Source organism: Erythrolamprus reginae, chromosome Z, assembly GCF_031021105.1.
Source record: "Erythrolamprus reginae isolate rEryReg1 chromosome Z, rEryReg1.hap1, whole genome shotgun sequence".
Classification (NCBI taxonomy): Eukaryota; Metazoa; Chordata; class Lepidosauria; order Squamata; family Dipsadidae; genus Erythrolamprus; species Erythrolamprus reginae.
Genome location: NC_091963.1, coordinates 59208352 through 59280440, shown reverse-complemented (window position 1 = coordinate 59280440; position 72089 = coordinate 59208352). Strand labels below are relative to the sequence as shown.

Below are 72089 nucleotides of genomic sequence, written 5' to 3'. Positions count from 1 at the left end.
GAAGCTTTTCAAATGGAAAGGTTAATGGAGTTGCAACTATGTGAAAACAAATGGGTGAAATTGGAAAAACATAAACGGGATGAAGAATAGAGAATTAATTTTTATAAAGTGGAATAGGAGTGACTTAGGTAAATTAATAGGTCCCATGAAAGGGGCTAAGGAAATTTGGGAAAATGGCAAGGGAAAAGAGAATTATATAAATCTAAACTGTCATCGCTTTATGTAATAAATAGAGATAATGAAACAAATTTGAATAGGGTTATAGGAGAATTGAAGGGAAGAGAGATAACTAAGAAAGAACAGTTATATAAGAAGGATGGCAGGCCAAGTAGAAATCATATAGAATGGTGGTTAGGTAAGGAAAGATGGCTACAAATAAATGCAATATGTAAATATCTGAATGAAAGGGAGAATAAAGAAGTAGTATTGAGGGAGGAGACAGGGTTAGAGAAAATAATAAGAGAAAAAAGTGAGGGTATAAAGGCGCAAGCAACCAATATATATAAGTTGTTAGTGCAGTCAGATTCAAGGATTGACTAAATGGTGGCAAAATGAGATACAAGTAGAGGTACAAGAGATGAAAAATACAGTAGAAAATATAAGGAAAATTAAGAATACAAGAATTAGGGAAATGAGAAGGAAAATATTACATAAGTTGTATTATACTCCCCTTCAACTCACACACTTTCAGCAGAAGGTCAGGGGTAATTGTTGGCACGGGTATCAAGATAAAGGAGTGTTTATGCATATGATTTGGGAATGCCCCATAGTGCAGGAATTTTGGCAAAAAGTGCAAGAGGACATTAATAGAATGTTAAATATACAATGGACAATCACTAAGGAAATAGCAGTATTAGTTAAAAGCAATGTGATGGGAGAATTTAGAGAAATAAAACAAGCAGTAATAGAAAGCGCTCAGGAGGTAATAGTTTTGGGTTGGAAGGATGCGACAAAATGGACAATGCAAAATTGATATAGGTACATGGTAGACCATATTCAATTTGAAATGATGGATAAAAGGATAAATTTGGATAATGAAACTGAATTGAGACAACTGATACGACGGTGGGACAAGGTAAGAAGATATATGACAAGTAGAACCCAAGACCAAGCTACAAGAAATAAATTGGAATCACTCTATAATATGTAAATAGATATATTGCTCTTGGCTTAAAGTGGGTTATATAAGAAACACCCCCGATTTGGTGGTGGAGTATGTGTGTGTGTTGGGGTGGTGGGCATTTTTCACTGTGTACTTTTTTATGTATATTAAACTTGTTAAAAATAAATAAAAATATATTTTTTAAAAAAATTGTCCCCCAGCTCAATGTTTTTTGTCGCATTGTCATTCTCATTTTGTTCCATTGGATCTCATCGTACACCAATTGTTTCTTTTTCAATTTCAATAAACTATTCCAATCCCTTCTTTTAGTTAATGTTAGCTACTTTTGTATCAAGTCTATTTCCCTTATCTTCATTTCCCTTTCTCTACCCCACCTCTTTTTAATATCTGCTTCCGTACATATACATTGTCCCCTCATATAGGCCTTACATGCGTCCCACACAATTAATTGTTTAATATCATCCACATCATCAATTCTAAAATATTCACATAACTCAGTCTGCAATTTATCTTTACCTTGTTCACTAGCAGCTACAACTGCATTATATCTCTAAATTTTTTGATTGCATTCCTGACCTATTTCCAATTTTGCCAATAGTGGGGCATGATCTGACAACCAAATACTTTTAATATCTACTTTTTTAACTTGTATATTGCCCACTCTGTTCATTAATATATAGTCAATGCAACTAAATGTATGATATCTTGCTGAATAATATGTACCTCGTTTTGGAATATCTGCATGGAGATCCACCATATTAAGTCTATTTAAATGTAACATCCTACTATTACCAATCCCATTTGTTAATTGCATATTAAAATCTCCTGCCAAAAACGTTGTGCCCTCCAAATTATCCAACTTCCTCTTTGTATTTATTATAAATTGTTTTGTTTTCGTATTCGGGGAATAAATTGCTGCCAATGTCAACTTCTTTTGATTAATTTTCCCTTTAACAAATAACCACCTCCCATCTCTATCTTTCTGTATAGAATTTTGTTATTATTTCTTTTTTGTTTTTATTGTCACTCTGCAAATTTCCTTTTAGGTCAGTTAGCGTATCTATATTCCTATCCACTTTTTCTTTAGCTATTTTATATGCCAACCACCTGCCTGGCTTATTTGCATGTTCGAAGAAATTCTGTTTTGTTCTTTTCAATTTCTTTGCCAATTCCTCTTGTGTTATTATGTTAATTTTTTATTTTGTTGTGTTTAGCTCTTCTAAAATTTTTATATCAGAGGGATTTCTTTACAATTCTCTTTCCAAAGTTCTTAAACTTTTGGTCAGTTCATTTATGTTATTTTTTCTGTTTTTATTATATGAAATGCTATTGATAACCCTCTGATGTATGCTTTCGTAGTGTCCCATAAATTGAATATTGTGGTGTCATCATTTTTGTTTATCGATAAGAAAAATTTTAATTCTTTTTCCAGCATGTTAACATATGCTTTCTCTTTGATTATTGTCTGGTTTAATAACATTTTTGTCTGGTTTAATAACCTTTTAATAACATTTTTTCAGGATCTTTCCATCTTATACTCAGAGGATTATGGTCTGCCCATATGTTAGGAAGAATCTCACATTCTGTTGTTTGATCTATTAAATCCTGATTTGTCCAGGCCATGTCTATCCTGGACCAGGACTGATGTGGGTTTGAAAAAAAAAGTATAGTTAGAGGTATCTGGATAGAAGTATCTCCATAAATATTTTAGTTGATACTCCTCTGACATCTGCAGAAAGGTATCAGGTAGTGTTTTTCTCATTTTCTTTTATTCTTTGTTTTATAATCTCTTTTCCTGTCCACTATTGCGTTAAAATCACCAATAACTAACAGTTTTTCCCATTTAATTTCCTGCAGTTTTGTGTAAATTTTTGTATGGAATTTCTTTTGATTTATACTTGGTGCATATATATTTACAATTGTAGTAGTTTTGACTCCTTTGTTAATCTGGACAATCAGAATTCTGCCGTCCTCGTCAGCATATATTAATTTTGATTTTAGCCATGGTTTTATATAAACAGCAATCCCCCCCCTTTTTGACTGGTGCCATTGTTGCGTATAGGTTACCCAATTTTGAGTTCTCTAATAATTGTTTTGTCTATTTTTAATATGAGTTTCTTGAATACAAATTATATGACAATTTTGTTTTATTAATTTATGATACACTTTATTCCTTTTTCTTGTAGCATTTAAACCATTTATGTTTATTGAAAGCAATCTTATTTCATCCATTATTATTTACTTTTTACTTTCCCTTCTACTTTTGTTCATTTCCAGCTGTTTTCGATCTGGTGATGGCTCCTTCTCTGTCGTTATTATCCTGAGCTCCCTTTTTTTCCGTATCCAGCAGACTTTCTTGTGAGCTTATCTTGTCCTTTGTCTCCCCCTCTTTTCTTCTTTCTTCTCTGACCTCATGTTTCTCTATTTCTCTATTTCCGGGGAATTTATTCTGTGGGTTTTTTTCCGAGTAATGTAATTAGCATTCCCTCTGGGGTCAGCCATCTAAAGCCCTATGACAATTTAGGTTAGAAGAGAGGAATTGGTAAGAACTTCTATTTTTACGGACTTGTTTCGGGATTTGTTTAAGTACGATCACTTCTTTCCCCTTACAGGTAATCGTATTACCTCTGACTACATTATAAACCTCGTCTCTGGCTGCCTTCTTGGCAAATCGCACATGAATTTCTTTTGGAAGTTTGTTCCATCGGGCGTAGCTAGTGTAGACTCTATATATTTCATCCATTTCTTTTAGATCCTTTTGCGGTGTTGTTTCCATAAGGTCCGCCACAATTCCCACCATTATTCCGGGGAGATGTTCATCTCTACTTTCTTGAATATTTTGAAAGTGGAGGTAGAAGGATGATTTTTCTAATTCGACGTTCAGTGTCGCCTCTTCCAGGTCCCTAGTGGCTGATATTGCTTGTTTCTCTGTTTCCTGCAATTTTGCTTCAATCCTCTCATTTTTCTCTTCTAGAGTTTTCATTCTTTCATAATTTTTTATTAAAACTTCCTGGAAGAGTTCCATCCTTTCATCTAATTTACCTACCCTATCTTCGACTCTTAATATCGTCTCTCATCACCTCCATGTCCCAGACAGTTTTTCATAATTTCAATCCATTGATTGGTCTATAGACTGCTGCATCTTTGACATCATTTTTTGCATTGATGTAATAATTGCATCTGATATCTGAGGGGTAAATGCCTTATCGGTCATTGCTACTTTCGCACATTGGTTCTGTGGAGTTTGCAGTTGTGGTACAGATGGTTTTTTCCCAGGTTTGAATTGGGACATTTTAAGTGCCTTCAAAATACAATAGAACATTTCTGTCTTTTGTTGTAGAAGACTTACCTAAGATATTGTTTATATTACAATTATTACAGTTTATTTATTTATTTATTTATTGGATTTGTATGCTGCCCCTCTCCGTAGACTCGGGGCGGCTAACAACAGTGATAAAAACAGCATGTGACAATCCAATATTAAAACAGCTAAAAACCCTTGTTATAAAACCAATCATACATACAGACATACCATTCAGTGAGCAGTGACTCCCAATCCAAATAGGGCCGCAACTAGGGCACCAGGTGAACTTGGGCAAAGGCCCCCCTTGCCACAGCTGAAAGATGTTTCTTTACTGTAAGCTGTGGATCAAGGAGGACGCCCAAGTTGTGGAATCTCTCTGATGGGATTAGTAATTCCCCCCCAGGGTAATGGATGGACAGATGGAATTGTCCTCGGGATGCAAAACCCACAGCCACTCCATCTTATCAGGGTTGAGTTTGAGTCTATTGACACCCATCCAGACCCTAACAGCCTCCAGGCACTGGCACATCACTTCCACTGCTTCACTGACTGGACAAGGGGTGGATATGTAAAGCTGGGTATCATCTGCATATTGATGATACCTCACCCCATGCCCTTGGATGATCTCCCCCAGCGGTTTCATGTAGATATTAAATAGTAGGGGGGAGAGGACCAACCCCTGAGGCACCCCACAAGAGAGTAACCTAGAGGTCGACCGCTGACCCACCCACTAACACCAACTGCAATCGACCAGAGAGGTAGGAGGAGAACCACTGAAGAACAGTGCCTCCCACTCCCAACCCCTCCAGCCGGCGCAGAAGGATACCATGGTCGATGGTATCGAAAGCCACTGAGGGGTCAAGGAGCACCAGGACAGAGGATAAACCCCTGTCCCGGGCCCACCAGAGATCATCCATCAACGCGACCAAAGCAGTTTCCGTGCTGTAGCTGGGCCTGAATCCTGACTGTTGAGGACCTAGATAATCAGCTTCATCCAAGGACCGCTGGAGCTGGAGCGCCACCACCTTCTCAACAACCTTCCCCATGAAGGGAAGGTTCAAGACTGGGTGATAGTTGTTAAGAATGGCTGGGTCCAGGGAAGGCTTCTTGAGGAGGGGGCGCACAAGTGCCTCCTTGTAGGGAGCCGGGAAGGACCCCCTCCCCAGTGAAGCATTGAGAATCTCCTGGACCCAGCTCCATGTCACCTTTAGTCACAGTTATAATACGTTTTAATTTTGTAACTAAAATCAATTCATTCAAATCAGTTCAATCAAGATAAATCAATAGATCAGTACATTAAATTACTCAAGTTAGTCTAAACAATTTAATTAGTTAAGGAAATTCAAAATAATATGAAATCAGAGTAATTAATTTTAAAAATCTATTGGTAAGTCTATATTGTCAGAGATTTTATAAATGCAACCTAAAGTGATCTATGAAAACAGTATATCAAAGCACTCAAATAATATGCACAGTTAATATCAAAATTAGTCAAAGTTAATTTTTAACTCAAATTAATTTTTTCAATTGTTTCACCAGTAAATCAATAATTAACTTTTCCAATATTTCTCCTATAAAAACCAAAATATAGGTATATTGATTTCAAATGTATAAAACTTGAGTAGCAATGTACAATATTAATCAAATTGTAATAAAAAGTAAACTTAACAAAATATAATTCATAAAGGGTGCTAGTATAAATTCAAAAGTTCAATGTAATATAAAATTCAAAATCTATGATAGTGTCAAAATCTATTTAATAAGAGGGAAAAACAGGAGAGGGGGAAAAAGTAAAAATAAAAAATAAAATAAAATGACTAATAACAATAATAATTGAAAATAAGAAAGGATAAAAGTAGAAGCAAAAAGAAAAAGAAAAAAGGAATCACAAAGAAAAAAGGAACAATTAAATACTTCTGAGTCAGTCCAAAATCAGTCCAAAAAGAAAAGGAAAAACTGGTTTTATAATCAGCTCACATTAGTCATTGAAATTCTTGATTATATTGTCCAAAAATGGAGGAAGGGGAAAAGAAAGGCAAAAATTAATAGAGAAATAATTAAAAAACCTGAAACGAATGCGCAGGGCCACCAGTTTCCCTTGTCTTCTATGCGCTCTTCCAGTTTATCAAGTCACTCTCTCTTACATTGTTTTAACTTTCCACCAACCTTCTCACATACAAAGTCCTTCTTCCTTCTGCTGCCAAATCAACCAAGCCCGCTCCAAATGTTTTTTATTATTATTATTTATTAGATTTCTTTGCCACCCTTCTCCGCAGATGCTTGATGGACCCAGAGGGCTTTCAGAGGACGCTTGGGGTTATTCCAGATGCACTCGTCCACAGTTCGGCGGAGTCTCTTGCTGAGGCCTGGAACAAGGCTGCAGCGGAGGCTCTTGACCGGATTGCGCCGTTGCGACCTCTCCGCAGCACTAGACCCCGTAGAGCTCCATGGTTCAACGAGGGGCTCCAGGAATTGAAACGCCAGAACAGACGTCTAGAGAAACGATGGAGGAAGAGTAAGTCCGAATCCGATCGAACACTTGTAAGAGCTTATATTAAGACTTACAAAGTAGCACTCAAGGCGGAAAGATGCGCGTATCATGCCGCCTTGATTGCATCAGCGGAATCCCGCCCAGCTGCTCTATTTAGGGTGACCTGCTCCCTTCTTACAGAATAGTGCCGAGGATTTTAACACGTTTTTCACGGATAAAATCGCTTGGATCCGGGAAGACCTCGACTCCAATTGGATAACAGAGTCGACTGACAATGAGTCAGTCGAGGTGACTGGGGCCCGTACTTGTCCACCTGCCTGGGAAGAGTTTGATCTGGTGACACCTGATGAAGTGGACAAGGCCATTGGAGCTGTGAGTTCTGCCATCTGCTTACTGGATCCGTGTCCCTCCTGGCTGATCTCAACCAGCAGGGAGGCGACATGGAGCTGGGTCCAGATGATTGTGAACACTTCTTTGGGGAGGGGGTCCTTCTGCGCCGACTGGAGGGGTTGGGAGTGGGAGGCACTGTTCTTCAATGGTTCTCCTACTACCTCTCCGGTCGGTCCCAGTCGGTGTTAGTGGGGGGGGGGTCAGAGGTCGACTTCTAGGTTACTCCCTTGTGGGGTGCCTCAGGGGTCGGTCCTCTTTCCCCTGCTATTCAATATCTACATGAAACCACTGGGTGAGATCATCCAGGGGCATGGAGTGAGGTATCATCAGTATGCTGATGATACCCAGCTGTACATCTCCACCCCATGTCCAGTCAATGAAGCAGTAGAAGTGATGTGCCGGTGCGTGGAAGCTGTTAGGGTCTGGATGGGTGTTGAGACTCAAATTCAACCCTGATAAGATGGAGTGGCTGTGGGTTCTGCCTCCCAGGGACAATTCCATCTGTCCATCCGTAACCCTGGGGGAGATTATTGACCCCCTCAGAGAGGGTCCACAACTTGGGCATCCTCCTCGATCCATAGCTCACATTAGAGAACCATCTTTTAGCTGTGATCATTGCCTATCCTGCATTTCTCTGGCTTTCTACTATAAAGCTAAACCATTAGTATTTGGGATAGTCTGATTACTAAGATCAGGTCCACTGATATAGATTGAATCATCACCTGCAGATAATACTTTATACTTACTTTATAGTTTATTGGCCAATTGTGATTGGGCACACAAGGAATTTGTCATTGGTGCATATGCTCTCAGGGTACATAAAAGAAAATATACATTTGTCAAGAATCAAGGTACAACACTTAATGCTTGAATAGGGGTCAAATAAGCAATGAAGAAACAATATTAATAAAAATCTTAAGAATACAAGCAACAAGTTACACTACTGTGAGATGTTGTCCCAATGTTAACTTTTAAGCTTCTTTGACTCTGGATAAATCTGGAGCTCTGTTTTTAGCTACAGAGGTCTTTCCTGAAGGGCTTCTGATGATGAAATGAAGGCTGGGGAGGCATTGCATGCATCAATCCAGAATCTGTTTCTCAGCTGCAGAGGACTTTCCTGAAACAAAATGGACAGCAAAATGGAGACTGGGAGCAATGTGTGCAAGCAGCAGCAAACAGCCACAGAAGAAGTGGGCCAGCAAGGCAAGGCAAGGCCTAATACGTAGGTCAGCACCACCCTCCCCATCCCCACCCCAGCTTAATTTTGATATGTGCACCTCACTTTACCCCATCTACCTTGGAATGGGCAGGGTCTTCACTAGAGATTATTTTGGAGGGTAGGACTTATATAGGGTGCATATGTAAAAATCAAGCTAGGCTAAAGTGACCAGATGTCCCGCTTTCAGCGGGACAGTCATACTTTTTTGCCATTTGTCCCGCGTCCCACGTTGCTCTTAAAAAGTCCCACTTTCTTTTTTTTTTAAGCCAGTCGGCAGCTTCAACTCCTTGGAGCTGGAAGGACTGGCTCCTCATCCTTTGATGCCGGGTAATCACACCCAGCAGGCAGCTCAGCTTCCATGCTGCCTGAAAGGAGGACCTTTGCATCAGCCGATCATCAGCTGAGCTTTCTTCTTCGTGGCTTCCCGGCCAGAGAGAGATCACAGCACAGAAGAGGCGATCCTGTATGGCCGGCTGTAAAACCTGGAAGTGCTGCAGTTTCTGCGTGAAACCAGAGGACAAGCTAAGAAGAAGTGGGGTAGGCTGCTGGCTCAACCCCAGAGAGACAGAGACGGAGGGAAAGAGGGGGGAGTGAGAGGGGGAGGGGATGTGTGAGAAAAGGAGAAAGAGAAAAATTAGAAACTGATGGAGGAAAAGAATGAGGGAGAGGAAGAACAAACAAATGAGAGACAAAGGGGGAGAGAAGGAAGAAGAGAGGGAGAGGAAAGAGAAAAACAGAAATGAAAGGGAGAGAGAGAGAGAGAAATGAGGGAAAGATTGAGAGAGAATGAGAGAGGGAGAAGAGGGAAACAAATGAGAGAGAGAAGGGGAGAGAAGGAAAAGGAGAGGGAGAGGGATGAGAAAAACAGAAATGAAAGGGAGAGAGTGAGAGAGAAATGAAGGAAAGATTGAGAGAGAATGAGAGAGGGAGAAGAGGGAAACAAATGAGAGAGAGAAGGGGAGAGAAGGAAAAAGAGGGAAGAGAAAAACAGAAATGAAAGGGAGAGAAATGAGAGCAAAAAGGGGAGAGAGAGGGAAAAGAGAGAGAGAAGTGGAGAGAAAGAAAGAAAAGGGAAAGAGAGAGGGAGGGAAAGAGGAAGGAAGGAGGAAGGGGGGAAGGAAACACCAGAAGCCACAAACCCACCCCCTCGTGGCTGGAGAGGTTATTATTACTCTGCACACCAAGACAACTAGACACAAGAACAGTTTTTTCCCGAACACCATCACTCTACTAAACAAATAATTCCCTCAACACTGTCTTACTAAGTCTGCACTTCTATTTCTACTAGTTTTTTCTCATCATTCCTATCGCCCATTTCCTTCCACTTAGGACTGTATAGCTGTAATTTGTTGCTTATATCCTAAGATTTTTATTATTATTGATTGTTTCTTCATTTCTTATTTGACCCTATGACAATCATTAAGTGTTGCACCACATAACTCTTGACAAATGTATCTTTTTCTTTTATGTATAATGAGAGCATATGCACCAAAACAAATTCCTTGTGTGTCCAATCACACTTGACCAATAAAGAATTCTATTCTATTCTATTCTATTCTATTTATTTATTTATTTATTTTGTCAAACAATAATAGGGTGATAATTTGTACAAATAAAACATTAGATAAGTAATGATAAAAAGTAACAAAAGAAGACAATAGGACAGGGACGGGAGGCACAGTGGTGCGCTTATGCACCCCCCTTACAGACCTCTTAGAAAGGGGGAGAGGTCAATTGTAGATAGTCTAAGGTTAAAGGTTTTGGGGTTAGGAGTAGAAACCACAGAATCAGGTAGTGCATTCCAAGATTTATTAAAAATTATGCTCAGAGGTTCAGCCAAGGTGGAGGAGAGCTTTTTTAAGAAGTATGCACATAGTCCATCTGGTCCAATAGATAAGGATGGTTTTAGTTTGTGTAATGCCTTTCTAACGTTATCTTCTGTAAAATCAATTCATGTAAGATTATTGAGGTTATTTGTGGTGCGATTAGGAAATGTTGGGCATGAGCCATTGTTGTTAACAAAGACTGATCAGAAGAAGGTGTTAAAGAGGTTGGCTTTGGCTGATTCATCATTATGGTTTATGTTGTTTGATCCTTTAAGGCAGAGGTCCCCAACCGCCGGTCCGCGGACCGGGACCGGGCCGTTGGGGTTTTCCAGCCGGTCCGCGGCGTCGGAGACCCAAAGCCCATCCTGCGTGGAGGGAGACGGAGCCAAGCGGGGCCACCCGGAGACCTTTTCCCGTCTTCTTCTCCTCGCTCGCTCCCCTCATAACCAGCAGCCCCGCTCGCGGGGGGATGCCCGTTCGTAGCTACGCCAGCCCGCCAAGCGTCGAGGGGGCTTCTGAGGCTGAAGGGAAGAGCCGGAATGCCCTTCCCGCGTTTAGATTGCTTGCCGTTGGGGGAAACGGAGGAGGCGGCGGCGGCGGTGGGGCGCGATCGCCTAGTTTCTGGAGCGAGGAGAAAAGAACCGCCGCCTCCTCCGTTTCCCCCAACGGCAAGCAATCTAAACCCGGGAAGGGCATTCCGGCGCTTCCCTTCAGCCTCAGAAGCCCCCTCGACGCTGGAGGGATGGTTATGAGGGGAGCGAGCGAGGAGAAGAAGACGTCCCACTCATCGCTCCTGAGGGAACGGGCGAGGGCGTCGGAGACCCAAAGCCCATCCTGCGTGGAGGGAGACGGAGCCAAGCGGGGCCACCCGGAGACCTTTTCCCGTCTTCTTCTCCTCGCTCGCTCCCCTCATAACCAGCAGCCCCACTCACGGGGGGATGCCCGTTCGTAGCTACGCCAGCCCGCCAAGCGTCGAGGGGGCTTCTGAGGCTGAAGGGAAGAGCCGGAATGCCCTTCCCGCGTTTAGATTGCTTGCCATTGGGGGAAATGGAGGAGGCGGCGGCGGCGGTGGGACGCGATCGCCTAGTTTCTGGAGCGAGGAGAAAACTGCCTCCTCCTCCGTTTCCCCCAATCTAAACGCGGGAAGGGCATTCCGGCTCTTCCCTTCAGCCTCAGAAGCCCCCTCGACGCTTGGCGGGCTGGTAGCTACGAACGGGCATCCCCCCGCGAGCGGGGCTGCTGGTTATGAGGGGAGCGAGCGAGGAGAAGAAGACGGGAAAAGGTCTCCGGGTGGCCCCGCTTGGCTCCGTCTCCCTCCACGCAGGATGGGCTTTGGGTCTCCGACGCCCTCGCCCGTTCCCTCAGGAGCGATGAGTGGGACGTCTTCTTCTCCTCGCTCGCTCCCCTCATAACCATCCCTCCAGCGTCGAGGGGGCTTCTGAGGCTGAAGGGAAGCGCCGGAATGTCCTTCCCGCGTTTAGATTGCTTGCCGTTGGGGGAAACGGAGGAGGCGGCGGCGGTGGGGCGCGATCGCCAAGTTTCTGGAGCAGATAGGCTTTGAGTTTTTGGCTGGGGGGGGAGAAGTAGGACCTTCCTAAGTCCCCCCCCAGTCAAAATCACAAAGCCAGGCAGCCCCCAGCCGCCAAAGGAGCCTCCTCATTCTCCCCGCCCTGTGGAGAAGTGTGGAGGGCTGCGTCACTAAGCTCCACCCCTCCATAACCCCACCCCCATATGACCAAAGCCCCCCCCCCCCACCGGGCCGTAGAAAACTCGTCTAACTTAAAGCCGGTCCCTGGTGCTAAAAAGGTTGGGGACCTCTGCTTTAAGGGGTGGGATGGGTCTAGAGTCTTTGTTTATTGTTAACAAAGTTGTAGAAGGCATGAGTAGACTTTGCCCGTAGAAGGTTTTCTTCTTGGATGATGTGATAATTGGTACATTCAGTCTTTATTTGGTGACGCAAATTTTTATAGCGGCTTTTAAAGTTGGAAACATGGCCTGCTTTATTTTTGCGCCAAAGAATTCTTTTTTTGGTTTGGAGCTTTCTTATTTTTATGGGTAATTTGTTTTTCTTAGTTTTGGTGAATATTAGTGGTATGTATAATTTGATGACTCTTTGGATTTCAAGTAAAAACATATTGTAGTGGTCTTCAGTAGTGATGCAATCAGAGAAAATTGTGTGCCAGTCGAGAGGTGAGAGGTAGGCTTCGATGAAGTCGTAATTGGCCTTTTGAAATTATAGTTGGTTGTCCTTTCGTTAAGATGGTTTTTGTGAGAGTGTATGTTTAGGTAAAAGTCAATCATGCTATGGTCACTGTTAGAAAAGGGTTCTTTTATTTGTAGTCCGTAAATTGAGTGTAGACTGTTGCAGAAGATGAGGTCGAGATAATTGTTAAGTGTAGTGTTGTTAGTAACTAATTGATCTAGTCCTAGGCTAGTAATGGCATTGTAAAGGGTTGAATGTATGGGTTCAGTGGAACATTCATTTAGGATCCAGTTTACACGTGGAAGGTTTAAGTCTCCAAGGAATATAAGAGGATGAGGGTGGGAGCTTGCCCACGTTAATAGTGAGGTTAGTTTCATGTGTGTGATATCATAATCTGGAGCTCTATAACATAGAAAGAAGCGAAGTGTGGTATCTAAAGTCAGTTCACAGATGATGGTTTCAGGAAGATAAAGTTCTTGTTTAACTTGCACTTTTTTAAGGTTGAGTGATTTCTTGTAGAAGATTGCAACACCACCTCCTCTGCGGGATTCATGGTCAGAACAGTAAACTTGATAGTCACTTACTGTGATAACAGAGTTGGGGAGGGATTCATTTAACTATGTTTCACAGATAAATATGATGTCAAATTTATCAGTTTGTAGTAAGAGAAGGAGTTCGGGTATTTTATTAACAATGCTTCTTGAGTTCATCAGTTTACATTTGAGATTAGCAGTGGATGTTGTTGAGGAAGTAAGAGGCGTGCATACCTAGTCTTGGTTTATTCTATTCTATTCTACTATTACTATTTAATACTACACCATTTGGTTTAGAATACTTTTTAGAATACTTTCCCCTTGTTTTCCTCCTCTAAAATCTAGAAGTGTCTTATACACCGAAAAAAAACGGTACACAAAATTTTTAATCAAGATGCCCCCATCCCCCGTCTCCATCTCTCCCCTCCCCCTGTCAATGATGTCCCTCTTTAGCAATGTTAAGATCTGGTCATCTTAAGCTAGGCTTACTTGGGGGATAGGTCATATTTTTGGGGAAACACAATACTTAGTAGAATGAGGATGAGAGAAAGGAATTTGTTAGAGACGACATGGAGTCAATTCTACTTGTAAAAAGTGTGGGATGGGTTCAATGTTCCCTCTAATTTTTTTTCGGGGTGGGCGGAAAAGTATAGTGTTTGAGCGGCAGTCCGTTCGGGACTGGGTGGCATATAAGTATAAATAAATAAATAAATAAATAAATAAATAAATAAATAAATAAATAAATAAATAAATAAATAAATAAATAAATAAATAAATAAATAAAGTAAGTGTGGGCATGCGTTATCACACATGAGAGAGTTCTTGCATCTATAATTCTATATTTTCAATAGTTTATTTTCAAATACACAGTAATCATTCAACACTCCAAACTACCTAAGATTAGCTTCTTACAACAGCCATTGCAAATTATAAATCTTTCTCTCTAGAAATACCAATATGTATTTGAGAACTTTAGGTTTAGTCTGTCAGTCTCAGATTAAAAACATTATCAATATCCAATATATTCATAAATGTATTTAATAAGTCAAAAAAGTCTGGCTCACCTTACAGTTTCTCTCCCTCCCTCTTTCCTTTCTATGTCTCCCTCCCTCTTTCCTTTCTATCTCTCCCTCCCTCTTTCCTTTCTCCCTCTTTCCTTTCTATCTCTCCCTCCCTCTTTCCTCCCTCCCTCCTTCTTTCCTTTCTATCTCTCCCTCCCTCTTTCCTTTCTCTCCCTCCCTCCCTCTTTCCTTTCTCCCTCTTTCCTTTCTATCTCTTCCTCCCTCTTTCCTCCCTCCCTCTTTCCTTTCTATGTCTCCCTCCCTCTTTCCTTTCTATGTCTCCCTCCCTCTTTCCTTTCTCCCTCTTTCCTTTCTATCTCTCCCTCCCTCTTTCCTCCCTCCCTCCTTCTTTCCTTTCTATGTCTCCCTCCCTCTTTCCTTTCTCTCCCTCCCTCTTTCCTTTCTCCCTCTTTCCTTTCTATGTCTCCCTCCCTCTTTCCTCCCTCCCTCTTTCCTTTCTATGTCTCCCTCCCTCTTTCCTTTCTCCCTCTTTCCTTTCTATCTCTCCCTCCCTCTTTCCTCCCTCCCTCTTTCCTTTCTATCTCTCCCTCCCTCTTTCCTTTCTCTCCCTCCCTCCCTCTTTCCTTTCTCCCTCTTTCCTTTCTATCTCTCCCTCCCTCTTTCCTCCCTCCCTCTTTCCTTTTTATGTCTCCCTCCCTCTTTCCTCCCTCCCTCTTTCCTTTCTATGTCTTCCTCCCTCTTTCCTCCCTACCTCTTTCCGTTCTATGTCTCCCTCCCTCTTGGATGGCTGCTGCCTCTTAGCTGCAGAGCCGGGCGGAGGCAAAGACAACGGCGCCCTCCACTCTCCCCTCTTTTTTTCTCTCTCTCTCTTTCTCTCTCGTTCACCACGCCAGCAACAGAGAGAAAAAGAGAGAGAGAGAGAGACAGAGAGAGTGGAGGGTGCCATTGTCTTTGCCTCTGCCCGGCTCTGCAGCTATGAGGCAGCAGCCTCCCAGGTGTCCCCGGCGCCCGGCCACACGCCGCCTCTGCCTCCCGGTAGCCCAGCCAACTTGTACCTGCTGCCGGAGCCGTTTTGTCTTCATGGTGCAGAGCCACACAGTCCCGGACTCCTGGATCAGTCCCTTCTCCGGCCAGCAAGCCGGCTGCCTGGAAAAACATCACGCTTTTTCAATGGAGGGAGCGATTTGGGAGTCCGGGACTGTGTGGCTTTGCACCATGAAGACAAAAGGTGGTGCGTGGCCAGGCGCCGTGTCTTCGCCTCCGCCCAGCTCTGCAGCTAAGAGGCAGCAGCCATCCACCCCCTTGCCCTCCCAGGCATCCCCGGTGCCCGGCCACGTGCCGCCTATGCCTCCCGGTAGCCCAGCAGACTTTTACCTGCTGCCAGAGCCGTTTTGTCTTCATGGCACAAAGCCACACAGTCACAGACTCCCAAATCGCTCCCTTCTCCAGTCAGTAAAGCCATCTGCCCAGGAAAGCGCCACGCGTTGAAAAAGCGCGATGCTCTCCCAGGCAGCCGGTTTGCTGGCTGGAGAAGCGAGCGATCCAGGAGTCCGGGACTGTGTGGCTTTGCGCCATGAAGACAAAACGGCTCCGGCAGCAGGTAAAAGTCTTCTGGGCTACTGGGAGGCAGAGGTGGCGCGTGGCCGGGCGCCATGGATGCCTGGGAGGGTGAGGGGGTGGATGATTGCTGTCACCGCCAGGCCGGGCTTGCGGCACACCTGACACGAGGGCCCCTGTGGAGAGGTAAGAGGCCCGCTCGTGCCCCCCCACAGGGGCTTAGAGGCCTAGCGGTGGGACGTGCCACCAGCCCTCTTCGTTGCCCCCCTCCCACGGAGGCTTAGAGGCCTAGCGGCGGGATGCGCCGCCAGCCCTCTTCGTCGGCAAACACCGCCCCCCAGGCTTACCTTACCTTACCTGGCCGACAGCTGAACAACCGTTCGGCTGCCGAGGGGTGGGGTGGGGCCGGGGAGGAGAAAAATCTGGAATTTAAGGGGCGGGGAAGAAAGCGGGCCTGCAATTGGCCGGCCCCTTTTCTTCCCGCCTTTCCTTAAGGAACTGTTGCTGCCCTATGTTGTAGTGCAGCAGCAGTTCTCATTTCAAATTTCAGCGCGGAGGTCGGTCCTCCACGCTAAATTTGAAATTCCCTGGGCTAAGAGGTAAAAACCTCTGCGCTATAGAACACTGCGCAGCTTACAGGGAACTATGGATGGGTTTATGATTGTCCCCGTTTTTTTGTGAAATCTTACTTTTTTTCTTTCCACAAGTGATAAGCAGTAATAAATTTCACGGCTACACATTTTCTGTAATTTCATATGTACTTGAAGGAAATGCATACAGATTATAGACATAAAAATAAATTGATGGTGTAAGATAGGATGTCAGCTAGCAATAACTTCATACGAATATAATCCCTGATTAACCTCAAGTTCTTCTTTGTGCCGATCACAGGTACTTTCGATCTGTAATTCTCATCTCTGTATTTTTACATCATATAACCTTGCCCCTTTGATGTTTGATTGGATATTTTATTCTCTGCTTTTTGAATATGTATAAAAAAACCCCAAGGGACAGATTTACAACTGTTCAGACATCATTTTATCCTGCTGAACCGCATGCAATAAACCTGTATCCTGTATCCTCCTGTGGTCTCTGGTCCCTTATTGGCATCAAACATCTGTGTTTCTGCAACATTTTCTGGCGACCACGAAGGGACTAGACGGGACTTTGGATCCCTCTGGACGCCCACCTCAGTGGAGTCTGCCCCAGGTGTGAAAGAGGAACAGTCCAGGCGCCATCGGAAATCTTTCTCCGAGGACCTTCCTGTTGACACCAGGGCAGCCACGCTGACGGTTTGCGATCCAAGAACCACTCAAGAGAGGAAACAAGAGACCAGGACATCTGTACGCCGGCCTGGAAGAGTAACCGAGTCTCCAAGATAAAAGGCAAGTCCTAAGGCGAGGCCTCTGTAGTGGACACTTTTTAGAGACTGGTATGAGTCTATCTCTCCCTATGTTGAGGGACAGAGGTGAGGACTGATCACCCTCATTTTGGCTCGTTCTTCACTGAGAGACTCACAAGGTGGGTGGCCTGTGTTTTCTGAGAGAAAACGTTGTGTGTGTGATTGCCTACCGCGGTTCCCACAGGTGGCTGTGAGCTCCAGGACCTTGGGCCGGTAGAGATTGTGTGAAGTGAATAAAATTCCTTTTGTGTCTCAAGGGAAGGACCCCTTACCTCCCTTGTATACTCCCTCCCCTTTTCTGTCTGGTGCCCCGGGTAGAACATGGGAGGGAAACCAAGTGTGCCCAAGACCCCCCTTGAGTGTGTAATGAAACATTTCAACCAGGTCTATAACAATCAAACTCGAGAGTATGGTATAAAATGACCTGTGTACGTCAGAATGGCCCTCTTTTAACTTGGGATGGCCCGATATAGGAACCTTCGATATTCCCACTAGACTTGTATTTGATCCTGCCTTGGGCCATCCTGACCAAGAGCCATACATTGATTTTTGGTTGAAACTAGCTCGAAACCCACCCCCATGGACCCAACAGTGTAAAGTCCTGGCCGTGGTCCCCATTCCTTCAGGGGCCACGCTCAGGAGAAGGACCCCTAGGAGAGGGGGAGGTAACTCACCCCCTCCCTGGCGGCCCCAGAGAAGTTCACATTGTTCCATCTCCCACACCAAAAGGGGCAGAGGACTCAGTCAGCCCCCCAACGGAGATGGAAAAATCAAACCCCCCCGTACTGTCTAGTTGCCCGGAGGAGGTGTCCCAGCCCCCACCATATGTCCTTTTACCATATGGCCAGATCCAGACACAATCATCCCTACAGGACTCCCACACCGCAGGGAGTGGGGGGGTGGCCCTACTGGGGACCACCCCTCCGCTTGAGGGAACCACCGCTCCTCCACCCGCAGCTTCGAGTGTGGGACTAGATTCCCCGGTCTTCCAAATAGACCCTAATGAAACCACCGCTGACAGGTTTGCCCGTTATCACACCCTCCTCCAGCAATACCCGGATACAAAGAGATCTCCTGGGTCTCTCACAACCATTCAATCCCCATCTACACCTGAAGCCCCCTCCTCAGGGTCCATTCCTCAACTGGAGACTCTACCAGGCCCCAGTGAGTGAATGGCCAGTCTGTCTCTGCCAGGTCCAGTAGGTGAAGGACCCATTGCGGAACGCACCAGAGCAAAAACCACATCAGTGTCCTTCACAGCCCCACTTCGCAGAGTGGATCAAATTGTCATTGATCCAGATGATTTCACAAAAACCTCAAGAATGCCCCTATTCCAACATGTTCCTTTCACCACCTCCGATCTTTTGAATTGGAAATTGCACTATGGCCCATATAGTGAAAAACCCTTAGAAGTTGCAAGCCTCTTGAAAACCATTATGGATGGCTAAAATCCCAATTGGATGGACTTGCAACAGCTAATGGGAACCCTGTTTAAATCGGAGGAAAGAGGGAAAAAAAAAATCCTAAAACCCGATGCCGCCCCCCCCAGGTTTAGACCTAGAGACATATGTGGGTCAGAAGTTCCCTGCAGAGGACCCCCAGTGGGACCCCTATGTAGAGGGTAACCTTGACAAGATCAAAGACTATGAAAGCAGTGCGAGAAGCAGGGAAACCCACCATTAACATGTCTAAGCCGTCCCTTATTCTCCAAACCCCGATGGAAGTCACCCGGGCCCTACTAAACCTCATCATTCCGAGGTATGGGCTGCCTTCAAGAATTTCCTCAGACAACGGTCCAGAATTTATCCATAAGAGCACCCAGAAAATTGCTTCGATGCTTGGCATCACTTGGAAGCTTCACTGTAGTTTTCATGCACCCCCCAGTGGTCGCGTGGAAAGAGTTAACAGGACTGTTAAAGATAAATTAGCCAAAATATGTCAGAAAACTCAGCTTCCAATGGCCCTTTTTGCTGTGACATGTGCCCCTCAAAAGAACATACATGTTTCCCCTTATGAATTACTGTATGGGAGGGTACCCAATCTTTTACCCCCCACGATCCAATATTCCACTCATGTGGCAGGTTCCCTTAAATTTAAACAGCTATAGACACTAAATGCCACTGTTAATGAACTCCAAGATTATGTGTTACAATGCAGACCCTACATTCTTGTCAACATTATACCTGGCCAAGAGGTGTGGGTGAAAGACTAGAACAGGGAAGTTCTCAGGCCCACATGGAAAGGGCAATATACTGTGGTCATGATCTCCCCTCTTGCTGTCGAGGTTGATTCCATCAAATCTTGGATTAATTGGACGAGGATCAAGCTCGCAATCCCCACCACATGGAAGGAATTGCCTCACCCCACAGATCCTCTCAAGCTCATGCTGAAGAAGCAGAGGAGAGCCCTCCCTCCAGGAGACCCACCGGAAGCGGTCCCTCAACGGACGGACGGCTCGAAGAAGCCACCCCCCTGCAGGCGCGGCTCCGGAAGCCCGCATCCATCGCACGGGCAACGATCCAGGAGTAACCCCTGTAGCCGCGGCTCCGGAAGCCCGCGTCCATCGCACGGGCAACGATTTGCCAGCGACTCCAGTAGTGGTTTTACCCGCCACCCCAGGCGCCGCTAAACCTATTACCCCCCCCACCAAAGTTGTGGTGGAAGCTGCGGTCTCTCCAGGACCCCTACCTCCTGGATGTCCCCCGATTGTATCACCACCATTTATGCTATTGTGATTCCTCTTTTGCTTCAGTTTCTGGCCTTTCTCTACTTCCTCTTCTTGGTGAGTATTCAGCGCCCTCCCTTCCACCGCCGGGGTCCCCATGGTTGATTGTCCTATTGTGGAGTCTGGAAGTCACTTGCATACCACCCTCCGCCGTTTGGCTTATCTCCGGAAGACCCTTCTGTTGGTATTACACGTGCTCATTTTTTTCTTGGTGTTAAGTGTTTCTATTAATTCTATGTATGCCTACCGTATCTTTCGTGCAAAGGGAAAGTCAGATGGGCCTTTGGATTCTGTTGCCATATGTGAAGGGTAAAAGATTAGGTACCCTTCCATACAGTAATTCATAAGGGGAAACATGTATGTTCTTTTGAGGGGCACATCTCACAGCAAAAAGGGCCATTGGAAGCGCATCTGGCCATTTAAGCTGAGTTTCCTGACAAATTTTTGCTAACTTATCTTTAACAGTCCTGTTAACTCTTTCCACACGACCACCAGAGGGCGCATGAAAACTACAATGAAGTTTCCAAGTGATGCCAAGCATCAAAGCAATTTTCTGAGTGCTTTTATGAATGAATTCCGGACCGTTATCTGAGGAAATTCTGGACGGCAGTCCATATCTCAGAATAATGAGATTTAGCAGAGCCCGGGTGACTTCCGTGGCTTGTTTACTTTTTGTAGGGATGCATTCAGGCCATCCCGTATAAGTACAAACAATGACTACTAAGGCATTATAGGGGCCAGAACAGGGTATATCAGTAAAATCTACCATAAGGGAATCAAAAGGGTAATTTCCCCGCGGCTGGTGTCCCTGCGGAAGTGAGGGGCCCTGCCTGGGGTTGTTGACAGCACAGATTTCACATCTGGCACATACATTTGCAGCCAGTGAATGAAGTTTGTTAATATAAACTTCCCTTTTTAGGGCATGGGCTAAAGCCGTTTTTCCCAAGTGTAGCTGTCGATGAACCTGATTAACAACCTCCCAGGCTAAATGAGCTGGGATGAAAACCCGTTTGTCAGGTAACACCCACCACCCGTTCTCTGTTTGTTTTGCTTCTAAGGGGATGGTGAGTTTAACATCTTCCCGCGAGTAATGGGGCACGAGGGGGGTGTTGGGGATCCACAAGGCGAAAGACTGAGAAGGTATTTCCGATGGGCTGCTGGGGAGGGGAGTCAAGGCTGCTACACGAGCTTCCGTATCTGCCCTTGCATTTCCCAATTCAACATCTGTCTGGCCCCTTTGGTGTCCTCTGCAATGCATAACTGCCACTTTCGATGGGAGCCACACACTGCCGAGGAGACGCAAAATCTGGGCACCATATTTAATGTCTTTCCCTCCCGCTGTGATGAGACCTCTCTCTTTGTAGAGAGCCCCATGGACCTGGACTGTCAGGAAAGCGTATTTAGAGTCAGTGTAAATATTAACGCATTTCCCTTTTGCCAGCTCCATGGCTCTCGTGAGTGCATGTAGCTCGGCAAGCTGGGCACTGGTTCCAGGGGGGAGGGGTAAGGCTTCCCCGATGTCTGAGAGGGTTACAACTGCGTAACCCGCTTTTCGGACACCATCTAAAAGAAAGCTAGTGCCGTCCGTGAAAAGCACATGGTCCGCGTTTGGTATCGGAACATCAGTCATGTCTGGACGGCTAGCAAAAGTTTCATCAATTGTTTGGATGCAATCATGGATTTGAACTAAGTCTGGTTCTGGCAGAAGAGTTGCTGGATTTAAAGCGGCAGACTGAACTAGGGTGACTGAGGGATTATGAGTCAACATAGCTTGGTATTTCAGGATTCTCGGATTAGTGAGCCACATGTGTCCCTTTGCTTCAAGGACTGCTTTCAGGGCATGTGGGGTTTGAATGTGCAGATCCTGGCCAAAAGTGAGCTTGTTCGCTTCTTGGCTCAGGAGAGCAGTTCCCGCAATGGCCTTGAGGCAAGCTGGCCATCCCTGGGATACCGCGTCTAACTGTTTGGAGAGGTAGGCAACGGGCCGTTGCCAATCGCCTAGCTTCTGTGTTAAAACACCTACAGCTATGTTTTGTTTGGTGTCTGCAAAAAGACAGAAAGGCTTTTCAAGATCGGGCAAGGCAAGGCTGGGGGCATCCAGCAATGCTTTCTTTAAAGTTTGGAAGCTGGCATTTTCAACTGTTCCCCACTGAAGGGGTTCTTTTTCACTGCCTTTTGTTACCTCATAAAGTGGTTTTGAGATAACACTGAAATTAGGGATCCAGATTCTACAGAAGCCGGCAGCTCCCAAGAATCCTCACAAATCCCGCTTCGTTTTGGGTTCGGGTAATTGGCATATGGCTTGTTTTCTTTCGTGACCTAGTGTACGTTGGCCCTTTTGGATATCATATCCCAAATATCTGACATCTTGTTGCACTAATTGGGCTTTCTTTCTAGAGGCTTTGTAGCCCCTGTCTTGCAAAAGAAGTAAAAGTTGGAGAGTGTTTTTCCAGCATTCACTTTCAGTGCAACCTGTCACCAAGAGATCATCTACGTATTGCAAAACTACATTTGGAGGTGGTGAAACTAGGTCTTCAAGATCCATGGCCAGGGCTGCCCCAAATAGAGTTGGGGAATTCTTAAAGCCTTGTGGCAGTCTGGTCCACGTGTACTGGCGTTTTCTGCCAGTAATTGGGTCTTCCCATTCAAAAGCAAACAAGTGTCGGCTGCTTTTGTGGATTGGAATGGTGAAAAAGGCATCCTTCAGATCGATAACTGAGAACCAGCTAGCAGCATGAGGGATGAGTCCCAAGATAACATAGGGATTGGGCACTATGGGGTGAATTGTCACTGTGGCCGAATTAACTGGACGAAGGTCTTGGACTGGCCTGAAGAGACCCTCACCCTTTGGGATTGGTAGAATTTGGGTGTTCCACTGGGACTCGGTGGGCACCAGGATCCGATGAGTCAAATACACATCTATCACCTTTTGGATAGCCTGTATTATAGGGCGTGGGTACGGGCGCTGGCGGATCCTGATGGGTCTCTTCATAGGCAATTCTTCCATGACAATGGGAGGATGGTGACTCGCGAACCCCGGGGGATTGTCCTCTGCCCAAAGTTGGGGAACATTGAAATCCTGCCATCCGGCATTGCTCTGGGGTTCCCGTGTCATCATAATTAATCTCCAGTCCTCTTCCCGGGGTATTTCCACATTTACCTTTCCATAATGCAGGTCCACTGACCCATCATCCTGGAAAGATATTTGAGCCCGCAATTTGCAAAGTAAATCCCTTCCCATGAGGGGGTTGGGGCAGTCAGGCATATAAACAAATTGATGGGTTACTGTTTCCCCCCCCGTATTGCATGTTAGGGGTTTTAAAAAGGGGCGCTGGAGTATGGTTCCCATTGCTCCCTGAATGTCAATTGATTGGGAAGAGGTTGGAGCCAATGGCTGGGTGATTACAGACCGGGTTGCACCCGTGTCTACTAGAAAGGGGATTATTTTGCCTCCTATCCTCATATTGACCATAGGCTCTGGGAGGCAGACTGAACCCGGTCTGTCTCACTTCCAATTTTCTTGCTCAGCCAGACCAATCACCTGGGAGGGTCCGAAATTCATCCTGGGAGACCCTCCCCTGTCATTTCTCTGGCTGCCCTCCCTCCCCTTAGTAGATGGGCCATGGCAGGCTTCCTCATAATTTGAGGGGGATTCGGAACTGCGTTCCCTCTGGGGCTTTCCTGGTCCACTCCAACGTGGGGGATGGTTACCCCGTTGTCGCTTTTCGGGACACTCATCTGCCCAGTGACCGTAGCGTTTGCAATATGCGCATTGGTCCTTTCTCAGGTCATTTCCCATCGACCCCCCTCTGCCTCCTGACTTTTGTTGTCTTTGGGGATTCGGGGACTTCATGAGGGCAGCGGCCAACAATTCTGCCTTCTTATGCATGGTCTGGACTCGCTTCAATTCTTCCACTTCATCTCGGTTGTGGAAAACTTTTCGTGCCACTTCAAGCAACTCTGACATGGGTTTCCCCAGGGCACCCTCTAAACGTTGCAATTTCCTTCTTATGCCTGGGGCACTTTGATTAATATATGCCATATTAATCATCCTAAAATTATCAGAGTCAGTGGTGTCAACCGGGGTATACATCTGATAGGCTTCCATCAGACGTGTGTAAAAGGCATCGGGATCTTCCATTGGGGTTTGGAGAACAAGGGATGGCTTAGACATGTTAACAGTAGGTTTCCCTGCTTCTCGCACTGCTTTCAACATGAGGTTTTGGTAATCCTTGATCTTGTCAAGGTTACCCTCTTCATAGGGGTCCCACTGGGGGTCCTCTGCAGGGAACTTCTGACCCACATATGCCTCTAAATCTAAGCCTGGGGGGACATCGGGTTTTAGGATTTTTCAGACCTGGTTCTTAATCTTTTCTCTTTCCTCCGAGTTAAACAGGGTTCCCATTAGCTGTTGCAAGTCCATCCAATTGGGATTGTGAGCATCCATAATGGTTTTCAGGAGGCCTGCAACTTCTAAGGGTTTTTCACTATATGGGCCATAGTGCAGTTTCCAATTCAAAAGATCGGAGGTGGTAAAAGGAACATGTTGGAATAGGGGCATCCTGGAGGTTCTTGTATAGTCCTCTGGATCAAAGACAATTTGATCCACTCTGCGAAGTGGGGCTGTGAAGGACACTGATGCGGTTTTTGCTCTGGTGTGTTCTGCAATGGGTCCTTCACTTACTGGACCTGGCAGAGACAGGTTGGCCATTCATCCACTGGGGCCTGGTGGGGTCTCCAGTTGAGGAATGGACCCTGAGGAGGGGGTTTCGGGTGCAGATGGGGATTGAATGGTTGTGAGAGACCCAGGAGATCTCTTTGTATCCGGGTATTGCTGGAGGAGGGTGTTATAACGGGCAAACCTGTCAGCGGTGGTTTCATTAGGGTCTATTTGGGAGACCGGGGATCCCAGTCCCACACCCGAGGCTGCAGGTGAAGGAGCGGGTGCTCCCTCACGTGGAGGGGGGGTATCCAGTGGGGTTATTCCCCCAGTCCCTAAGGTAAGGGAGTCCTGTAGGGATGATTGTGCCTGGATCTGGCCATAGGGCACAAGAACATATGGTGGGGGCTGGGACACCTCCTCCGAGCAACTAGACAGTACGGGGGGTTTTGATTTTTCCTTCTGAGTTGGGGGGCTGACTGAGTCCTCTGTCCCTTTTGTTGTGGGAGATGGGACAATGTGAACTTCCCTGGGCCGCCAGGGAGGGGATGGGTTATCTCCCCCTCTCCTAGGGGTCCTTCTCCTGAGCGTGGCCCCTGAAGGAATGGGGACCACAGCCAGGACTTTACACTGTTGGGTCCTACATTTGGTGACCCATGGAGGTGGATTTTGAGCTAGTTTCAACCAAACATCAATGTATGGCTCTTGGTCAGGATGGCCCAAGGCAGGATCAAATACAAGTTTATGAACTGACAATATAGTGGGAATATCAAAGGTTCCTATAGCGGGCCATCCTAAGTTGAAGGAGGGCCACTCTAATGTGCAGAGGTTTGTCAGAACGCGGCGGCTCCATTTTATACCATACTCTTGGGTTTGATTGTTATAAACCTGGTTGAAATGTTTCATTACACACTCAAGGGGGGTTTTGGGCACACTCGGTTTCCCTCCCATCTTCCACCCGGGGCACCAGACAGAAAAGGGGAGGAAATATACAAGGGAGGTAAGAGGTCCTTCCCTTGAGACACAAAAGGAATTTTGATACTTCCGGTCTGGAGGAGACCGCAGCGGGATCTCTTTGGCAGCGCTCTGCCTCGAGATCCCTTCTACCCCCTCCGAAGGTCGCAATCGCGATCGGATCGGGCTCGGATGGCCCGATCCCAGAACAGGGGGCTCCCCTCTGCCCGAGGAGCCGTCGCTGAGACTCTGGAGGCAGCGGTTCGCCCCGCAGCTTCGGAGACGGGAGAACCGATCTTCCTTGCTTAGGAGGATCGGCCAGCGCTTTCTCCCCTCAACCAGTGGGAAGCAAGATAAAGCTCAAGAAGTGAAAGTATCACAACTAATCTGACCGAAAAAGAATACACCAGATAAAGGACCCAAGGTAAAAAAAACAAAAACCTCTTTTTGTTTCATGTTTAAAACCAGAAGACCTGATCGCTGCGAAAGTTCTAAGTGAAAGTTTTTTCCTTTTCAATAAGGCGAAGGTGAAAGTTTTTTCCTTTTTTGGATTCATCTGCAAATAGCAGCCGAATCTAATTTTTTCACTTTCATTTTTTCCATCTTGAACTTGAACTTTGGAACTTAAAAAATATTTTTTCTACCCTATGGATTAATAAAATAATTTAAATTTGATATGACTATTTAGAAAACTTAAATTGCTAAAGGAAATTTGCAATGATGATTAGAATTTGTTTTTTATAGATCGTTAAAAATATAGTGTTCCGGGCTTAAATTCTGACAGCGGAGGAACACAGCTTTGCTGTCTTTTTTCTCATCTTGTTGTTTTTTTTCACAATAATGAAATAACGCAATAATTAGAAAATAAATGGAAAATAGAAGGAACTGAAACACTAGCTATTCAACCTTTCCTTTGGATTATTTACTCCTGGATTAACCTATTTGGATTACTTGCTGATCGTCTTTGGATTATTTGGATTATTTGCTGACTGCTTTTGGATTATTTGCTGAGAACTTTTTAACATCTGCCTTGCTGTACGAATTTTAACCTGACTCCATCTTGGGATTTGCTTCTCTGCTTCTGTCTTGAACTTGGAAAATAAACTGACTTCATTTTAAGCACACGAAAACTATTAATTTGACTTCCCCTTTGAATTTGAAATTGGAATCAAGTATAACTCTATTCTTTGATACCTGGATTTACATCCCTTACTCCCCAGCACAACTACTCGACCTATAAGAAGAACATAAGTATATAATACTGATATTGTGTTTTTTGAATAATTATTCTTTTTTTCCTGATTTCTCTTTGATTCTTTTCCTTCCCTTTTCTTCTGTGCATTGCTATTTTTAAAAGAAACCTGATTTGAAGCATATGCATTGTTAACAAACCTTGGTTTCCTGCTCTATTTTAACTAGCTGAATTAAAATACCACCTCCTTTTTTTTTCTCCCCTAGAATAATTCTCTCCACTCTTTTTACTAATTTTCTCTTCTCTCCTCTCTCCCTCTCCTTTTCTTCTCCCATAATTTTCCTTTTCTATACTTTCTTTTATTTTTTTATGGATAGCTAATATTTTTTCCTTTTCTTTATTTATCCTGCCCTCTTACCAGACTACTTATTTTTAACTCTTACTCTTCTCTTATTTTTAAAAGTTTTACACCTGCTCCTTTTGGCATTGCATATTTAAAGTTTTAAAAATAACAACATATTTTGAATTTTGTTAGTAATTGAATTGGTACATATAGTTATATTTCAAGGGAAATTGTTAACAAAATAGATTGAACAGATTTGGAATTTATAGGAATTTTTTTCCTTTTACTACATATAAATTGAAATTAATTTAAATTAATTTAAATTTTAAACAGTGGATTCAAATTTGATAATGTCAAGTACCTCAACCTTTGTTAAAACGGTCAAAAAACAAACTACAGCAACAATTCCCTCTCCACAAGAGTCACCGCATCCTTCCCCGTCGCACCAGGTATTAACCATGTCTACCAAGGACAAAGACAAAGATAAAACAATGCAGTCTAATTTTGCAACACTACAAGAAACCTTAAATACTTTGAAGGACTTTATGTTTAAATCTCAAGAAGACGCTACCCAACAAAGAGAGGCCATAAAAGAGGATGCAACACAACAAAGAGAAGCTATAAAAGCAGATCTGGCAGAATTTAAAATGGAGATGGCTCAATTGAAAGTTGATATGGGAGAGATGAAAGACCAGATAAAGGAGATCCAACAAACACTACAAGAAAGTGATGACCGAGTTTAAAAAGTTGAAGAGAAATCTGACAAAAATGAAAAAAGAATGGACTACCTTGAAGGGAGAGCTGATGCAAGATATAGAAGATATGATGAATCAATCACTCAGTTGGAGATGCAACGTGCTTCGTATGGACTACGATTTCAGAATATAAAAGAGGAAAAAGATGAAGATTTAAAAATGACTATGGCTGAAACTATTGGAGGTATACTCCAAGAGGATCCCACAGCACTACTGAAAGAAATCAATGAAGTTTACAGAACTTCGAATAGTTACATTCGTCGCCACAACCTCCCAAGAGAGATACACATCAAATTCACAAGAAAAGCTCTGCGAGATGACATACTCCATTGGTCAAGAAACTCCAAACTCCAACATCAAGGAGTTGAAATAAAAATATTAAAACAAGTTCCAAGAAGCGTCAGAGAAAACAGAAGAGATTACCACTTTCTAACTAGAATTTTGATCAAAGAAAATATAACTTACCGCTGGCTTATTCCACAAGGTCTTTCTCTGACATGGCGCTCTACAAGATACAAATTGGAAAATGTAGAACAAGCTATGTACTTTTTTGAAAATAGTGGCATCAGCCACCTGGACTATACAAATAAGCAACAAGTGGTCCAACAACAACCAGTTCAACAGCAACCAGGGGAAAAATCAGCAACCCAACAAGAAGAAGATCTGGGGGCTACTGCTCAGGTAATAGAGCAGGACCAAGGTGTCAGAAGAGTTCAACCTCAGCGAGAAACCAAAAAACCTACTAAATGACAATAAGTAAAGACTTAAAAATCTTTTCTGTAAACGTCAATGGACTTAATGAACCAAGGAAAAGGAAACAAATCTTTTCTAAAATTAGAAATCAAAATGCTCAAATTGCAATATTACAAGAAGTGCATATTAAAAAAAATAACCAAAAATTACTGTTGAATCCCAAAATTGGAAAAATGTATGCTGCATTAGCAGATCAAAAAAAAAGACGTGTAGTGATGTATGTTGAGAATTCTATAAATTCCAAACAAATATTTAAGGATAATGAGGGTAGAATATTGATTGTACAAGTTGATATTGAACCTAGACCTCTAGTTGTTGTTTCTATCTATGCTCCTAATGAAGATCAAATGACATTTTATAAAAATTTACATCAAACAATAATAGACCTAGCTATTGAAAATGTATTAATAATAGGTGATTTTAATGCTATTGCGAACAGACAATTAGACCATTCAGGGGGGGGGGAGGTAACAATAAAAGGAAAAAAAGCAAAAAAACAAGAAGGAATTTGCTACCTAGTACTTTTCAAAAAATGAAAGCGGAACTATTGTTAAATGATATTTGGAGGGAAAGACACCCCCATAAGAGACAATATACCTTCTACTCTAACCCCCATAAAATTTGGACAAGAATAGATATGGTATGGGCACCAAAAATGGTTGCAGAACAAATAAGAGAAGTTGAGATAGACGTTAATACATGGGCCGATCACAATCCAATAGTGGTTTCTATGAGAATGAATAACAAACAGAACAACTGGCGGATGAATAGAAACATATTAAATGATAAGAAATATAAGGATTGGATCGAAAAGGAACTAAAAATATTTTTTGAAATCAACAAAACTTCAGATACCACTCCACAGAACTTATGGGACAAAGTTAAAGCTTACATAAGAGGATTAACAATATCCTACACAGCAAAACATAACAAGGAAAACAAATTAAAGTATGTACAATTAATAAATGAATTAAAACAATTAGAATTTTTATCGCAGCAACACATCAAGAATAGAAACTTAAAAACAGAAATAAATGTAATTAAACATAAAATTAGAATCATAGAACAAAACCAAATAACTGAAAAAATTAAAAGAGCAAAGCAACACTATTTTGAACACGCAAATAAACCAGGCAGATGGCTAGCATATAAACTTAGAAAACAGAGCCAATCAAAATTAATTAAAAAACTAGAAGACAAAGATGGTACAATAAAATATGACACAGAAGGAAAGGCAGACATTGTGTATAATTTTTATAAAGATCTATATGCTAAAGATAAGGTTAGCGAAGATGAAGTCTTTAATTATTTACAAGCTTCAAAATTACCACAAATAACAGAAGACCAACAGGCCACCATGGATGGACCAATAACAATGGAAGAACTCCTAACAACAATTAAAAAACAGAAAAGCAATAAGGCCACTGGCCCAGACGCTATACCGGCAGAATGGTACAAGATAGAAAATGAAACAATAAGAAACCACATGTTAGAAACTTTCAATCTATGTAGACTTGAGGGCAAAATTCCTAAATCTTGGTCAGAATCACTAACAACTTTAATACACAAACCAGGCACAGACCCAGAAAAAAATAAAAATTATAGGCCTATATCATTATTAAATGTAGATTACAAGATATTTATTGCTATTTATGCAGACAGACTCAAAAGAGTTATAAATGGAATAATACACCAAGATCAAAATGGGTTTCTACCAGGGAGACAAATTAAAAATAATCTTAGAACAGTAATAAACACACTAGAGTACTATGAACAATATCCAGGCAAGACAGCATCTTTAATGTTTCTAGACGCCCAAAAGGCCTTTGATAACATCAATTGGATATTCATAAAAATGCAATTAAACAAAATGAGATTTGGCCCAAAATTTGTTAACTTAATAGACACTATATATTCAAAACAAACAACCAACATAATATTGAACAATAATCAACTACCAACACTTGACATAAATAAGGGAGTTCGTCAAGGTTGTCCTATATCACCATTGCTATTTATTATGATTCTTGAAACTCTATTAATTAAAATAAGAGCGGATCCTAAAATAAAAGGTTTAACTGTAGGAGATGAAACTTATAAAGTTCAAGCCTTTGCAGATGACTTAACGTTTATAATTGAAGAACCGATAACAACAGTTTCTACTTTACTGCAAGCTATTGAACAATATGGAAAGGTAGCAGGTTTAAAGATAAACAAAAGTAAAACACATTTTTTAACTAAAAATATGAGCAAAACACAAGAAATCAAATTAGAAAGCATCTCTGGAATAAAGACTGTTAAAAAAGTAAAATATCTAGGAATAAATCTATCAGCGAAAACAATAACATTAAAAAATGATAACTATACAAAATTACTAACAGAAATTAAAAAAGATTTAGCAATGTGGAATAACTTGAAAATATCATTTCTAGGAAGAGTTGCAACAATTAAGATGAATATTCTACCCAAGGTTTTATTTCTCTTCCAGGTAATACCAATAAATCCAGGGGGAATCTTTTTTAAAACTTTGACAAACCTAGTTAAAAAATTTATATGGCAAGGGAAAAAAGCAAGGATAAAAATAAATTGCCTAGAAGATATTAAAGAAAGAGGAGGATTTGGACTTCCAAATTGGAAATTATATTATCAGGCCGCCGCATTAACATGGGTTAGAGATTGGATAACTCTAGAGAACAAAAGAATATTAAACTTAGAAGGACATGATCTCATGCTTGGATGGCATGCATTTGTATGGTACGACAAGGAAAAAAATCACTCATATTTTAAAAGGCATACATTAAGGAAGTATCTACTAGAAGTTTGGAAAGATATAAAGAAAAATCACTTCTTAAATATCCCAGAATGGCTTGCCCCCCTAGAAGCAATAACGCATCCAAAGTCCATAAAAGACAAGAAAATATCTTATAGATATAAAGAACTATTAAACGACCAGATGAAGCTGAAATCTAGGAATAAATTACAAGAAGAAGGGATAATAATAGACTGGTGGCACTATGCCCAGATTCGATCTAGATACCAGAAGGATAAAACTCTTTATATTTTTAACAAAAGTAAAAATCTGTTAAGTAATCTAATTACTACTAATCCAATCAAAATGATAGGGAAAATATATAAATTCCTCATTGTTCATAAAAACATAGAGTTGACTTTAAAAGATACAGTGATCCCCCGTTTATTGCGTCCCCAACCATTGCGAACAGGGTACTTCGCTATTTTTCAACCCGGAAGTCAAAAATACCATCTACGCATGCGTGCCGGGCACGCATGCGTAGATGGCAGCGGCTTCCCTGGGTCTTCCCCCTCTTGCTGGCGTCAGCGAGGAGTTTCCCCACCGCCCACGCAAACTCCTCGCTGCCGCTCGCCCGCCCTTCGCCTGCCCACGCCGTTCGCTCCCCCCTCTTGCTGTCGGGAGGGCGAGAAGCCCTCCCCAGCACCCGCTCGCCCGCCCTTCGCCCTGGCGGAGAAATTCCAGCCCCCACCTGGTCCCGCCCGCGGCTCGGCTTCCCTGGCTGCTGCTCCGGTCGCCCGATCGTCTCCTGCCTCCCGTGCCGATGTTCCCTGCCAAGCCTGGCTCGGATTCCCTGGCTGCTTGGCCGGGGGGGGGGGCTCGGCCGAAAGGAGCTGGAGACGCAGAGCTGAACACACCCCTTCATCCCCAAAGGCCGGCCTTTTTGTCTGGGAGGGAAGATGACGTGCCGGTGGCACAGGGGCGAGGGGCGGGAGGCAAATCGCTGCGTCTCCAGCCCCTTTTGGCCGAGCCCCCCCCCCTCCGGCCAAGCAGCCAGGGAAGCCGAACTGGGCTTGGCGGGGAACATCGGCACGGGAGGCAGCTTCTGCAGGACATGGGCAATGGGCGGGACAGAGAAGCGGGGAGAATCAGGAGGCTCCTTTGGCAGCTGGGGGCTGCCTGGCTTTGTTGTTTTGGCTGCAGCGGGTGCCAGGCAGCCTCCAGCCGCCAAAGGAACCTCCTGATTCTTCCCGCTTCTCTGTCCCGCCCATTGCCCGTGTCCGGCAGAAGCTGCTGCCTTATTGCTCTTTGCCGGCGGGATGCAAAGTGCTGGGGTGGGAGGGTGTCCTGACAGCCCCCCCACCCATATGCTTCGCCTCCCGCCGGGCAAGAGCGCTCGGGTGGCAACTTCTTCTAGATACGGGCGATGTCCACGCTCTCTCTCGGCGCTTTCGAGCCGAGTCCGTGAGCGAGTTCGCTCCCGGACTCGGCTCGAAGGCGGCGAGAGACAGCGCCAAGGAACGGGCCTGTCCACGCTCTCTCTCGGCGCTTTCGAGCCGAGTCCGTGAGTGAGTTCGCTCCCGGACTCGGCTCGAAAGCGCCGAGAGACAGCGCCAAGGAACGGGCCTGTCCACGCTGTCTCTCGGCGCTTTCGAGCCGAGTCCGTGAGCGAGTTCGCTCCCGGACTCGGCTCGAAAGCGCCAAGAGACAGCGCCAAGGAACGGGCCTGTCCACGCTGTCTCTCGGCGCTTTCGAGCCGAGTCCGTGAGCGAGTTCGCTCCCGGACTCGGCACGAAAGCCCCGAGAGACAGCGCCAAGGAACGGGCCTGTCCACGCTGTCTCTCGGCGCTTTCCAGCTGAGTCGGGGAGCGAGTTCGCTCCCGGACTCAGCACGAAAGCCCCGAGAGACAGCGCCAAGGAACGGGCCTGTCCACGCTGTCTCTCGGCGCTTTCCAGCCGAGTCGGGGAGCGAGTTCGCTCCCGGACTCAGCACGAAAGCCCCGAGAGACAGCGCCAAGGAACGGGCCTGTCCACGCTGTCTCTCGGCGCTTTCCAGCCGAGTCGGGGAGCGAGTTCGCTCCCGGACTCAGCACGAAAGCCCCGAGAGACAGCGCCAAGGAACGGGCCTGTCCACGCTGTCTCTCGGCGCTTTCCAGCCGAGTCGGGGAGCGAGTTCGCTCCCGGACTCAGCACGAAAGCCCCGAGAGACAGCGCCAAGGAACGGGCCTGTCCACGCTGTCTCTCGGCGCTTTCCAGCCGAGTCGGGGAGCGAGTTCGCTCCCGGACTCAGCACGAAAGCCCCGAGAGACAGCGCCAAGGAACGGGCCTGTCCACGCTGTCTCTCGGCGCTTTCCAGCCGAGTCGGGGAGCGAGTTCGCTCCCGGACTCAGCACGAAAGCCCCGAGAGACAGCGCCAAGGAACGGGCCTGTCCACGCTGTCTCTCGGCGCTTTCCAGCTGAGTCGGGGAGCGAGTTCGCTCCCGGACTCAGCACGAAAGCCCCGAGAGACAGCGCCAAGGAACGGGCCTGTCCACGCTGTCTCTCGGCGCTTTCCAGCTGAGTCGGGGAGCGAGTTCGCTCCCGGACTCAGCACGAAAGCCCCGAGAGACAGCGCCAAGGAACGGGCCTGTCCACGCTGTCTCTCGGCGCTTTCCAGCTGAGTCGGGGAGCGAGTTCGCTCCCGGACTCAGCACGAAAGCCCCGAGAGACAGCGCCAAGGAACGGGCCTGTCCACGCTGTCTCTCGGCGCTTTCCAGCTGAGTCGGGGAGCGAGTTCGCTCCCGGACTCAGCACGAAAGCGCCGAGAGACAGCGCCCCCCGGGCCCCCAACCCGGGTTTGGGGGGCTGCTAGGAAGCCCCCCATGCCGGCGGCAAACAGCCGCGCCGCCCCCAATCTTCGGCTCCTCGCTAGCGCTGTGGGAGTAAAAACACCGTCTGCACATGCGCAGACGGTGTTTTTACTTCCGCATCGCTACTTCGCGAAAACCCGCTCGTTGCGGGGGCTCCTGGAACGGAACCCTCGCAACGAGCGGGGGATCACTGTACTATGATAAGATGGTGTAGAAATATTGGCAAGGAAATAGACATAGACACATGGGAGAAAGTTTGGATTAACAACTGGAAAATGACCAAATCAGTTTCATTAAAAGAAAACCAAATCAAAATGTTCTACAGATGGCATCTCCCACCAAATAGGATAGCAAAAATGTTTCCCAAAACATCCCCATTATGCTGGAAATGTAAGAAGGATATAGGAACCTATTACCATCAATGGTGGCCATGTGGTAAAGCTAAAATATACTGGAAGATGATAGAGAAAATATTAAAAGAAATAGTAAAGCAAGATATAGATAATACCCCGGAATTCTACTTATTAGGAGTTACCAATCAGACTTTCAAGAAAGAAATTCTTTACTTAATTATACACATATTAACTGCGGCTAGAATAATATATGCGCAAAATTGGAAGGGGGAGGAAATCCCCAAGGAAGAAGAAGTTATAGTTAAAATATTAGATTGCGCTGAAATGGACATGATGACAAGACGATTAAATGATCAAGAAGATATTAAATTTTATGAAACATGGAACAATGTTTATAAATGGATAGATAAGAAAAAATAAGATATATAAATTTATTTTTAGTTAATTTTTTGTATTTGTTTTTACCTAGGTGATAACAATATTAATATTAGTTTAAATGTATTTTTTGATGATTATGATATAGTAGTTTATGTATAAGTAACATATTAAGAATTTTGGTTTATATACGTATAGTAGTTGATTTGTTTGATGATTATGATATAGTAGTTTATGTATAAGTAACATATTAAGAATTTTGGTTTATATACGTATAGTAGTTGAAATTAGTTTAAATGTTTTGTTTGATGATTATGGTATATTAGTATAGTAGTTAAAACTACATTAAAGGTATTTTTTGATGACTATGTTATATTAGTCTACGTATAAGCAATATATTAAGAATTTTACCTAATATTTACATTGTACTTAAGATTTGTAAAACTTTAACCCAAAATTACTAGACCTTTTAACATTTAACATATATTCAACTATGTATTCTTTTTCTGTACTTGAATGTATACTTTCAAAAGAAGCGGGGGAAATGCACCCCCACTTTATGTTTAATGTTTGTATGTGTGTCTGTTTATTTCAAGAAAATTAATAAAAAAAATTAAAAAAAAAAGAGACACAAAAGGAATTTTATTCACTTCACACAATCTCTACCGGCCCAAGGTCCTGGAGCTCACAGCCACCTGTGGGAACCACGGTAGGCAATCACACACACAACGTTTTCTCTCAGAAACACAGGCCACCCACCTTGTGAGTCCCTCAGTGAAGAACGAGCCAAAACGAGGGTGATCAGTCCTCGCCTCTGTCCCTCAACATAGGGAGAGATAGACTCGTACCAGTCTCTAAAAAGTGTCCACTACAGAGGCCTCGCCTTAGGACTTGCCTTTTATCTTGGAGACTCGGTTACTCTTCCAGGCCGGCGTACAGATGTCCTGATCTCTGGTTTCCTCTCAGGAGTGGTTCTTGGATCGCAAACCGTCAGCGTGGCTGCCCCGGTATCAACAGGAAGGTCCTCGGAGAAAATTTTCCGATGGTGCCTGGACAGTTCCTCTTTCACACCTGGGGCAGACGCCACCGAGGCGGGCGTCCAGAGGGATCCAAATTCCCGTCTAGTCCCTTCGTGGTCGCCAGAAAATGTTGCAGAAACACAGATGTTTGATGCCAATAAGGGACCAGAGACCACAGGAGGATACAGGATACAGGTTTATTGCATGCAGTTCAGCAGGATAAAATGATGTCTGAACAGTTGTAAATCTGTCCCTTGGGGTTTTTTACACATATTCAAAAAGCGGAGAATAAAATATCCAATCAAACATCAAAGGGGCAAGGTTATATGATGTAAAAATACAGAGATGAGAATTACAGATCGAAAGTACCTGTGGTCGGCACAAAGAAGAACTTGTGGTTAATCAGTGATTATATTCGTATGAAGTTATTGCTAGCTGACATCCTATCTTACACCATCAAAGCTTTATTCTCTTCCTGAGCACATTTCTTGGTTACGCGTTCAAATAGGAGCTGCACCCCACCCGGGCACAGAGGAAACAGAGGTGTGAAAACGGAAAGATCCTTTTGCCCGGCTCTCAGCACTTTAAGAATGCTAAGAGTACAGCAGATATGTAGGACAAAGGTCATATATTAAAAAAAACAGAATTCAGCAAGAGATGCAATATAAAATGATATCAAAGCAAAGCCCAGCTTCCTCAGTTGTAGTTTGATGTGTAGGACAGAAAAAGACAGAAAAACACTAATGCACACACATGGCACTAATTATTTATGTACCTTGTGAAAAATTTAGCACTTCTGTTCACCTTCAATGCACAGTACTTTTGCAGTAAGCCTTTTAATTTAGAGAATAAGCTTTCTAATATAAATGATATGATCAGCAATTATAAATTTTCCAAAAATGTCCAAGATGTTCAGACAAGATCATATTTGTGTAACAACGTTCTTGCAAAATATTGCTGATAATTTCAATAAGACCTGAGAGCAATGTACAGAAATTCAATGAATGAATAAATAAATAAATACCAAATTCAAATAGAGTTGTACACAATTTCTATTAGCCAATTCTAACCAGAACCCAACTATTTTCACAAGATATATTTTCTAGGAATTTACTATGAGTTTAAAAGACTGACTAAACACATTCAGACTGAATATCCTGTTCTGAATTTCTGTCAGCTGCTTGCTTTCAGCCTCTGTTTCTACACTCCTTGTTATGGACGTAATGCAATTCTCCATCTTGGTTACTGTCCAACATAAAATATCATTTATTTGATTATTAGGACTCTATTCTGATACATTATTTGTATCAATATACATTGTCCTCATACCACAACTGTTTTGTTCCCATTCAAAGGATATGGGAACAATTCAGCTTTAATCTTTAGGGGAGTTAAAAATGCCCCTTTGTTGATAGGATAAAAGCTACTGTTTCACTTGATTTCTTCAAAAGAATTACATCTCTCAAAAGGCATGGAGATGGCACTAATACCACTGCATAGTTGCATAGTTTATTAGTATTTTCTCTCTCCCCCAAGGATCATTTATCAAACCAGAATGAAAGCATATGCACAATATGCAGAGTAAATATTAATAATATTCAAATGCAAAACTTTTCAAAAACACATTGAGGTTTTGTGTTTATATTTCCACAGAATATTTCTTCATTTAATATTTATTAACATTGCAGTACCTACACAAGAGCAATAATAGATTAAAATGTAAATAGATAGAAAATGTAAAAGCTGCCAATATTAAAAGATATTTTCTAACATGCATGCTACTTCATAAAAAAATTAAATCTTCAAAATATTTATAGAAAATATATGTTCTCTCATTTCATGCTTGATATAGTTCCTTTAATGCTTTGCATATAATCACTGATTAAATCACACATGTAATTATTTCAAAAAACTCTTTGGAAAACTCGATAGAATGCTATAAAAAGATCCACTATTAAAGGAAATATCTAATATTTTTAATCACATATCAGACCAGTTTTTGGGGGTGTCCAGTAAATGTGATAAAAATTTACGTACAGTATTATGACCTTAAAATCACAATATTTTTCTAGGATTGTTTTCTCCCTGTTTTGTATTAGAAATAGTGTTTTATATACTGATACTTGCTTATTGTATCAAGAATAATTTGTTTCTATTACACTGAAAATGCAACAACAAAATACCCCTCCACATTATTTCACGCCATTTCAATTACTTGTGAAATCATACTTATTGCAGTGTTGATGTTTATGCTTTCACATCAAATAGCTCGCATAGCTACTAGTCAAGCCTAGGAAGAAGTCTCAAGTGCTATTAAGTTGGGAAGTAGGTCAGCAATCATGTAACCCTCTCAGGATTTGTTGATGGGGTATACTTTACTGGCAATGCAGAATGGGGCCATGAAAGCATGCCTTGTTTTGTAATCTCAGAATTTTTAAGCATTCCAAAAAGCATTCCACTTTTTACATTACCCCATATAACAGATTATATATCATGAATGTTTTGTAAGCAAATAAATGATATCTGGTAGACAGATTGTGCATGAGAGAGGAGATGATTCTAGAAATAGAATTCCTTTTTCTTCCTGTCTTACACATTTGTAAAACAATTCTGGAACTTGATGATCAGACCAGGGATAAAATAACAACAACAACAACAACAACAACAACAGAGTTGGAAGGGACCTTGGAGATCTACTAGTCCAACCCCCTGCTTAGGCAGGAAACCCAACACTACTTTTGACAGATGGTTCTCCAACATATGCTTTAAAACTTCCAGTGTTGGGGCATTCACAACTTCTGGAGGCAAGGTTTTCCACTGATCAACCGTTCTGACTATCAGGAAAATTCTCCTTAGTTTTAAGTTACTTCTCTCTTTGTTTAGTTTCTACCTTTTGTTCTTTGTGCTTTGGAGAATAGGTTGACTTAGTCATATCTATCACCTTTTAAAAGTAGAATTGACTCCATGTCATCTCTAAGAAATTTCTTTCTCTCAGCCACATTTTACTAAGTATCATGTTTCAGGAGGTAACAGATGCAGTCAGAAAGCATTCAAGGCCATCCTATGCCCATGCACCTGGGCGGAAGTGGAAGGAAGACTAGCCATGCTGGCACAATTTGAATGGGCAACGTAATACATTTGTGGGCAGGGGACAAGGAATGTGAACTTTCAACTGGGTGGGAAACTCAAATTCGATTTTCACAGTGTAAGTGCCAGGATTGGTCTGGCAGTAAATTGGAACTTTGAGGAATACCTTGACTAGGATTTTGATTTAGTTTGGATGCTACTTGGAACCTTGCCATTGTGTTTTGTGCATAAACTTTGCACATTTCACCATTGTACCCATTTTTTCACCTGCACATGCACAGAATGTTTTTTATTATTATTATTATTTATTAGATTTGTATGCCGTCCCTCTCCGGAGACTTGGAGCGGCTCACAAAAACAAAACAGTACAAATCCATGTGGCCACCATAACAGTTCTCTAAACCAGTGTTTCCCAACCTTTTTTGAGCCGCGGCACATTATTCACATTTTCAAAATCCTGGGGAACACTGAACGGGGGGGGGGGGGGGGGCTAAAGAAAAGTTTTGACAAAAAAAAAATCTTCCTCCATTTCGCTCTATTTCTCCCTCACTCTTTCTCTCCCTTCCTTCCCTTCTTTCTCTTTCTCCATCCCTCTTTCTTTCTTCCTCTCTCTTTTGTTCTCTTTCTCTTTCCCTCCTTCCCTCCCTATATGTCTTTCTCTCTCCCTTGCTCTCTCTGCCTCTCTTGCTATCTTTTTCATTCTCTCTCTTTTTCTCTCTCTTTCTCTCTCTCTTGCTATCTCTTTCTCTCTCTCTGTCTCTCTTTCTCTTTCTCTGTCTCTCTTTCTCTCTCTCTTGCTAGCTCTCTTTCTTTCTCTCTCTTTCTCTTTCTCTCTCTCTCTCTCTCTCTGCCTCTCTTGCTATGTCTCTCTTGCTCTCTCTCTCTCTCTGCCTCTCTTGCTATGTCTCTCTTGCTCTCTCTCTCTTTCTCTCTCTTCCTTTCTTATCTGCGGAGGCCGGCGAAGGTTTTTCTTATTTTAAATGTTCCGGGTGGCAGGGGGATGCGGAGCCCGCACGCACCCACCCCCGACATTCCAAATCCTGCCTCAGCTGTGAGAAGAAAAAAGCGCTCGGTGAAGGGACTGCATGCAAGAGGGGCCGGGCGGGCGTTAGCAGCCCGATGAGGAGGACGAGAAGCCGCTGCAGCCACCCCCAATCCCCCCCTTCCCTGGGTACCTTCCCAAGGCCCCTGGAAAAAGGCAGGAGGTAGTAACGAGGCGCGAGGACAAGCAGGCAGCTTGGCGGAGGGGAAGCGCTGACGGGCTCTCCTCCTTCCCCACCCCTGCGCTTCTCTCCCGCCCTGGCTTTTGCTTCGCCCACAGATTTCCCCGCAGTTCAAAAGGAGGCAAGAGGTGGCCTGGACGAAATTGCGGGGAAATCATGGGGCGAAGCAAAAGCCAGGGCGGGAGAGAAGCGCGGGGGTGGGGAAGGAGAAGAGCCCATCAGCGCTTCCCCTCCGCCAAGAGGTTATTGCCGCCGCCTCTGCCTCCACTCAGGGAGCCATCGTGGTTGAGCTGAGTGAGAGGAAAAGGCGCGGTGACCACGGTGGCTCCCTGAGTGGAGGCAGAAGCGGTGGCAATAACCTCTGTGCTTTCTACGGCAGCGTGGCTGAGCTGGACGGAGGGAAGCGGCAGCTCCCACTCGAGGAACCCACGGCAACGGGCGACGGCTTGGTGGGAGGCGACGGCGGGAGACACAGGCGGTGGGAGGAGAGGGAACCAGGAAGCGACTGTGAAGCCCAAGACCATCCACAGGACGACACTCAGGCAGGGGCGCCGGCAGCGCCCCGCCCAGCTGGAGCTTCTCACGGCACACCTGGCCATGTCTCGCGGCACACTACTGTGCCGCGGCACACCGGTTGGGAAACGCTGCTCTAAACCACTGCCAGCTGCTGCTACCAATATGTCCAAAGTGGGCCAAACTAGTAGACTTTGATCTTGGAGTCCTAGGGGACAACCATTTAAATATGAGCCAGCAGTGTGCAGCAGCTGCCAAAAAAGCCAACACAATTCTAGGCTGCATTAACAGAGGGCAGAATCAAGATCACGTGAAGTGTTAATACCACTTTATAAGGCCTTAGTAAGGCCACACTTGGAATACTGCATTCAGTTTTGGTCACCACGATGAAAAAGGATTATGAGAGTTTAGAAATAGTGTAGAGAAGAGCAACAAAGATGATTGGGAGACTGGAGGCTAAAACATATGAAGAATGGTTGCAGGAACTGGGCATGGCACATTTAATGAAAACAAGGACCAGGGTAGACATAATAGCAGTGTTCCAGTATCTCAGGGGTTGCCACAAAGAAGAAGGAGTCAACTATTTTCCAAAGCACCTGAGGGTAAGATAAGAAGCAATGTGTGGAAACTAAACAAGGAGAGAAGCAACTTAGAACTAAGGACAAATTTCCTGACAGTCAGAATGGTTGATCAGTGGAAAACCTTGCCTCCAGAAGTTGTGAATGCCCCAACACTGGAAGTTTTTAAGCATATGTTGGATAACCAACTGTCTGAAGTAGTGTAGGATTTCCTGCCTAAGCTTCCATACTGGTAGGGAAAGTATTTAGATTTCACTGCTGGATCAGACTATAAATGTTTACCAATTGTAGCAAGGAGAGTAAGTATTGTCTAACTATTGTTCTTAGGAGGATTGTTCTTTTCTGTACTCAGCTATTGGATCACTTAGACTGAGTAAAGTTTGACTGAAAGAATTGACTCTCTGAGACCTAGAAGAAAAAATAGGATATTTAAAATATATGGGTATTGTGCATAATGAATAGAAAGCAAAGGAAATTCCTAAGTAAGGATGTGGTGAAGCTGATGAGGTGTCTCCCAGGGGCCACTGCCAGCAGGGACAGGAGGCGGAGTACAAATATTGTCAAAGCTGTGAGTAAAGGTAATAACGTTGATGGGGTGGTGCATCTTGGCACAAATGATTTGTCCCAGATAAATATTAATGTAGTAAAAAGAGATTTCCAATGTCTAAGTGTGGAGCTTGGCAGAATAACTGATTCAGTGACTTTCTCAGAGGTGTTACCAGTTTGTGGTCAAGAGGATAAAACAACTTGTATCAATGTGTGGTTAAGGCAGTGGTATAAAGCTGAAGGTTTTGGCTATGTAAGTCATGATGTCAGTAGGTGGTCTAATAGGGAGTTGTTTAAGAGGGATGGTTTGCATCCATCATACAGAGGCACCCAGGTGCTCAGTGAGGAGTTCAGAACTTTTTTGGACTGGCATTTAAACTAGTTAAAGGGGACAGAGATGTAACTGATGTGGATGATTTCTGTCCCCGAACAATGAGGATAAATCAGTTTCTGGAAGCCTATGAAAAGGGACCTGGAAATAAAATAGATGCAGTTGTTGATGATAAGGGGCAAACTAATAATGATAATAATGTTCTTTGTGTAATGTGCATGAATGCTCGAAGCTTGAGCAACAAGCTCTGTGGATCTGGTCGCTATAAAAGATACATGGTTTAAGGATTCTAATGAATGGGAAATATCCATAACAGGATATACATTGTGTAGGAAGGATAGAAAAGAGAGAAGGGGAGGTGGAGTAGCCATTTATGTTAAGGAAAGCCTAAAAACAATACTAATTCAAAATACATGTAAAGATCTGGAGACTCTCTGGGTTTGCATGCAAACTAAAGAGGGTTCTGTCATCAGATTTGGGGTGATCTATAGGCCTCCAGGGCAATCTGAGGAATATGACAACAAGATGGTGGATGAAATTACCCAAATGGGAGTAAAGGGAGATATTGTGGTTATGGCTGATTTCAACATGCCTGATGTTGACTGGAATATCCCCAGTGCCCTTACATGCAAAAGTAAGAATACAGGAGCAGTTCTGGCACAGCTGGTTAAGACACTGACTAGAGGGGAGAATATTCTAGATTTAGTTTTTACGAATGGAAATTGGGTTTCAAAGGTTAAGGTGGGAGAAAATTTAGATTGCAGTGACCATTTATGTTTGTGGTTTGAGGTAAAAATTGGTTGTGACCAATCTTATATTGCAACCAAAGTATTGGATTTCAGAAAAACAAATTTTAATGCAATGGGGGAATATTTAAATAATGAATTAAAGGGGAAGGATAAAATGGCAGAAGCAAGCACCAAGTGGACTGTATTTAAAAAGGCCATCTTAAAAGCCACTGGACTGTATGTAAGGCAAATAACTAAAGGTAAAAGGAAGAAGAAACCGTTATGGTTTAGCAATGATGTAAGGGCTATAGTCAATGCAAAAAAGGCTGCCTATAGGAGGTATAAAGAGTCTGGAAATATAGCTGATAGAGAGGTGTATAAAATGGACCCAATCAGCATGGCTTTACTGAAAGCAAATCATGTCAGACTAATCTCATTGATTTCTTTGACTATGTCATAAAGGTGTTGGATCAAGGTGGTGCCATGGATATTGCGTATCTGGACTTCAGCAAAGCCTTTGATACGGTTCCACATAAAGAGCTGATAGATAAATTAATGAAGATTGGACTTAATCCCTGGATAGTTCAGTGGATTTGCAGCTGGCTGAAGCATAGACATCAGAAAGTTATTGTTAAGGGAGAGTATTATGAGCAGAGACAGGTTACAAGCGGTGTGCCACAAGGGTCTGTTCTGGGTCCTATTCTTTTTAATATGTTTGTGTAGGGGAAGGTTTGGTAGGGAAAGTTTGCCTATTTGCTGATGACTCTAAAGCAGTGTTTTTCAACCAGTGTGCCGTGGCACACTAGTGTACCGCGAGACATGGTCAGGTGTGCCGTGAAGCTCAGAGAGAAAGAAAGCAAGAGAGAAAGAAAGCAACAGAGAGAGAAAGAAAGCAAGAGAGAGAAAGAGCAAGAGAGAGAAGGAGAACAAGAGAGAAAGAAAGCAAGAGAGAGAAAACAAGAGAAAGAAAGAGAAAGAAAGAGAGAGAGAGCAAGAGAGAGAAAGAAAGCAAGAGAGAGAGGGAAGGAGAGAGAGAGAAAGACAGAGGGAGGGAGGGAGAGAGAGAGCAAAAAAGAGAGGGAGGATGGAGAGAGAGAGAAAGAAAGAGGAAGGAAGGGAGAGAAAGAGAGAGGGAGAAAGAAATAGAGTGAAGGGGAGGAAGAGAGAGAGAGAGAATTTTTTTGTCCAATCTTTTTTTAGCTGCCCCCCCCCCAATGTGCCCCAGGGTTTCGCAAATGTAAAAAAATGTGCAGCGGCTCCAAAAAGGTTGAAAATCACTGCTCTAAAGTGTGCAATAGGGTTGATATTCCTGGAGGCGTCTGTAATATGGTAAATGATTTAGCTTTACTAGATAAATGGTCAAAGCAATGGAAACTGCAGGTTAATGTTTCCAAATGTAAAATAATGCACTTGAGGAAAAGGAATCCTCAATCTGAGTATTGTATTGGCAGTTCTGTGTTAGCAAAAACTTCAGAAGAGAAGGATTTAGGGGTAGTGATTTCTGAGAGGTCTTTTTCTGCCGTCAATCTTCTATGTTTCTATATTCCCCCCATTTTTCTCTAAAGGAAAGCATTTGGGTGAGGCTTTAACACCCTCATTGTGATAAGTCCCTCCCACAGCAAAATAAGGTGAGGAAAAGGAGTGAGGGAGAGTCAAAGGCCCCCACCCCCAGCCGGGCTGTGTTAAGAGTCTCCTCAACCATCAAACAAGCATAAGGGGACCGAGAAAGAAAGGCAGCAGATAGGAAGGCATTTTCCGTACCTCACAAAGCATAGACCGGCTGTTGAAGAGGAGGCCCCAGTAACACTCAAGGCCCTGACCAGGCCAGCTGCTGTGCCGTCAATCTCTTCCCAGTAACATATATTTGACTGGTTGTAGGTAGAAACCAATTTCTGCTGAAGGATTATGATTAAGACAAAAGGCTAAGGCCTAGAATTAGATGTAGGAGAAGCATACATCCTGTTCATCACAGACTGAATCAAAAGAGGGGTTGTAGGAGAAGTCAATCCCTTTTATACCTTTGATTCAGTCCTAAATACATCATTGGGTGGTCATTACTCACTCACTTGTAGCCTAGCTCCACCCTTCTTGGAGAAAGTGATGTGTCCAAAGTCACTTATTGGCATTTTCAACAACACAACACCAAATAGGTCATTCATTTAGCTTTCAGACACCTTCAAACACTAAACAATTTTCCCCTGCATAAAAACATTAGAAATACCACTTTTAATTAGTTAGCCTTACCGTGTTAGCTCTTTAATTAGTTTTCCCCCAGCCTCCCCTCTAAAGGAGAAAAATAAAAGGTTGGCTATTAAAAGAGTCCTTAATAATGAAGCACAAAGTGAAGAAACAGAATTTGTGAACATTGTACTAAAGTTATTCTCAGATGTTTCTTGCCAAATGCCAATCGTTTTCCCCTGCATTCAGTCTTTTCTTACAGAAATTATTTTTCAAAGTTATATACAAAAAAATGTTTCATATAAACCTTCTCTATAAATGGAAACAAAGCATCAGCCATTCAGAAGTGCTATCAAAACACCTATATTTATTGCAGGTAACAAAAAACCCATGTTGAAAAAATATCAAGCAATTATTACACACAACCTTAAAATATGTGCCATTTCTGATAAATCTATATTTGCAGCAATTATCTTTATACTGAAAATTTATAAAATCAACGTTCTTCTGCCTTAGCTGAGGAGCTAGCTCGGGTGCTATTGTCATGAGGACTCAGCATTAGAGACAGTATCTAGCTCTAATTCTGTTGATTTGGGGTATTTTTTAAATTGGCATTGAAATATTTTTCTGAAAGAGCAAAGCAGAAAGAGCAGAAGAGCCATTTTAAAAAATTGAAGCAAATGGTAAAAGAGGGAAGTAAGAAGCATCTGAGGTTTTAAGGATCAAATACGTCTTTACAGCCTGTCAAAATTGTATGTGCATGGAACTCACTTGCATAAAAATAATTCTCCCAGTTGGAGATTATATTTTTACATTTATTCCATTTACATCTTTCCTCAATCCAGTAAGCCCCTTGAAGGTTTGCAATATATAAACAACAACAAAAATGAAAATGAAAAGAAAAACCACATCATAATAAGATAATAGAAAAATAATGATGTGAATAATAAATTTAATACATATTTTCTTTTCTTTCTATTTTATTCTAATATATTTTAAAGGTTTTGAATAAGAGATTGGACAGCCATTTATCCAGAATGGTATAGGATCTCCTGCTTGTGCAGCATGTTGGACCAGAAGACTTTCAAAGTTTCTTCCAACTTTGTTATTTGATTGTCTGTTAATATACTTTATAATAGCCATAATATGAGAGGTAATTTCAGAATAGATGCTGAATAGATTTTAGATACTAAGTATTTTAATTTAGCTATTAAAATAATATCATGTGAAGATCCTACTTTCAAACATAAAAAATAATTGAGGTTCAGATATTCACAGGACTTGAACAAATTCAGAAATTTAACAATATAGTTATTCTGTACTTTTAGAAATAAAATCTAAATCTAGGCCATTGATACTTTCCTCCTGATACTTATAAATAGAAATCAGTATGGGCTCTGCCATTTCTTTTTAATAACCATTTTTATTTCAATGCTTCATATAAAGATAATAATCATATAAAGATATCCTATTCACTCACTGTTATCATTCTACCAGTAAATTCAGCTGATTTGTAATAGAACTGTAGTCAAAAAGAGTAACTAGAAATAGAAATGAAATATCAGCAGGCTTGGAAAATCCCAAATCTATGCAGGGGCTATCATGTGCAATGCCCCTGCAAGGATATTAGCAGATATGCAAATCTCTTTTTGAGATGAGAATAATAAAATGTCTCATTAATACTGAACCAGATAGTTTGAATGTTAATTGCGACGGATGCGGAATAAGCATACAGACCACAGACCTGGCATTTATGGGTCACTTTATTAATTCAAACCTGGATCTGCAGAGGAAATCAAAGGAAGCGGAACTTCTGTTCCAAACATTCTTGGGCAACTATGGGTGAAGCTCCATTGCTGAGCAAGGGAGGGGTGCCCTTGACCTTGAACTTCCCTTGGCTCTCTGCCATGCCCAAGGCATGTGGGAAGGCTCACTCCCAGCTTGTTGCCTGTAGGCCTGCGGTAGGTGAGCCCCAAAGGCATCCCCCCTCCACCACCCTGGTTGGGTCTACCTTGAGTTTCTGGAGAGGGGCACAGTATCACCTTCCAAAAGGTGCCCAAACGAGATCACACAGGTGCTGTTAGCCCCATTTTTCACCCCGTACTGCCCCAACAGGGTGGTCAAATCTCTATTTGGGGCCACTGCTCCCCCCCAAACCTGCACCAGCTCATGCTGGCACCTCTGCAAGTCCTTTTAAGCATTGGGGCCAGGCCCCTCGCCAGGCAACCTAGTGCCATAACTTGCGGGTCTGCTGCTGCGTGCCCCACCCCATCAAGGGTGAGCCTTTCTCCTGCCACGTGGGACACTGGCCTCACCTATTGGGCCAAAGGCCTCATATAATAACAGCTTGCTCTGATGAGCCAAGCCGCACCAGAACATTGGGGCCAAAGCCCTTTGCCAGGCAATCTGGCACCATGATCCACCGTTCTGCTGCTGCTTGCCTCCCATCAAGGTCAAGCTCTTCTCTTGTCACAATGGGCCAAAGGCCTCACGTATCACTAAAGCACCACTCCCCCTTTATGCTGGGGGGGGGGGGGTGTAACAGCCATGTCTTCCTCCTGGGCCTCCTGGGCCTTCCTGGCCGGCTCAGCATTCAACTCCACACTATGGGCTGAACTTTCCAATTCAGCCTCCCGAGGTCTGGCTCCTCCATTCTATCTCCATGTTGTGTCCTGGTGCTGGCCTACCCAGGAAAACTGAGATGGACAACAGAACAAATAAATAGCCTTAATTAGGGACCATTAAGGGGGGCCCAATAAGACCCCGGCCTTTGCCGGTAAACTGAGACTACAGGTCCATGGTCTCACATGGCCCCTCTTTACCACTCGAACACCATCTGATGACCTGGTGCCCTTCCTGTCCTGTTCCCTTAAACCCTTCGCATGAATGTCAGCTAGGCTCCCAACTGTGCAATCTCTCCCTGGAAGATTGAGACTGTCTCCCTCCAATCATGCCTGTAATTGCCAACCCTTCCCTTTAGGGGTTATGGTCTGTATTTTATCACCAGGGCATGCCCCCGGCATCTCCACCAATCAATAGCTAAATTACTCCCACGCCCTCCACCCCCCCAGAGGCCTTTAAAGACTGTAAGCGACTGCTAGGTCCCAAGTTGAAGGGGGGCAGAGGGGAGGAAAAAATATTAATTGGATTTCAATGCTGCCCCTCTCCAAGGACTCGGGGTGGCATAGAATATCTCCTCATCTGCAGCTACACCAGCGTGGACCGACTTAAGAAGCCATATAGAAGAACTGGCAGTGAGGGAACATGTGAGGGAGGGGGCCAGAGGGTAACCTCCTTGCCCCTCTTGAGAAGAAAGAAAGGGGTGGGGGGGAGGGAAGATGCACCAGACCAGGCCTTTCGCATTTGTACGTATCCTCTCTTATTAGCAAAATATGGTGTTCTCAGGGGTGGTAAATCGCAGCCTACCATATGCCATCCTGCCAGGTTACACGGAAATGTTCCCCTCCCACCTTACCACATGCGCCCCCTTCCATGGGGCATTCCTCGATTTGCACTAACATTGACTGGTAGTAGGTACTTGAGCAGGGTGCAGGGCATAGTCACTGAGCAATGCCCTGCATGTGTATGTCAAGCAATCTCCCTTGGTAAATGAGCTATGGCATTTTTGGGGTAGTGAAACCCATAGCCTTCAGGACGCCACTGAAGTGGGGGGATTGATTAAAGGGGGGATTGAATGGCTGTCTGCCCTAATTGATCCCAAAAATAACCAACTTAAGTGGCAGGCTGAGGAATGTCTTAAACCCATGCTGCCCTGCATACCATCAGCACCAGACAGCTGATCAATGTTTCCCCTAACTGTGAAAGAGCTGTTGGTTAGGAAAGGTTATACCTGTGCTGAACTTATCTTTCCTCTTAGGTGATCTGCCCACCATACTAAGGGAGGCTTGAAGCCACCCAGTATAGCAGGGCAACTGACCCAAACCTTGGTTTGGTCCATATGGGACCAATGTGAACTTGCTGGTGATTAGGCAGTGGCTCCGGCCAGATCTGCCATTACACCATTGCATGAGGGCGATACTGGAGTGTTCTTGACCCTTGTATCCTTCATTGTTGATGGTGTATCTCAGTGATGGCAAACCTATGGCATGGGTGCTACAGGTGGCATGAGGAGCCATATTGCTGGCACGCAAGTTGTTCCCCTAGCTCAGCTCTAGTGGGCATGTGTGTACCGGCCAGCTGATTTTTGGTTCATACAGAGGCTCTGGGAGGATGCTTTTGCTTTCCAGAGAGCCTCTGGGGGTATGAGGACGACATTTTTACCCTCCCCCTGGCTGCAGGGAAGCCTTTGGAGCCTGGGGAGAGTGAAACACAAGTCTACTGGGCCCACCAGAAGTTGGGAAACAGGCCATTTCTGGCCTACAGAGGGCCTCCGGAGGCACGGGGGAGCTGTTTTCGCCCTCCCCAGGCATTGAATTATGGGTGTGGGCACTCACACATGGGCGATAACACGCATACACGCTGTTTCAGCAACTGAGGGAAAAACGGTTCACCATCACTGGTGTATCCTGAAAGGTATCACTGAGGCCAACTGCATGATAGGTGAAGTGATTCTGAAATAGACCTGGGACTAATGTTCCCTCTAATTTATTTATTTTTTATTTTTTGCTGTGAGCAGAAAAATATAGTGTGTGAGCAGCACATTTTTATGCCTGAGCACCTTTAAATAAATAAATAAATATACTAACTAACTTAGTCTAGAACTATTTTAACCTTATTTATTTATTTTCTCTTCAGCCAGCCATATTCTTACTGGGATTTTAACCTGCAACCTTCTTTCTTGCAAGGCAGTGGTTTTAACCTCTAGACCACAGGCTCACCTCTGCTTCAGCTTGTGCCAGGGAAAAATCTTATGCAGTGATGGGCTTCTACCGGAACGGTCAGGAACACAGTTCTGGTAGCAAAATTTGGAGCTCCACCCCAGAGCACCCAATTTGTACTGAAAGATGGGTTTTTTCCCACAATTTTTTTTTATTTTCTCACCAATCACAGTACAATGTAATGTACCAACAACATCAAATTGTTTAAATACATCAATAATTCAATTTTTAAAATTATGGTATACAAATCCAATGCTACCTCCTTTACTTTTGACATCTGGATAATAAATAGCTGCTCAGATTTCTTATATTGTATTAATATGCTATTCGCTAAAACATCTTTTAAGCTGATCCAAATTTTAAATGCCTCAAGTTAATTAGGCTGTAATATTTCAAATTTCTCCACATCTCTTCCATTTCAATTTTCATATATATTTATTAACCTTTTTTATTAGTAAATGCCCATTAAAAAGGATTTTTTTAAAAAGTAAAAATAAAAACATCAACACCTTCCAGTATACAAATCAAGGGGGAAAAGACCCATTAAAATCTCAATTAATTCGAATTAACCATATTGTAAAACCTAATTCATAATAATTCCTTTGTAGGAATCATAAAAAATGCATGAGAATTAAATTTAAAAAGTAGAATTTAAAGAGGAAAGAAAAATGTGTTAAGATAAAGAAGAAAGTATATGTAAAAAGAAAAAAAGGAGAGTGAGAAAATACTACTATAAAAATAGAAAAAAGAAAGAGATTAATCAAACCAAAAAGAGAAGAAGAGGGAGGAGGAAGAAAAAGAAAATTTCCTCCTCTCTCACCAACTTCCCACAATAGCTCAGTATAACACCATCAAAAATTACCAAACCTTAAAGTTCATCTACAAACCACTGAACTCCTCCATCCCAGTCTGAATCATTAAACAATAATTCTAATTAAGAAAGAAAGAAAACATTGATAATGTTTATATCCTGTGAAATAATCACATTCTGTATCCTAAGAACCTCGTGCCCTATTCATTAACAAAAAAATAAAATAAAATAAAAAAGGAAAGAGGAAAAGAAAACGGAACCCCTGATGACCCATTGGAATCAATCTAAATATATTGCTGCATACCCAGTGGAACCTTCATGCCCTACTCTAATTTTATCGCTGCAAACCCAGCAGAATCATCATGCCCTAATCTAAGAGTATTTGTCCCAATAGATAAAATGGGTCCCTTAGTCCAATTTAAAGTTATAGCCTTTCATAAATTAAAACACCTTTCAAAATTTATGATCTGTATTTTCTATAATTCCATAGATTCTATTTTCAGTAATTACAACTAAAATAATTTCTCTTTCTTTAATGTATAAACAAAAAAGAAAAGAGGTGAATAAAGGAAAAAAAAGCCTCCAATAACCTACTGGAATCAATTTCTCAATATAACGCTGCAAACCCAGCTGAATCTTCATGCTCTACCCTAATTTTGTCGCTGCTTACCCAGCGTAATCCTTGTGCCCTACTCTATTTGTATTGATCCAAATAGATTAAAAGAAAGTTCCCCTTCCTCAATCCAACCCTCTTTCTAAATTGTAATCTATAAAATCTATAATTCTGTAAGTTCTAAATTCAATTATTACCATTGGCAAGATTTCTTTTCCTTTAAATAAGAAAAAGAAGTCAAGCATGATCTTCTGTTTCCAGGTTTTTTATAGTTTAAATCAGTAAATTAAATATCTAAATTCAATGTCCCAATATTACCAACATAATCTATTTTCAAATTTCTTAAATATAAATCAGTTAATTAAATATCTCAATTCAATCTCCAAATATTATCTGTAATAATTGAGTTCATTATTAAGTCACCTCAATTAATTCTATTATTAATTCTATTATTAAGTTCATTATTAATTCCATAATCCGTTCATATTCCATATTAATAATACCTGATGACAGTGCCTTGAATTCCAATTATTATCTTAATATATTTCCCTTACATTTTTCCATACGCTAGCTCTACTCCACCTCCCTTCTCCAAATATTGAAAACAATCTGATTGTATTGCACCTTAATATTAATTTTCCTCCAAGAAAAATATAACCCACCTCCATTTGTATCATTCCCTTGTTTCCAAATTTCAAAGATTTATGTTTAAAGTTTTACCCAAAAGATAGTTTTATAGATTCAAGCAAAAACATCTTAATTATATATTAATCACCAAATAATTATCTTGTTCCCAATAGTAAATTCCCCCTCCATCAAGCCCTTCTATCTCCCAATCAAAATACAGTCCCTCTACCCTTAAAGTTTCCTTAAAATCTAATTTTAGTTAAGGTAGTTGCCATCTTTGCATTGTTAAATTTTTTTTAGAAATATATTTTTTTCTTAAAAGTGCCACACTTTTTCACATTTCTAAAAGCAACAAAGAATAGTGCATTTGGAAGGTGGTAATTTCAAATCATACCTAACTAACTCCCTGCCCTCCGGGAATCAGCACATGCGCAGACTGCAGGCATTAGTCGATCACAAAAGCAGGAAAGAAGCTCTCTCTCCTTAATCAGAACTGGATAAAGACAGAGAGCAGGAATCACCTGAGTTCTCAGGGAATCTCAAAAGGCCAGTGAAGCAGCACCGTTCTCTCCATAACAAGGGGTGGAACTCAGAAGTAGTCTGAGAAGCAGGGAGAAACAGCACCCGGCGCCACTGCGCAGCATTGGAAAATGTTGTGCAGCAGTTCATTGTTGGGTGTATGGCTGCATGGCCGTGCACCTTAGAAGGAACAGTGCCTGGGACTACTGATAGAGAGACAATATATCAATACTTACTACTGGCGATATATATGAAGGAGTTTGACCCTCAAATACTTCAAATCAAATGTCACCCTATCCCGTATGACCCCTTACTGAACTGTAGCATAATGGAATCTTAATAGTTGCGTAGTTTACATTTCATTTACTGATTGTGAAATTATAAAGTTATATACACAATGCTGCCCTTGAGGGGTGCGAGGTCAATTATTTAAGCTAATGACGTGTATATTAGCCCCATTACTATGTTTCCTGCTCTGGTCAGCCCCCTCCACCATACTCCATGTGTGCATCGTGAAAGCCTGGCTATCACTATTACAACTAATGTTGCATTCCAACTCCTTGCCCCCATTTCACAGGCCTTAGCTCAACCTATTAGAGTGGTTTAAATATCTTCTATTTCATCTGGATACCAGCCAGCCCATTTATTTCTGCCATCAAAGGATGTGGGACTGCTAAAGACCTATCTCCGGCTTATTTGCTTTCCTCATGTAGCCACCCTCTTGGGGTTTGGACCCAGGGCTTCTGCCTTGAAAGGCAGGGACCTTAGCATTTAGACTGCTGGCTGCTCCCTCCTTAATCCTTCTGTGTGCACTAGCAGCAAATACCCTTATCATCCACTATACTAGTACCAACTTCCTTGCTATTACCAATTATCAGTTGTGGGTCAATCCATATAATTAAAACATCCCCCGATTATAAAGAATGTTTGAATGATATATAGCACTTTCCGCATAAAATGCTCACTGTATGCCATAAAGTAAGTATCGTATTCAGATAAGTATTGCCACAAATACTATTTTAATAAAATAAGAAAATTCTCATTAAATTCATTCCTCCATTTAATTTACTTCTTAAATAAGACAAGGAATTTATTTAATCCAATATGTCCCTAGACATTATTATAGTAAAGCGATAAAATCTTGTTAAATTCCTTTAGGTATTTACTTTATTTCTTAAAATAAGCCCATGAATTTATTTATTCAAATAAGTCCATATGATCCTATTCCATAATATCTTTATAACTGATGTCTACATGGATGAAAGTATGCGTCTACCTCGTGGTTCACCAAATGTGTTCGCTTGGAAGCTTCAAAATAAGCCGTCTGATAATTAATGTACTTATTTCCATGAAAAAGCGAAATGGATCCTGGATTAAAGTCTTCGCAGATAAACAATGTTAGTTTAGCTGATGGTGCAGAATCAAAAGTACAAGTATCAGGGTCAGCATATGTTTCCTGTTTAGACACAATTGATAATGAGATTTGTGCACCTACACTAAAATTTTGTTTCCGAAGTGTAGGAAAAATGGCTGCTGATGGATATGTAATTCATTTTTATGAAAACAAATGTTCTATTTTGAAAAACAATGTGGTATATACTGAAAGGGAATTAGAAGACAAATTATATATAATGAAGAATAAGAGTGTAAAAGGGAATGCAACCTTTACATGATGATTGTATCCACTATTTGCATAGAGTGTTAGGTCATGCTAATTTTGGGGCTGTGAAAAAGGTAACTGGGAATTGTAGTTTAGAAGTGAAAAACTGCAGCAGATTTTTGGATTGCTCAGTTTGCAGTAGAGTGAAAGTAAAAAGATACCCTATTCCAAAGTTTAGCACACATATAACAAAGAGACCATTTGAGTTGGTTTATGGGGATTTGTCAGGACCATACAAATCCAGTCAAGGAGGTGCTAAGTATGTGTTTGTACTTGCAGATGATTTTACAGTATATACATTTTGTATATTATTGAAGTACAAGAGTGAGGTATTTGTAAAGTTTAAGGAATGGGTTAATAGGATTGAGAGACAGTTTAATTACAAGATTGGAAAGCTGCAGACAGATAGTGGCAATGAATTTAATAGTTTACAGTTTAAAAGATGGCTTGAAGTAAAAGGGATAGTACATAGAATGATGAATCCCTATTCACCGGCTGAAAATGGGATTGTAGAAAGGAAAATAGGAATATTGAATGTTATGAGAGACTGTTGATAGACACAAATTTACCATTTCATTTTTGGGCTGAAGCTGTAAATACAGCTACCTACCTCATTAATAGGACATGGAGTTCAGTAATCAACCAGACTCCATATTACAAGTTGTTCAAGTAAAATCCCAATTTGCAACAATTAAGAATTGTTGGCTCTTATGCATATGTGTTGGTACCTGAGGAACAAAGATTTAAAGGACAGTCAAAGTGGAAGAAACTGAGATTTGTGGGGTATGATGAACACTCCAAAGCAGCGGTCCCCAAACTACGGCCCGCATGATGAATGCGGCCCGCTGAGGCCATTTATCCGGCCCATGGCAGTGCACGAGATTTTACCGATCGATATAATAAGCTCCCTAATCTCCTGTCTACTCACCGTGGTCGGCTGCTGAGTGAGGAGGTGGAGAGCCAAGAGGTGGGGAGGAAAGCGGGCCTCCAATCAACCCCTTTCTTTGGCACCTTTAGGGAGATAAACTGTTGCTGCCCTATTCCTGCTGCTTTCCTGCGCTGCTTTCCCGGACAACCAGCTTTGCTGGCCAGCACAGGGCAGCCGCCGCAACAACAACAACGGCGCTGTGGAGGCCGCTGATGCCAAGAGCCGGAAGCCCGCTCTCAAGCGTCAATGTCAGGCTTTGGGTGAGAAGAGCTGCGCACCGGCGGTGGAAGCCGCTGGGGAGACAGACGTGACGCCTCTGCCGGGAACGGCTGCCAAAGAGGCCCTGAATGGGGACAGAGCGGTCCCCACTGCCTGTGTCAGTGGCGAGGTGGCCACTGGTCTGAGACAATGTTACCTCTAAGCTGCATGGGCACATGCCCGCGCAGCCATCAGGAACCCCCTCCCGCACAATAACATGTTGAAGGTGCGCAAAGCCACGCTGTCCTGGATCACGGGAGGGGAGGGGAGTTCTTCCTTGGCCAGGTGATGGCGAGGCCCTCCCGATGCTCGCCTGCCACCCAGACCTCACACCACCTACTCTGCCCCGCGCTTTGGCCGCGCCGGGGCCAAGTAAGCCGAGGCTAGGTCCATCGCCCCCAGCACGGGGCCTGGGTGCCTGGCGAGCATTGGGAGTGCCTTGCCATCACCTGGCCGAGGAAGAGCTCCCCTCCCGCGATCCGGGACAGCGTGGCTTTCCACGCCTTCAATATGTTAGTGTGCGGGGGGGGGGGTTTCCTGATGGCTGCGCAGTTGTGGAAGCTGGAAGTGTGGGGTGGAGTAGGCAGTGGCTGCTGCTGCTGCTCTAGGCCCACCCCCGAGCTGAGCTTCCTTCGGCTTCCTTGGAGACAAAGCTGCAAAGCTCACCTGCTGCCTCCAAGGAAGCTGAAGGAAGCTCAGCTTGGGTGTAGGCCCGGAGCAGCAGCAGCCGCCTCCACCTACTCTGCCCCGTGCTTTGGCTGCACCGGGCAGCTCTGGTGGGCGCGGGGCAGCAGGGCAAGCAGCGAAGGTGGATCCTCCAAGCATTGGTCGAGCAGGAGAGCACCGGCAGCAGTGGCACTGAGCAGTAGCCGCAGGGTGGCGGCAGGGCGGCTGGCTGTGAGAAACCGACGGCGGCGGCTGGATGTGTTGCAGGATGCACCAGCAATGTACGGCAACCCACCGCCGTTGTCGGTGCCTCTGTCCTAGAGCTCCTGCTTGCAACCGACTACCCTGCGGTGCACAAAACGTATTTGTGCACGTGTGTGGTGTTGCAGGGCAGAAAAAAAGAAAGGGAGAGAGAAAAAATAGAGGAAGGAAGAGAAGAAGAAAGAAAGAGAAAGAAAGAGAAAGAGAAATAGAAAGGAAGGGGGGAAGAGAAAGAGAGGGAAAGAGTGAGAGGGAAGGAGTGAGGGAGAGAGAAAGAAGAGATGGGGAAAGAAGGAGGGAGGAAGAGAGAGAAAAACAGAAAAAAGAGAGAGGAAGGAAAAGAGAGAAAGAAAGGAAAGAAAGAAAAAGAATGGAAGTAAGGAAGAGAGAAAGAGAGAAAGAAAATAAAATCAAGAATTTAAAATATATTTATTTATTTATAAGGGAGGGAGGGAAGGAAGGAAGGAAAAGAGAGAAAGGAGGAGGAAGAAGAAAGAGAGAGACATAGAAAGGGAGAGAGAGAGAGAGGGAGAGAGAAAGAAAGAGGAGAGAGAGAAAGGGAGAGAGAGAAAGAAAGAGGGAGATAGATAGAGAGAGAGAGAAAGAGGGAGAGATACAAAGAGGGATAGAAAGAGAGTGAGTGAGAGAAAGAGAAGAGAGAGAAAGAAAGAAAGAGAGAGAGAGAGGGACAGAGGGAAAGAGAGAAAGAGGGAGAGGGAGAGAGAAAGGAAGAAAGAGGAAAGATAGAAAAGGAGAGAGAGAGAGAGAGAGAAAGAGGGAGAGATACAAAGAGGGAGAGATAGAAAGAGAGTGAATGAGAGAAAGAAATAGAAGAGAGAGAGAGAAAGCAAGAGAGAGAAAGAGAGAGAGAGAAAGAGAGATGTACAGAGAAAGAGAGAGAGAAAGAGGGAGAGAGAGAGAAAGAGAGAAAGAGAGAAAGGAAGATGGAGAGATGGAAAGAGAGTGAGATAGAGAGAAAAAGAGAAAGAGAAAAATGAGAAAATGATGTAGGGAAAGAACAAGGGGGAGTAAAATGAAACAAAGGAGAGGGAAGAGAGAAGTGGAGAGGAAGGAGGGAGGGAGGGAAGGAAGGAAGGAGAAATGGAGCGAGTTTGTTGATTTAAGTTTAAATTTACTTGTTAATAAAGAAGTCTAAATTACTTAATTACTTAATTACTTCTTCATTTTAAATATTGCATTTGTTCCCATTTTGTTTTTTACTTTATATAAGGTATGTGCAGTGTGAATAGGGATTCGTTCATATGGTTTTTTTATAGTTTGGCCCTCCAACAGTCTGACGGACAGTGAACTGGCCCCCTGTGTAAAAAGTTTGGGAACCCCTGCTCCAAAGGTTGCAGATTTTCTATGTCTTGTGGTAAAGTTGTTATTTCTAGAAGTGCCAATTTTAAGAAACATAGTACAGTAATACCCCGGTTATTGCGTCCCCGACCATTGCGAACAGGGTAATTTGCGATTTTTCAACCCGGAAGTCAAAACACCATCTGCGCATGTGTGCCCTTTTTTTCTATGGGCACGCATGCGTAGATGGCGCCCGGCAGATCAGCTGCTGGGCGGCTTCCCTGGGTCTTCCCCCTCTTGCTGGCGGGAGGGCGAGCAGCGGGCATCAGCAAGGAGTTTCCCCACCGTCCACGCAAACTCCTCGCTGCCGCTCGCCCTTTGCCCGCCCACGCCGTTCATTCTCGCCGCTTTCAAGCTGAGTCCTGAAGCGAATTCGCTCCGGGACTCAGCTCGAAAGCAGCGACAGCCAGCGCGTAGAAGCCGTTCGCTGGCGCTGGCTGTCGGCGCTTTTGAGCTGAGTCCCGGAGCGAATTCGCTCCGGGACTCAGCTCGAAAGCGGCGACAGCCAGCGCGGAGAAGCCGTTCGCTGGCGCTGGCTGTCGGCGCTTTTGAGCTGAGTCCCGGAGCGAATTCGCTCCGGGACTCAGCTCAAAAGCGCCGACAGCCAGCGCCAGCGAACGGCTTCTCCGCGCTGGCTGTCGCCGCTTTCGAGCTGAGTCCCGGAGCGAATTCGCTCCGGGACTCAGCTCAAAAGCACCGACAGCCAGCGCGGCGGTTTTAAAATGTCGCCGCCGGCATGGGGGGCTTGCCAGCACCCACCGGACCCCCAACCCGGGTTTGGGGGGCTGCTAGGAAGCCCCCCATGCCGGCGGCGACATTTTAAAACAGCCGCGCCACCCCCAATCTTCGGCTCCTCGCTAGCGCTGCGGGAGTAAAAACACCATCTGCACATGCGCAGATGGTGTTTTTACTTCCGCAGCGCTACTTCACGAAAACCCGCTCGTTGCGGGGGGTCCTGGAACGGAACCCTCGCAACGAGCGGGGGATCACTGTAATTGGGAAAGGATTCATTCCAATACAGAGATATTCTTGGAGAAGACACCAACAGAGTTAAATCAAAGTGGGGTTAAGGTTAAGCCACAAGTAGAAAGCAGTGTGAAACGTGAAGTTGAAGGAGAACAGATATTAGAGCCTAAGGAAACATAGGTTGTTAACGAAGAAAGAGTGCTACCAAGGAAGTCCGAAAGGTCTAATATTGGGAAACCTCCAGATAGTTATGGTTATTCACATGGTGTTTATGTGTGTAGTGTGTTAGGTGAGCCAAAAAGTTATGAGGAAATGTTAAAGAGGCCACCAGAGGAAGTTCAAAGATGGAAACATGCAATGAAGGATGAATTTAAGGTATTGTAGAAGCAAAATGTGTTTGACATTGTTGATGTACCCAAGGACAGAAAAGTAATTGGTTCAAAATGGGTGTACAGGTTGAAGTCAATGCCTGATGGAAGTATGAAATACAGAGCAAGACTTGTAGTGAAGTGATTTATCCAAAAGTATTCATCCACTGCTAAAGAAGAATCCATGAGAAGTATGTTAGCATTAGCAATGCATAAAGGTTCCAAAATCAAACACTTTGATTTCAAATGTGCTTATATAAATACTAATGTAAAATAAGATGTGTATGTCAAACAAGCACCTGGTTTTGAACTGAAGGATAGTTCTAAAGTGTATAGATTGAACAAAGATGCTATCTAATTCTGCAGCCGCCCCAAGACGCCCCAAGCTGCCACTAGCAATCAAGGAACAGAGAGTGAGAGCTGGGATGCAAGATCAAGCGAGAGAGAAGACCTGTATGCTTTATCTCCTTGTGAAGTTCCTGATCATCTTTTCGCTGCCGAACTCGATCAGCAGGGATTCGGAAAATGGTGGCCGCCATTTAATCGTGCGGCCGCTGCAAGCAAGCAAGGAGCGAGAGCTGGGCTTTAAGACCAAGGCAGACAGACAGACAGACGGACGGACAGATGGACCTGGGAGGCTGTGGTGCCAAATGGTGGGGATGCCCAGCATTGGAGGGACCGTTGGAACCATCGGAGCAAAGGACCATGCTGGAGCTGTCATTACCAAGGGGGCTGTCATTATCGAGAGAAAGGAAGTTACGGCAGAAAAAGAGGGAAGGCTGACGCTGAGGAGAGGGTGAGGAGCTGTTTTGAGGCTGTTCGACATTCCTGAGAGACTGTGCGGGATCGTGGTGAGAGGGGAGTGTGGAGAACTGGAGATGTCACCCAGTAAGAACGGTAACTATCACAGGGCGACCGGAGTGAACGACGAGAGCAGGGGGAGCTGTAGAGATGCAGGAGTCCGAGTTAATAATAATTTGAGACACAATTTACGAACTGGGAGTGCTAGGGAGTGGCAGCGGCCGGCACTAAGAGATCTTTTTTCCCCAGGGACTCATTATTTAAAGACTTGGACATTTCTGCTGGACTTTTCCAGAACTTAATTGATTCAGAGTCTGGCGCCATCTAGCGGCTGATGACCTAAGAACTGCTAACTAATTGATTTTCAACTGATTTTTTCCCTGTATTTTGTTTTTTATTTTGTTTTTTAAATATTTAATAATCTGGCATCTAGTACTAGTTTTAGAATAATTGATAATTAATTTGTGTTAATTTGTATTTTAATGCCATATTTCAATTCTATATCATAATTAAATTATTGGGGGTGGGTTAATCGATGGATATTGGGTGGGTGTAATATTTTTAAATTAATTATTGGGGTTTTTAGTGATGGATGTTTATAACCATTGGAATGAATGGAGTGGAGTGAATGGGGGTGGATGGGAGGGTGGTGGTGGATGGGATGGAGTGGGTGGATGGGATTATAGTATGTATGAACTGAATGGATATAGTATGGATTAAATTTTTGGCACACCTGATGCTGGAGAGGCAAGAGGGGAGGGGGCACCTAGCTCCGGGGTGACAGAGTGTCAAAATATCCCGGTCTTGCTGGAGAGAGGCAGATATGGCGGGAGCCATGGAGCTAGCCATTCAAGGGGAAGGAGGGATCACTGCTTAGTAGCGATTCCTTCTTCCAGCTCTATGAGCTCAACTCAAGGCACTGGTGATGAGTGTAACTCTGGCCCTGGGCTCAGGCTGCTGCTACTCAATGCCAGGTCCGTGGTAAATAAAGCTCTCCTCATCCTGGATGAGGAGGTCAACCTGGCATGTGTGACTGAAACCTGGCTGGGTCCAGAGGGAGGAGATCCCCTCTCTGAAATTTGCCCAGCCGGGTTTCGGATATGGCATCAGCCCCGACCCCAGGGAAGGGGGGGAGGAGTGGCTATTATAGCCAGGGAGAGCCTTCGCCTGCGTAGACTCGTTGCTCCAGAGATTGCAGGTTGCGAGTTCCTCCTGGTGAAGTTGGACTTCGGGGTTCACGTGGGCTTGTTACTCATGTACCTGCCTCCCAGCTGCGTGTCAAAAGCCCTGCCTGTGCTGCTTGAGGAGGTAGCCAGGCTGGCGGTGGGGTTCCCCAGACTTATTGTCTTGGGGGACTTTAACCTACCGTCGCTCGGTGAAACTCATGTACCTGCCTTAAATGATTAAGATCCTAGTAATATGGTGGGGTGGATAGACAGAAAGTAACTGTCCCACAAACCCTATTTGTTAGCTCTGAAAATTCAACCAATAGGTTGTGAAGATTATGGTCATTCCTAATTATAGTAATTATCCCCAGCATCTATCTAAGGTACGACTTTCATTCTTTTGTATTGCCTGAACAGAAACTATTACATTATTTTAAATAAAGGAATATTCAATGTGTCTAAATAGCTAAATGGCCTGCCATAACTACTATACTGCTTTGTTCTTCACAGAAGAGTTCTGAGATTATCCTTGTGTGAAGGCAGCCTTTTATCAGAACAATTTCACTGCTCAAAATGTGTCATTGCCAAGCTAGTCTAAAAATAGATTATAGAAAATATGTAGGAAGCAATGAAAAGACAGGGACTAATTTTATTGCTTTGGGCATTTCACTTTAGTGATTGTTTCAGCTTTAAATCAAGCTTATGGGGTGACTAATAATACATAACAGAAAGCCACAACAGATCTATTACATAAGGTAGGTGTTCTTCAGAGAGTTTCATCTGCCTTAAATGATTAAGATCCTAGTAAGATGCTGATAAAGGTGCCTGTAGCATTACAAAAACTAGCTAGCCGTAAAAGAATCAGAAATCCATGGGATTGAGAGTATTGGGAGATTAATGACTTCAAAGACCTACTGAGCCATGAAATCTCTGAGTGATAAATTAAGATAAAATACCTAACTAGCAGAGATTGGGCTCTGCAATTGCTTGACGAGGCAGAGGCTGCAGGATCAGGGTGTATCAGTAGTTAGGCAGCAGGTAGTGGCTTAAGCCATCAGTATACCCTAAAAACTTGCCAAGCCTGTATCAGAGTTGGTAATTGTACCCGGCTAAGAATTCAGACCACCTTGCCATGCTGGGAGACATCATCTGAGGGCTCTGTCAATCCCCAGCAAGTAAGCCCAATAGAGGCTTATGGTCAGTTATGAGATGAAAATTGTGTCCCTACATGGAAGCGTTTTACCCCTGCTACGCATGCTAGTGCCTCCTTATCAATATGGCCATAGTTACACTCAGTTTGCGACAGGGTTCTGGAATAATAGGCTATGGGGCTTCTGACCTATTAGGCAGAATGTGACTTAAAAGCCCACCCCCCACCTCATATAGGGGCATATTTATACAGCTCAGATACAGATTGCTCAGAGAGTTCAGCTGCTCTAGTCTCATCTAATGCTGCTTATAGTGTCAGCTCAAATTTGACTAATAAGTGATGTTGCAGCCTAATGTAATGAGCCGGGGTGGCACAGTAGGTAGAGTGCTGTACTGCAGGCCACTGAAGCTGTAGACCTGTAGGTCAACGGTTCAAATCTCATCACCGGCTCAAGGTTAACTCAGCCTTCCATCCTTCCGAGGTGGGTAAAATGAGGACCCGGATTGTGGGGGCAATATGCTGGTTCTGTTAAAAAGTGCTTTTGCTGGTCTAAGCACCAGAAAGGAAACTTACAAAGTCCATGCCTTTGCTGATGATGTTGTTTGTATCACAGAAGAACCCCTGACTACAATCCCTAAACTAATGGAAGTAATACATGAATTTGGTAATGTAGCAGGGTTCAAAATTAACAAATCCAAAATACATATGATAACAAAAAACATGACAATGGAACAGGTAATTTAAAAACCTTAACTAAAGTGAAGGTGGCAAAGAAAATAAAATATTTGGGGATATGGATAACATCTAAAGCCTCCTCCTTAAAAGATGACAATTATACTAATATTCTAGCTAAAATTTAAAAAGACTTAGACATTTGGAACAATCTTCAACTTTCCCTCCTAGGCAGAATATCAACAGTAAAGATGAACATTCTACCGAATATACTCTTTCTATTCCAGTTAATCCCAGTCAACCCAGGTAAGAAATTTTTTATGGAACTCACAAGGATTACCAAAAAATTTATCTGGCAAGGTAAAAAAACAAGAATTAAATTAAAAGTATTAGAAGACTTAAAAGAAAGAGGGGGGGTTGGATTACCGAATTGGAAACTGTACTATCAAACCGCAGCTATGATATGGATAAAAGATTGGCTTACCCTAGAAACAGCAGAGTTTTAAGTTTAGAAGGCCACAAATTAATGTTGGGTTGGCATGCTTTCACATGGTATGAGAAATATAAAGTGCACAAATATTTTAAAAACCACATAATTAGAAATTCCCTATTACAACTTTGGTTAGAAATTAAGAAAGATCATGTTTTAACCTTCCTAGAATGGATCTCACCAATGGATGTAATAAGACATACAAACTTTAAAAAGGTACCGAAGTATTAACATATAAAGATCTTTTAGATTCCTATTTAGAGTTAAAAACCAGACAAGCTTTAAATGATGAGGGTAGGGAGATAGACTGATGGACATACACTCAGATTCAAGCAAGATTTTCAGCTGACAAAAAGACTTATCTTTTTCAGAAGACTTTTGATAAAATAATTATGAAAAATCAAGAAAAAATTATTGGGAAAATATATGAGTATATGATAAGGTCCAAAATAAAAAGTAATATGGTAAAAGATACTATGATTAGCTGGTGCAGGAATTTCGGGCAATCAATAGGCATGGACAAATGGGAGAATTCATGGACATACAATTGGGAAGTAACAAAGTCCACAGCATTTAAAGAAAATGAGAAGAAAATGTTCCCTAGATGGCACTTGCCACCCAACAGACTTGCCAAAATGTATCCGAATCTTCAAACAAATTGCTGGAAGTGCAAAAAAAAAGATAGGTACATATTATCACCAATGATGGACCTGCCCTAAAGTTAAATACTATTGGAACTTAATTGAGAAGTGGTTACAAGAAATAGTACAAGTGGAAGTAGAAAAGACGCCAGAATTCTTTTTATTAGGAATTCCTACTCAGATATATAAAAAAGAAACCCAATATCTATTATTATTATTATTATTATTATTATTATTATTAATTGGATTTGTATGCCACCCCTCTCCGTATTAATACATATTCTAACGGCTGCCAAGGTAGCTTACGCTCAAAGATGGAAAGATAAAGAAATTCCAAGAGAAGAGGAAATAATAAATAAAATCACTGACTGTGCTGAAATGGATATGATGACAAGGTGATTAAAGGGACAATAAGAATCTGATTATTATAAAATTTGGTACAAGTTCTATGAATGGCTGGATAAAAGAATGCTATTGTAAATATTGCAACATATATCAGGTGGTACAAAACTATGTGAACTTTTGTAAATAGTAAATATTGATAGTTTATACTTTTTTTTCTTTTCATCACTTCTTTTTTTACCTTTTCTTAATATAATCTACAAGACTCTTATTTAAATTTCTTAGACTTCTGAAAATTATGGAGCAGTTTGGGCTCTTTTTTTGTTGTGTGTTTTTGTATGTGTCTTTGTCTTGTCTTGGAATTAAAAATCAATTTAATTTTTTTTTAAAAAGTGCTTTTGTTAACATGTTATAAGCCGCCGTGAGTCTAAGGAGAAGGGCGGCATAAAAATTGAATGAATGAATGAATGAATGAATGAATGAATGAATGAATAAATAAATAAATAAATAAATTTGGCCCCGCATAGCAGCTGGTCCAGCAATAAGTCCTCTAAGTTAGAGAAATTGTTGTTAGAGGCTGTGCAAAGAGCAGCCACATAGACTCACCATCATGCTGAAATCTGTGGCGGAAGGCATGTCTGCGAGCTATGTGAGAGAGAGCTGGAGCATAATGATTTTGAAGCTTCTCCAGGAAAGTCTCCCAGTGTATCTCGAAAACATCTGAGGAGCTGTCAGGGCACATGTTGTAGCAAACATCTCCTTACCACAGAAACTGAGAAAGTAGCTGAGCTTTATGGCATTGGACAGGTTTGCAAGATCATTAGCCCTCAGCACATATTCAAAACTTATAAGGTAATCCTCCCAGGTTTCTGTTGAAGGCTCAAATGGAGAGAAAGCTGGCAGCTGAGCTATCCTGAAAAGGATAAATGTAGCTAGTGATCAGCTCTGAAATGCTTCAGCTCAAGACTCAGCTGTGGAACTTGCTGAAGGAGAGCCAGAAGCAGTTCTGAGGGGCCTCAGCTCAAAAGATTCAGCTGTAGACTTGCTGATGGAGAGACAGAGATGGTATAACAGAATTCTGAGAGGAATCCGCTTTCCTCATTCGCCAGTGTTAGGTGAGTCTTTGCATTGACAGAACATAACAGAGGCTTGACTTTTTAAACAGGGAATTTTTATTATGGCGTTTTCAGCACCACTCCAGCTCAGCTTAAATTTATTGTGGGGTATTTTAATGATGGATGTTTGGGATCAAATGGAAGGTATGTATGAGATGCATGGAATGAATGACTGGGTTAGTTTGCCTGGTGATGTAGAGGTGGGAGTGATGGGGGAACCTGCCTCTGGAGTGGAAGAGGGCTAGAAGATTCTGTTGCTTCTAGGGAGAGGCAGATATGTCGGGAGACGTGGGGCAGGCCATTTAAGGGGAACAGGGGAATGCTGCTTGAAAACAATCCCTTGTTCCGGCCCCATGGACTCAACCCGGGGCTCAGGTGATGAGTGGACTGAGTGGACTCAGGCTGCTGCTGCTCAATGCCAGGTTGGTTGTAAACAAGGCTCTCCTTATCCGGGATCTGATCCTGGAGGAGGAGGCCGACCTGGTATGTGTGACTGAAACCTGGCTGGGCCCAGAGGGAGGAGTTCCTCTCTCTGAAATGTGCCCAGCCGGGTTTCAGGTATGGCATCAGCCATGACCCCAGGGAACGAGGGGAAGAGTGACTATTATAGCCAAGGACACTATTAGCCTACACAGACTCACTGCTCCTGAGATTGCGGGTTGTGAGTCCCTTTTTGTGAAGCTAGACCTAGGGGTCCAAGTGGGCTTGTTGCTCAAGTACCAGCCTCCCAGCTGCATGTCAACAGCCCTGCCTGTGTTGTTCAAGGAGGTAGCCGGGCTGGCGGTGGTGTTCCCCAGACTCATTGTCTTGGGGGACTTGAACTTACTGTCGCTCGGCGAATCCTCTGGGCTAGAACAGGAGTTCATGGCCACCATGACAACCATGGACCTAACCCAAGTAGTACAGGGTCTGACTCACAAAGAGGGGCATGCGCCCAACAGTAAAAGTAAATCTGAATCTGACCAAACACTTTTAAGAACTCATATTAAGACTTATAAAGTGGTGCTCAAAGAGGCATGATGCGCCTTTCATGCCGCCTTGATTGCATCAGCGGAATCCCACCTGGCCACCCTGTTCAGGGTAACCCGCTCACTTCTTAATCAGGGGGGAGTTGGGGAGTCCTTGCAGGGTACTGCTGAGGAGTTTAACACATTTTTTGCTGATAAAATTGCTCAGATTTGGATGCACCTTGACTCCAATTGGACAGCAGTGTCGACTGACAACGAGTCAGTTGAGGAGACTGGGGCCCGTCTTTATCCACCTGTCTGAGAGGAGTTTGACCTGGTGACACCTGATGAAATGGACAAAGCCATTGGAGCTGTGAGTTACGCCACCTGTTTGCTGGATCTGTGTCCCTCCTGACTGGTTTCGGCCAGCAGGGAGATGACACGGAGCTGGGTCCAGGAGATTGTCAATGCTTCTTTGGGGAGGGGTCCTTCCCGGCTCTCTACAAGGAGGCACTTGTGCACCCCCTCCTCAAGAAATCTTCCCTACACCCAGACATACTCAACAACTATTGTCCAGTCTCCAACCTTCCCTTTATGGGGAAGGTTGGTGAGAAGGTGGTGGCACTCCAGCTCCAGTGGTCCTTGAAAGAAGTCAATTATCTAGGCCCTCAACAGTCAGGATTCAGGCCAGGCTACAGCATCGAAACTGCTTTGGTCATGCTGATGGATGATCTCTGGTGGGCCTGGGACAGGGGATTGTTCTCTGTCCTGGTGCATCTTGACCTTTCCGTGGCTTTCAATACCATCGACCGTGGTATCCTTCTGCGCAGGCTGGAGGGGTTGGGAGTGAAGGGCACTGTTCTACCTTGGCTCTCCTCCTACCTCTCTGGTTGGTCGCAGTCAGTGTTGGTGGGGGGTCAGAGGTCAACCTGTAGGTTTCTCCCTTGTGGGGTGCCTCAGGGGTTGGTCCTCTTCCCCTTGCTGTTCAATATCTACGTGAAAAAGCTGGTTGAGATCATCCAAGGGCATGGGGTGAGATATTACCAATACGTTGATGATACCCAGTTATACACCTCTACCCCATGTCCAGTTGGTGAAGCAGTGAAAGTGATGTGCCAGTGCCTGCAGCTGTTAGGGTCTGGATGGGTGTCAACAGGCTCAAACTCAACCCTGACAAGATGGAGTGGCTGTGAGTTTTACCTCTCAAGGACAATTCCATCTGTCTGTCCATTACCCTGGAGGGGGGGAATTATTGACTCCCTCAGAGAGCATCCTCCTCAATCCACAGCTAACATTAGAGCTCCATCTTTCAGCTGTGGTGAGGAGGGTGTTTGCCCAAGTCCGCCTGTTGCACCAGTTGTGACCCTATTTGGACAGGGAGTCTCGGCTCACAGTCGCTCATGCCCTCATTTCCTTGAGGTTCAAGTACTGCAATGCTCTCTACATGGGGCTACCTTACAAGAGTTTTCGGAAACTCCAGATCGTACAGAACGCGGCCACGAGAGCTATCGTGGGGCTACCTAGAGTTGCCCACGTCTATTCAACACTCTGCAACCTGCACTGGTGCCAATCAATTTCCATTCCAGTCACCATTCAAAGTGTTGCTAATGACCTATAAAGCCCTACATGGCATTGGACCAGAATACCTCCGGAACCGCCTGCTACTGCACATATCCCAGCAACCGATAAGGTCCCACAGAGTTGGCCTTCTCCGGGTCCAGTCGACTAAACAATGTCATTTGGTGGGCCCCAGGGGAAGAGCCTTCTCTGTGGCAGCCCCGGACCTCTGGAATCAACTCCCCCCAGAGATTAGATCTGCCCCCCCTCCTTGCCTTTCGTAACCTACTCAAGACCCTCCTATACCACCAGGCATGGGGGAGTTGAGACACTTTTCCCCCAGGCTCTTTATATTTTATGTTTGGTATGCATGTGTTGTTTGGTTTTTAAATATGATAGGGTTTTATATGCTTCTTTTTTAATACAGTGGAACCCCGACATAAGAGCTGCTCTACTTAAGAGCAACTCGAGATAAGAGCTGGGAGGGGAGAGATATTTTTGTTCTACTTACAAGCCCAAATTCGAGATACAAGCGCCAAGGAGCTGTCTCCTGAAGCCAAACGCTAACTTCCGCGTTCGGCTTCAGGAGACAGCTGCGAAGCGGCGCGCGTGTTTTAAAAGGTTGCAGCCGGCCTGGGGGGCTCGGGGGGGTGCTTGCAGCTTTCTTTCTTGCTCTTGTTCTTTCTCTCTTTTACCTTCCCTTCCTCTATTTCTTCTTTTCTTTCTCCTTCCCACCTTCTTCCCTCCCTCCCTCCCTTCACTCATTCCTCTCTTACTCTCCCCTTTCATAAGTTTCCTTGCTTCCTTCCTCTGTTCCTGTCCCTTCCCTCTTTCCTTCCTTCCTTCCCACCCTCCGTCCATTCATTCACCCATTCCTCTCTTGATCGCTTAAAGCCGGTCCCTGGTGCAAAAAGGGTTGGGGACCTCTGTCCTACAGGATTGGGTGGCAGAGAAGTTGAACATATGTAAATTTAAAAGTTTAAGAAAGTTTACAAGTTAAGTGAAAGAAACTTCATTATTCATTTATATGTACATGTACATTTCTTCATTAAAAACATGTCTTTCTGCATAATTTAGACTAACTTTGTGAGTTTTTTGAGGGCTGGAACCAATTAAAATTATTTACATTAATTCCTATGGGGAAAAGTCGTTCGAGATAAGAGCTGCTCGACTTAAGAGCCCAGGTCCGGAACGAATTAAACTCGTATCTCGAGGTACCACTGTATTAGATTTGTTTTGCCCCGAGTCTTTGGAGAGGGGCGGCATACAAATCTAATAAATTATTATTATTATTATTATTATTATTATTATTATTATTATTATTATTATTATTATTAATTGAAAGAAAATGGATGATAAAATTAGGGGAAAACATTACTAACATTAAAAACTATATCTTTAAAAAATGATAATTATATGAAAATAATTGAAGAAATAAAAAAAGACTTAGAAATATGGAACAATTTAAAAATATCTTTCATGGGGAGAATTGCCACAATCAAGATGAATGTTTTACCCAAGATTTTATTCTTGTTTCAGGTTATACCAATAAATCCAGGGGGGAAATTTTTCAAAGATTTAACAACAATAGTTAGAACACTTTTATGGCAAGGGGAAAAAGCAAGAATAAAGATAAATATTTTAGAAGGTATTAAGGAAAGAGGAGGATTTACACTACCAAATTGGAAGTTATATTACCAGGCAGCCGCCTTAACATGGATTAGAGACTGGATAACGTTAGGTTAGAGGACAAAAGAACATTAAATTTGGAAGGTCACGATGTTATGCTCGGATGGCATGCTTTTATATCAAATCAAATTAAGATGTTTTATAGGTGGCATCCCCCACCAAGCAGAATAGCAAAACTGTTCCCAAATATGTCCCCATTATGCTGGAAATGTAAGAAAGAAATAGGTTCATATTATCATCAATGGTGGACTTGTAGCAATGCTAAGTTATATTCAAAAATGATAGAAAGAATAATAAAAGAAATAGTAATGCAAGAGATAGAAAAAAACCCAGAATTTTATTCATTGCGCATAAATAAACAGAAATCTAAGAAAGATATTTTCCATTTAGTTATACATATTTTGACAGCGGCCAGGATAGTATATGCGCAAAATTGGAAAGGGGAAAATATCCCCAAAGAGGAAGAGGTAATTAAGAAAATATTAGATTGTGCTGAAATGGATATGATGAGAAGACGGTTAAATAACCAAGAGGAATCAGATTTTTATGTGATCTGGAATAAAGTGTATATATGGATAAATAAGAAGAACTAAAAGTAAAATATATGTGAGAATTGTAGTAGTAGTATTATGGATTAATTTTTTTTGTGTTATTTTGTTTATATATGAAGGTTTTTTAATATAAGGTTAAACAAAATTTCTTCTTTTCATTTAAATTAATATGTTGATTTAAGGTATTAACATCGTATTTTTCTTTCTGCATGGAAATTTGACTTCTATGATAAGAGGGGGAATTGCAACCCCAATTCTATATTAAATGTGTGTTTGTATGTTAGTTTTTTAATGAAAATTAATAAAGTCTATTGAAAAAAAAAGAAGTTGTGAATGCTCCAACCCTGAAAGTTTTTAAGCATATGTTGGATACCCATTTGTCCGATGTTGTGTAGGATTTCCTGCCTAAGCAGGGGGTTGGACAAGAAGACCTCCAAGGTCCCTTCCAACTCTGTTGTTATTATTATACAAGGCAGTTAGAAAATGTTTCACAATTTAAAATATCCGTACAAGCCACAAGAGACATCTCTTTAGAGGAACATCTTCCCACTTTGTAGACAGTACTTCCAAAAACCAAGAATAACCATAAACAACTTCTACATCTAGTATCCACATGCTCCAGTTCAGGAAACTGACTCAAACTATACTGTATAGTTCCAACACAGATCGGTTTGGCATGCCTTGATTGTTAATGAATCATCTACTTTCAGTCTCTCTAGGACTTTCAGCTGACTTGCACCTTAAAAAGATTGCTTCGATTTGTTTTTGTTTTTGTTTTTTTGCAAAAGCAAAAGCAACATCATTTAGCAGCAGTTAAAAGCGCCTTCAAAGAATTTTTTTAAAAATACAATATCAATTAGAAAAAGCCATACTTTTAAACATTTGTACAGAAATAAGTTGTTGAATTTTTTAAAATTGAAAATATGACATTTACAATAAAATTAGAAGGGAATTTGTCATTATCCTGCATAGAAACATTAAACATGACCAAGTTGCTTTTGGTTACATACACGGCCTTGTAAATTCTCCACAGAAAGCCTGGATAGCAGATAATCAGATGACAACTCTGCTAAGTATCAAAATGCCACTTAAAATAGTTGAGCTAGTTTCAAACTAGATTTTGCTCTCTCTCTTCCTTCCTCCCTCTCTCTTTCTTCCTCTCTCCCTCCTTTCCTCCTCCTCTTTCTCTCTCTATCTTCCTCCCTCCCTTTCTCTCTCTCCATCCCTCTGTCGTTCTTTCTCTTGTTCTTTCTTTCTCTCCCTCTCTCTCTTTTCTCTTTCTCCCTCCCTCTATTTCTCCTTCTCTATCTCCCCTCCTTCCCTCCCTGTCTCTTTCTCTCTCTCTTCCTTTTATCCTTTTCTCTCTTTCTCTTCCTTCCTCCCTTTCTCTCTTTCCCTCACTCTTTCTTTCTTTCTCTCTCCCTTCCTTCCTCTCTCTTTTCCTCTCCCTCCCTCCTTCCCTCCTTCCCTCCTTCCCTCCTTCCCTCCCTCTTGCTCTTTATTTCTCTCTTCCTCCCTCCCATTTTTTCTTTCTCTCTCTCTTCCTCCTTTCTTCCCTCTCTCTTGCTTTCTTTCTTTCCTTCTCTCTCCCTCCCTTTCTCCCTCCCTTCCTCCCTTTTTCTTTCTTTCTCTTCCTTCCTTCCTCTCCTTTTTCTCTCTTTCTCTCGTTATCCCTCCCTCCCTCTTTTTCTCTCTCTCTCTCCCTCCTTCCCTCCCTCTCCATTTCCTTCTCTCTCTCTTTCTTCCTGCCTCTTTCCCCCATCATTTCGGCGAGGCCTGGCTCAGCAAGCGGTCATAATTGAGAGTCCATGGCTGAATCGGGGGGAGGGCAAAGGAAGAAAAAGAGTAGGGGGCAAGGAGAAGGGCTCAGCAGCTGAGCTGGCAGGCCTTTCACACTGAAGGAGCCGGCCAGAAGGACTGAAATGGAAGGTGAACGAAGAGTAGAAATTCCTAAACTGCTGAGGCTTGTCAAACACCCAGTCGTCACCACTCTGCACCACTTTGGCTTTGCAGGGTCTGAGGACGAGGAGATAAGGGACCTGATCCTGAACATTCAGGTGAGAAGAATGTGGGGGTGGCAGGAACAGTTAAGAAAGCTCAGAAAGAGGAAGTG

General features: G+C 43.3%; 1 protein-coding gene across 1 annotated transcript; it reads right to left on the bottom strand.

The window, feature by feature from the left end:
* Nucleotides 1–20722: 20722 nt before the first annotated feature.
* Nucleotides 20723–49117, bottom strand: LOC139153829 (uncharacterized). The gene is given in 5 exon segments (XM_070728249.1): nucleotides 20723–20759; nucleotides 20824–22988; nucleotides 23337–24118; nucleotides 24480–24629; nucleotides 48925–49117. Coding segments are annotated over 5 exon segments (3327 nt in total).
* Between the last annotated feature and the right edge of the window lie 22972 nt (nucleotides 49118–72089).